Genomic DNA, 72089 nt, shown 5'->3' with positions numbered 1-72089 from the left:
ACTTTACTCTATGGAAGGAACTGAAATCCTTATTCATTTATGAAACTTTCACACACACACACACACACACACACACACAAACAAACACACTCTAATAAGGTTCAATAAACACAATTAAAATATATCTGAAAACTTTCCTAGATAGAGTACTGAGTGAACCCATTGGCTCTCATTTTACAAACAGACAGTTGACCCATTAACTTCATCAAAAACCTTTCCCCATTGGCGTTTTTCTCCCTCCCCGTATACTGTGAGCACCTGTGGCAGGTGAAGTGTCTGGTGCTGATGGTAGTCAAAGGCCATCACTCTCGTCGAGGCTTGCCCAGAACCTCATCTGATGCAGCCTCACGGACCACTACTCAGGTTTCATCCAAGGTAATGGCATAATTTCACTAGAAGCTCAATCAGGTGGCAGGTGCCTTGACTAGAGTCCTAAGCATTCAACTTTTAGACAGAATACATACAAAGTTCCCTGGTTGGGTTTATTTGTAAACTATTCTCTGTAGAAAAGCAACACCTTCGGTATAGAAAATGAAACTGAGTATAGAGAATGTCCTTATGTGCTGATTCTTGCTCTCTGTAGGTGTTTTCATAGGGTTGATTACTAAAGGAAAGCAACCAAAGTCATGTAGACTCATGAATCATTAAGTCGTAATTATGGAGTATTCATGAAATGCCAAGACAGAGCCACCTCTGTGTAAGATTATATTCTCCCTTAGACAGCCCCCGTAGTAAAGCGACGCCAGGCTTTTGCCACAAACTGAAGATCAGTAGCAAAGTGTATTTTACTAAATTAAATGTCTAAAAAAATAACTCCCCCAAAAAAGTTCCTTAATCAAATGCATGTTTAAGATCTAAACATGTTAATATTAAAAGTAAAATGAAATGTTACAAGGGTAAAAAAGAAATAGCAGATAGAACAGTAAGAGGGGAAATGCTGAAAGAAAGAGTACATTGTATAACTTGGAATCCTTTTCTCTTCATGTTTGCATTCCTTTAATTCTATTCCTACACCCTTGGTTTAACAAAGCAAGCCAAGGGCAGACTTTAAACCAAGTGTGAGGGGCCAAAAGTAGAACTGGAAATCTGGTCCGATAAGGGCAATTTGCCCTGGCCGGTTTGGCTCAGTGGATAGAGTGTTGACCTGTGGACTGAAGGGTCCTGGGTTGATTCCGACCAAAGGCATATGCCCAGGTGGCAGGCTCGATCCCCAGTAGGGGGCATGCAGGAGGCAGCCAAGCAATGGTTCTATGTCATCACTGTTGTTTCTCTCTCTCTCTCCCTCTTCCTTCCACCCTGAAATCAATAAAAATATATGAAAAAAAGGTAAGGGCAATTTATTCAACATTTGGAGCTTCATCTTCTTCATAGATGGTCTGTGAGCTGAATTGCTACTAACAGATAAGCTATAAATTTCAAACAGAAATTGAATCCGTCTTCTGGGATTCGCAGAAGTAATGGTTTTCCTTACATATTCTTTTCCAGATGTTCTTTTTTATAACCACAGGCGATCTTAATTTTCAGATATTCCAAATGTATAATTAAAGTTACAGTTTCGCCTCAAATTTAAAGTATTAAATCTTGAATAAACTTGGAGAGACTGCTGCCTTGGCAAAACTTGTCTTGAATTCCTCCGATTCCTCTTTCAGCCATCCTGTCTGCCATCTGGAGAGAGCCATTCTTCACATCTCAAAACATACACACCTACTTCTTCCTCCCTGGCACAGCCTGACCCTGCTTTCAGAACACAAGTGCTCTTATATAATACTGTCCAGGGCAGAGAGCCTTTGTACTTCATTTTCCCGTTTCCAATATCAAGAAATCTGTCTCCCCTTGGATTTGAGCCTATACGCTTCCTGTTGTTCATGTCTTCAGTCAACTGAATATACTTTTTTGCACCATCAGACCCTTCCAAACTCAAGATTCCTGCTCAGGATGGAACCCGTCTTTCAGGCTGTTTTTCCATCATGTAGAAATCCATAGTATTTTAAAACATATAATAGTATTATTTCTTAAAATAGATCATTATCCTGGGATTGGCTAGAACAACTTTACCTACCTACCAATTTTTTTAAAAGCAAGAAATTCTTTAGAGATGTGATGCAATTATTCAAAAGAGGAGCAATCTCTAATTCTAGGTAATTGTGGATATCGTGATAGGATCTTTCATCCTATTATTCTAGTTGGTTAGAGCACGTACACACCATTGCTATTCATATTTATTTTGTTATGTTAGATCAATCAGCTTTTGGCCAAGGCTCACTTAAAAAAAAAAAAAAAGTTTTCATGTGTTAAAAGTATTCAGCCATGAGTGAGTTTTAAAAACTTTGAAACAAAATGCTTGTCACATATGTTTTCTGTTCATCTGCTACTTTTTTTAAAAAACGTATTTTTATTGAAGGGAAAGGAGAGAGAGAGATAGAAACACCCATGATGAGAATCATTGATCGGCTGCCTCCCGCACGCTCCCCACTGGGGATCGAGCCCAAAACCGGGGCATGTGCCCTTGAGTAGAATCGACCTGGGACCCCTCAGTCCTCGGGCCAATGCTCTATCCACTGAGCCAAACTAGCCAGGGCCATCTGCTACTTATCTCTTGTTCTCTACTTCCAATTTTCAAAAGATTATTTACTTGTACATAAAAAAAAAGGAAAAAAAAGGAGCAGTGGGGTTTAAGCAGGAGTGGTGGCAGGGAGAGGGGTGTCATGGTAGGCTCCTTAGCCTTAAGGAAAAGATGTATCATCAGATTCTGTGCCAGTCACTTAATCTTTATGAACCTCAGTAACATGTATTTCAAAGGGTTGTTATGTTGATACACTAAAGGTAAAAGTATTGCCTTGACCGGTTTGGCTCAGTGGATAGAGCGTTGGCCTGCAGACTGAAGGGTCCCAGGTTTGATTCCAGTCAAGGGCATGTACCTTGGTTGTGAGCACATCCCCCATAGGGGGTGTGCAGGAGGCAGCTGATCGATGTTTCTCTCTCATTGATGTTTCTGACTCTCTATCCCTCTCCCTTTCTCTCTGTAAAAAATCAATAAAATATATTTTTTAAAAAATAAAGGTAAAAGTATTAATCCATCTTTTGCTGTGACTGCTTTGTGCAGCACACATTAACTCTTAATTGTGTATTTAGGGATTGGACAGGTTGGCTCTGGTCTTGGCTGGCCTCAGTGGGACGAGGCTGGACTCCTGGGCTTTGATTGGTTCAGTCCTATTGGTTCATTCATGACAGAGGCAGAAGCTCCAAGAGGCAGGTGAAAATTTCCAAACCTCCAAAAGTATAAGATCCAAGGGATGGAAGAAAATTTCCAAGCCTACAAAGGCCTTAACTTCCACTCACATCCTAATGAGAAAAGCAAGTCGCATGGCCAAGGCCAAAGTCAATAAAAGAGAAAGATTTGTGGGCAAATAATTCAATCGAAGACCAGTTATAATATTCTTGGTTTTCAATGAGTGCTTAAATAAAGAGAGAGAGAGCATGGCCAGTGTGGAGTGGTTGAGCATCGACCCATGAAACAGGTCAGTTTGATTCCCAGTTGGGGCACATGCCCGGGTTGTGGGCTGGATCCCAAGCAGTGGGCGTGCAGGAAGCAGCTAATCAATGATTCCCTCTCATCATTGATGTTTCTATCCCTCTCTCCTCCCTTCTTCTCTTTGAAATCAATAAAACCCTTAAAAATAAAAAATTGTAAAAGCCACTTCCTTTAAAATGTCACATTTTTATACCTACAATGTCAAATGGTATACCTAAATTCTAGCAAGACCATGCTAAATTTAATTTTGCTTGTTATGAGTTTAGGTTGGTAGGTATTTCTTTTATGTAAACAAGCTTATATTTTAAAGATCCTAATATCTGGACACCAGTGTAAATAGCCCTTCTACTTTAAGACCAAGGTCTTCTCAAGTCTGAAAACACATCTCACTCTTTTTTTTTTTTTTTTAATATATTTTTTACAGAGAGGAAGGGAGAGAGATAGTCAGAAACATCAGTGAGAGAGAAACATCGATCAGCTGCCTCCTGCACATTCCCCACTGGGGATGTGCCCGCAACCCAGGTACATGCCCTTGACCAGAATCGAACCTGGGACCTTTCAGTCCGCAGGCCGACGCTCTATCCACTGAGCCAAACCGGTTTTGGCCACATCTCACTCTTAACCTTGGCTTTTCCTCAATGTTTCAGGATCCATGGATTTTGTAGAGTATAGATAGAATACTTCTAGAGAATGACTGTTAGGAGGATTTCTTGGAAGAATTAAGATTTGAGATCACCATGCCCCACCCCAATCAGGGGCGGGGCCGGCCCGCCAACAGCCCGCAGCCCCTCTCCTCGGCCTGCCCCCCCCTCCCCACCTGGCCTGATCGGCCCCAATTGGGGTGGGCCAGCCAGACTCCACCCATGCACAAATTCTTGCGGGGGGGGGGGGCGGGGGGGGCAGGGGGGCAGGGGGGGCGGGGCCTCTAGTTATTTATAAAGTCATTGTTTACTCAAAACATTATTTTATAGTTATTTCCTTTTGTTTTGGACCAAAATGCTTCTAAAATCTCTTAATTCCTGGGCTTATTTTCAGGAGACTAGCTAGAGGTAAGATGCAGCAAACGAAAAGCTGTACATTTTCTTCCAAATTTTCAGTGCTTTGCCCTATAACTTATCTAATTAAAATAAAATGTTCTTACTCTCTCCTACTATTTAGGGAAATAATGTGTTAATATTCAAATATTGCATACACACACATATATATGTGTGTGTGTACTCTTTTGATGTGTATATAATTTTTAATTTTTATATTTTATATATAATTGTTTCATTGTGGAGGGTATGTATTTGTAGGAAACCACCAGGGATTTAATTGTTTCACTTTGGTTAAGTATAATTCTTTAAAATTGCTATTGAAGATGGGCTGCAGGTTTTTTTGCCAACTATTTCTGCATGGGTTAGCTGAGGATAGGGTGAAGGTTTTCTTCCTCCCTATATGAGGATGGAAAGCCTGTCTCTGACATTCACTCTGTTGATGAAAGAGTTAACACTTCCTTTTCTAGCGCTGGCCTGGCAGCAGCCCTTCCCCATGGACCTGAAGGGCACCCTCCAACCTGGACACAGGTGCAGCTCTTCTGCGGATCAGAGAAAGTCATCATCAAAACATGAAGCTGCAGCCCCATTTCCATGTACTTCAGAGATATTTCTTTAATGTTGAAAACTTTTAGCATTACTTACTGCTGATGTAGGTACACTCTGACTTAAAGAAATTAAATTCCGTGTTCCAACTGGGATGTATGTACCAAGGAATACGTCTTTTCAGTGTTGCAGCTGCGGTCCCTGCTGTGATTGCAAATGCTGATGAGCTAACTCAACACACGTGCCAGACCTTCATCTAGGCCAGTGATGGCGACCTTTTGAGCTCGGCGTGTCAGCATTTTGAAAAACCCTCACTTAACTCTGGTGCCCTGTCACATATAGAAACTTTTGATATTTGCAACCATAGTAAAACAAAGATTTATATTTTTGATATTTATTTTATATATTTAAATGCCATTTAACAAAGAAAAATCAACCAAAAAAAATGAGTGTCATAGGTTCGCCATTATGCTCTAAAGTTACTAATATTGTAGCCTCACCCCATAACAAAGAAACAGAATTTCCGGAGGATGAGGCCCAGAAATCAGGATTTTACAACGATTCCCAGGTGATTCTAATGTGCAGCCAAGGTTGAGAACCACTGCTCTAAACAAACTGACAGAAATATAAACCACTGGTAGGTAAAACATACATAGCAGGATATCACTCCAGTAAGAGCATCATTCTGAAATACAATTTTTAATAACTATTTATCTCCTCTCATTTACTCTAGGAAACATCATTTTCCTGTGACTGTTTAGAAATGATACACTGAAAAGAAGGAGTGGTTTAGAAGTGGATTGCATTATTATTATTATTATTTTTAAAGATCACATCCATGAATTCTGGCAGTAATGGCTTAGGGCAGTGGTCCTCAAACTTTCCCAGTGAAGAACCATTGCTGGTCGTGGGTCTGGAGATACTGGGGAGAACAGGTATGCCATGCCTGGCATTCATTTTTAAATTGATCTGAATGGCCAGCCTGCTTCAGAGATCATTTATGACAAAAGTGTTTGTTTCAATATAAGATACTTCCCCTCAGAAACCAAACTAAACAAAAAAACAACCTCCAGGTGCTAGTCATCGCTAGGATGATGGGCTTTGTTTATTTTGTGGATTCTAGTGTTCCTGCCCACAGGTTTATACATCCGGGGACATGCATGTACTTTTCTGAGAAGTACAGAATATTGCAAAATTCCAAATTTTCAAATTTTCCATCTAACATGCACTGTAAAGTACATTAGGTCACATAAACATGATTTCTTTTCTCAAAGAGCTGTTAGCATTGTTGGACAGAGAAAACAAGTACATGAATAGCTATCATGCAAATTATAAACAGCTAATGAGATTTAGAAGAAAATGAAATGGAGAAAATGGCTGGCTGGATCAGTGAAAGTCTTTGTAGAGAAGTTATAGAGTGTGGACACTCAGCAATGATTGAGTGGAAGAGACTTCAAGCAGTGAAAACAATATCATGAACAGCACAGAAGCACATACAGAAAACGTTGCATTTTTCTCTCAAATGCAGAGAGGGCAACATTGGTAGCAGAAGATAAACATAAATCATTGCACTTAGTGACTGCAGATCAGTCACACTTAAATGACAAAATAGGTCCGCAGCAAATTTTAAAACAAGCTTAAATTCATCACTTTACTATACATCAGGAAACAGAGTCTGTGGGTCGTGGCATCAATAAGGATCTCAGCATTTATTTTTTAAATAATCTCATCGAAGCATCATCATAAGTGTAGGTTAAAGGACATTTTCCATCTCTCAATTCTGAAATGTATAAATTCTCCTGAACAAATGTATAGAGTTTTATAGTGATGACTACAAGATCGGCAGGCCTTTAATAGAATCATTGTAATCTTTCTTTAAAAATTCATTTACTCCCTTGTCATAACATAACACAGAAATCCCTTCCAGATGGATGAGAGACTCAACTGTAGAATGTAAAAAATAAAGCAGAAGATGACATGACTTTGAGATAGGCAAATATTTCTCCAATAGGTCGCACACATCGTTAACCATAAAGGAAAAGACAGAAAAATTGGACTTGATTAAAATTAGGACATTCTGTTCATCAGGAGACATGATTAAGAGAGTGAAAAGGCAAAGAAAGAAGAGGAATAAGAAATTTATAATGTACTTTATATCTTAAAAAACACATGTTCCCCATGCTTGCAAAACACACCTACAAATAAATAAATATGTTTGTTAGAACCCAGAGTCCTGCTCCCAGCTAAAAATCAATTTTTTAAAAAGTGTAAATATAGGGTGGGGCAAAAGTATGTTTAGAGTTGTTTGTATGAAAAATAACACAATAATTAATAAATAACACAAGAATAAGCTGTGTTTTGCGTACTCACGACTGTAAACATGCTTTTGCCAACCCTGCATGTGTACAGAAACACATGTCTCAGGAATGTTCTCAGCAGCTTATTTTGAACAATCCTCAACTGGAAACAACTCAATCAACAGCAGAAGGTAAACAAATTGTAGTATGTTCATCAAAGACGAAGAAGAAATCACTGCTATAGATAACAGCGTGGGTGAATCTTGAACAAGAGACACAAGACACAAAAGAAGGCAAGCGATGGGATTGTCCCCTGAATGATTCCATTTCTATCAAGATTAAAAACAGGCGGAACTCATTTTAGAAAAGAAGCTGAAATAGTACTTACCTTTGGAGGGGCTGCACCGGGCAGGGGAGACAGGAGGCTTCCCGGAATGGCGACCTTCTCTCGCTGGATTGGAGCGCTTTCCACACAGGTGTGTTAACTTTGCGTACACGTGGATTTTTTTCAATAAAACATTTTGTATCCAGGCCTTTTGCAGTGGGATTCAACCCACTGCAAATGGAAAAGAGCATTTTTACATGAGCGATGGCCTGTTCCCACCCATGGAGTCCCAGCCACGGCTTCCCAGGTGTAGAGTCTCAACTGCAGATTGAAAACAGTATCTTCGCCACAGATTCCCACCGGCAGACGAAAAATAGTTTTGGAACCAAAGTTGGTTGAATCCTCAGATGCAAAGGGCAAACTGTAGCTAGGTTTTCCGGGAGTCAAAAGTTATACTAGAGATGGACTAGGTGGGGGCGGGTGCTCCTAACCCCGGCATTGCTCGAGGGTTAACTGTACCTTCAGGTCTTTGGATAAAAATGGAAACAGCTCTATGGTCAGCAGACTTGAAAACTGTATCACCTGTGAGAGGCTAAACCACTGTCCATTGCCAGAGATGATATACATTATTTTCTGCCATGTGCATAGCGAGTTACCTCTTTTCAAAAATTAAACTTTTCAGCAGAACGGTATTTGAATAAAGCCTGTTACATTTCTAAAATAGCAACTATAAAGCCTCCACTTTGGTTTAATAATACAGTGGGGCCTTGACTTACGAGTTTAATTCGTTCTGTGACGGAGCTCGTAACTCAAATTACTCGTATGTCAAATCTTAAAGTGAACGAGTGAGACACGTGATGCTGGGCTGATGTTGCGGCGTTCACTGTGACGTTCGCTGCGCCAACTAGCGGTGGGGTATCTGAAGCTGGCTCGTAACCCGAATTTTAGCTCGCAACTCAAAGCAAAAAATCGGCCGAGAGACGGCTCATATCTCGAGAAACTCGTTAGTCTGGACACTCGTAAGTCAAGGCCCCACTGTAATATTTAACTCTTTTATGTATTAACTCATCTTAACTCATGACATTATAAAGTGAGATAGCCTATCAGGAGGAAGGGCTCCTAGGAGTAGCATAATCAAGGTTGCATGACTAGTGAGGAAACTAATTTGGACATCTTAATTTAAATTTCCATACTTTAAAACACTACAGTTTCCGCCTCCCCAAATAATACAAAGTCCATTTTCACATCCTCTCATGGAGGAGGACGTACTGACTAACTTAGCGGTCATAGAGCAACCTTGGCTTGAGATTGAGGTGTGGGATCCTGCAACCTGACGTGGGTGAAGTGCCTAAAATGAATCTACACCCACTTTTGCAAGTACAGTACACAGATAGAGAACACACCTATGAATGTATTTCATGATAACTCCTAAGTACGCCCATGAGCAGAAACTATTAGCTGCAGCAGCATGGAGGAAATATGATGTTGCCAGAGGAAACTATCTTCTTTGTAGAAATAGATCAGAAAAGTTGAAGCTGCAGATAACAAGTCATTGTGGCTTAAACAATACCCTGATCGTCTTTTACAACCAGAAAAATGGAGGTTAGGAGCTCATGATTGGTCAATGGCAGGAAGCCTCAGGCACCACCTGTCTTTCTGCTCAGCCAAGAAGGTAAGTCTCTGTCCTCAGGATTGTCTCTTTGTTTGCATGATAAAATCTGCATCTTTAAATTTCACAGACTTACACATCAGCACCTGAAGGGACATTTTCTCATTTTGCATCTCTTTTTCTCTCCAAAGAAAAACCCTTGCCAATCCCCCTCCTCACCCTCAAGTGCATTTTTCCCTTCCTTTCAGTAGTCAGCGTTGCAGGGCATGCCCATGCTAAGTCAACCCCCAGTTGGAGGGATGAATTGTGAGGACTGGCTTTCACTGACCAACGTTCACCTTCTAAGGATGCTAGTTTCTCAGCCTGTGCAAGGGGGAACACCCCCAGCTAATTGGGAGTTATGGGTTTGGAAGAAAGGGGTTAAAGGCTGGTTTGGGTTAGGCAACCAACCAGTGTCTGCCACAAGAAAGCAGTAATGCTAAAAACAACCAGGGCTTTACAAGTAACAGGCTCAGCCACAAACCAAAGTGCCACTTTTACACGAATTCTGTGTGGAGGTGTTTTCTTCGGTCTACATACAAAATGTGAACAGTATCATCTTTGAGAATATTGTGTTTGATTACTCTTTAAAATGGTATTTCCAGATTACATGTATATATCAAATCAGATATGTTCATGTTGACTACAGTGAATGTTTAAATCATTCCTGTACATAAAAGTATGACCTGCAGTACCGTATTGGAAGCCAAGAGAAACAAGGAATATAAACTTTTTTTTTCCTTGCCTGGAGAAAGTTTTGGCATTAAAACCTAAAACCAAATCTTAGTTTCTTTAATGTAAGCCTGTAGGTGTCTGATGTATAATGTGTATCCATTATACACAAAGTTTATAATGGAAACATTTCCAGAGTCAAAGCCTTTAATTTCATGTCTTTATCATCTTCATTGCCTTCTTCCTAAACTGGATTCTATTTGAAAATGTGTCAAGTAATGTTACTACTTTTAACGGTCTTTGATGCTCTGTATGCTTTATAATACCGCATTAAAACTGCAGTATAGAACGTGCTCTCCATCTGCTATAATAAATGACAGTTCTTTGATCACAAACTTCAGAGTCGTCCATTACTTTTCAGGAGGGAAAGAAAGCACGTTTTCTGAACCGTGTTATAACCATACTTTTAAATATAAGCATGAGGGTTATAAATAACTATTTGTAATAGTCTTTTTGTGCTTAAGCTGCTATGAAATTGTAAAATGACACCTCCTATGACAGTATGTTGCCCAGACCTTTCACTTCTGGGACCTCCTGGTCGCTGATGGCGCCCTTTTCCGGACCGGATCTGAATTTTTAGGTTTGATTAAGTGTAGCTGGATGGTGGAGACAGGCAGCAGCTTGCGATGATTTTTTCTTTTTTTAAAATATATTTTATTGATTTTTTATAGAAAGGAAGGGAGAGGGATAGTTAGAAACATCGATGAGAGACAAACATTGATCAGCTGCCTCCTGCACACCTCCTACTGGGGATGCGCCCGAAACCAAGGTACATGCCCTTGACCAGAATCGAACCTGAGACCTTTCAGTCCGCAGGCTGACGCTCTATCCACTGAGCCAAACCGGTTAGGGCTTGCGATGATTTTCGTAGTTACTATCAGAATGTTTTACTTTATCAGATCATAAGCCTTATTCTCTAGCATCTAGAGATAAAGAAAATTCAAATCATCACTCACTACAGGAGTGAAGCAAAAGCAAATTGTTTCTTAATTAAAAAAAATGTACCCATAGAAGCCACACTGCACTCAGTAGGGTGAAACTTTGTGAATTTAAGATGAATAATCTTCCTACTCCAGATTGCAGCATGAACAGCAGGGGAACTCACTCGATCATTTCACCGTCAATTCACGGTTTGGGATTTGAATTCCTGCCCACGTAGCTCTGATAAATTAATTGACGGTACACTTTAGATCAACTCCATAAATGCCTACATCATCATCACAGAAGAAAGAAGTGCTGTGGTCAACTTGGGAGGCGAATGCCATCTACTTGAAGGATGAAGTGGGCTCTCAACTGTCCGGCCATCCTGAGTCGGGGATCCACCCTCACGCTATGAAACCCCTTCCCCATCTGGTCACCATCAAGATTTAAAGGAGCCAAAAACAATTTCTGAATTCTAGACAATGGTTCCTGGAAACACAGGCGATCCTTGGCAAGGAAAATACCTAAAAGGAACAGCCCCTCTCTCCTCATTTCCCCCTCCGGCCCCCTAGTTCCCCTCCTGCACCTCCCAGCGCAAAGATTGCTACCACCACCCCTCTCCCTCCGCCAGTCTCCCGGGCCGCTCCTTTTCTGCACGGCTTGTTAAAAGCCATTTCTGCATCTCATCTGGAAGGCACCGGGAGGTGGGGAGCCGCGAGGGGCGGGAGGAGGTCGGGCTCTCCTAGCACACACCTCCCACGGGGTCCCCGCCGAGGCCGAGCGTCCTGGTTCGCGGGGCCCCGGGAGAGGCGGGCGGCTGCTCCTCGCTCCCACGGCTGGCGCCGGGCCGGGGCTGGGAGCGGTGGGGGTGGGCGAGGAGGGCGCTCGCGTCACGTGCGCGCGCAGGGACCGCAATAAATGCCCGGGGCTGGAGCGAGCGGGGTAAGCTCTGGGCGCCCGGCTCCGCGCACCGCCGCCGCTCGGAGCAGGAGTGCCCCGTCGCCGCCAGCCTCCGCCGCCGGGATCGCTGCTGCCCCCGCGCCCAGCTCCTGCAGAGGGCGCTCCGAGACGCTCGGGCGCGCACCCCGGCCGGCTAACCAGGCGGCACCCTGCGCTCCCACTCCAGGCTCTCGCCGGAGAGCTTCGCCTGCTCCTCCGTGAGGTCCTCCAGGAGCGCGGAGGCCCAGGCTCGCGTCCCGCTGCAGTCGGCGCCCAGGTCGCCCTGGACGCGCGGCGCCCGGTCCTTCCCGCAGGGGACCCTCCGAGTGCGGTGGCCCGTGGAGCAGGGGCGGCAGGCCGGCCGGCTCGTGTGGGCTCCGCTCTCAAGGGGAACTTCACACTGGAGAGGTAAGGACCTTTCTAAAACGCATCGCCCCGTCGCCACGCATCCTCCTCTTCTTCCGAATCCCTGCTTTTAAAATAAAGCCCATTTGCACAACAGACCCGAGGGTGGGTGGGTGGGCTGCTCGGAAAGCAGCGGCGATGGAGACTTCGGGGCGCTGGTTCTTGTGAAAGACTGTACATTTCACCCCCTCCTTCCGGCGCGCGCTTTTCTTTTGGGTTGAGAGAGCCGCGCGCCCGGGGCGTGTGGCCAGGAAAGCTCTGATGTTTCGGGTGAATTGTTGGTTCCGTCGGGCGAGGGCCACGGTTGTACCCAGGGACATACGTATGAATACCGTTTTGTCTTTCTTTAAAATAGTCACCTCAGTTTCAGGATGTTGCGGACATTCTGAATGTGAACTGTAGGTAGGTCGCTGGGACAAAAATAAAGCCTTAGAACACAGAGAAGCATGGACCTCTACATTGATATAAAGCATTCTAGGTAGGCAGTGCCCTTTGCAGGCTGGCTGTGTAATTACAGCCATTTGGAGCCTTGCGATTCAGAAATTAGTTTTTAAGCTTTGACTCTTTTGGGCTACTTTTGCTATTTCTTTTTGACCCCCTTTATATTTTCTTGGAAAATGTATTGTCTGTTTTGGGGAAACAATACATTTCGTTGTGTTCAGTCCTTTGGAGGAAAAATGGGTGGGAATAGTTGTTTCAAAAGTGCATGTCCATTTGCTCTGGCATTATAGAGAGAGAAATCAAACTGGTGCACTCCCTTTGCGACCGTTCTACTTTTATTACTAGGAAATTAATATCTGCCTAGATTTTCATGTTAATCGCACTGCATATCATTATAGCCAGAAGGAGTGGAAGAGCCTGTCTTGGAGATTTTCCCAGGGAAACCCTGAGATCATTCATTATGAAGTGTACCACGTGGGAGTGGCTCAGAGTCACCACAGTGCTGCTATTCATGGCTAAAGCAGTTCCAGCCATGGTCGTTCCTAATGCCACTTTATTGGAAAAACTTTTGGAAAAGTACATGGATGAGGATGGTGAGTGGTGGACGGCCAAGCAAAGAGGGAAAAGGGCCATCACAGACAATGACATGCAGAGCATCTTGGACCTCCATAATAAATTACGAAGTCAGGTGTACCCAACGGCATCTAACATGGAGTATATGGTAAGGACATTTTTCTGATGGTATGTACAAAGAAATGTGTTTTTTTGTTATGCTTTCAGCCTGCTGGGTTAAATTCCCTCGTGCTACTATTTAATCTTTTACCATTTGTCCTGTATGACAAAAAAACAAACAAAAAACCCACAAGAGATTTTCTTCGAGAGTATCTTCCTATGCGTATTCTTTTATTAGTGTTCATTTCATTCTAAGAGCTTTTAGAATTTCAGAGTGGAATTAAATACCATTAGATGTCAATGCTTCTACTATGTCAGCGGTTCTCAACCTGTGGGTCGCGACCCCTTTGACAGGGGTCGTCTAAGACCATCCTGCAATCAAATATTTACATTACGATTCATAACAGTAGCAACATTACAGTTATGAAGTAGCAACGAAAATAATTTTATGGTTGGGTCACAACATGAGGAACTGTATTTAAAGGGCCAGAAGGTTGAGAACCACTGTACTAAGTGCTCTAAATTCTTCTCTTACCAGGAACGTTCTGATTCTGAAAATGTGAACAGCTGGTGTATTTGCTTTTAAGTGACTTAGTAGAACAATTACTTTATAATTCTTAACTAATGGAACATTCTTATGAGTGGTGGGTTTGAAAAATCAGGGACCAGGAATTTGAAGAAGCTTTGTGGATTGCTGATTATACAGTCTGGGGCCGAAGTAGGTTTGCAGTTGTCCATGTGGAAAATTAAACAATAATTAATAAATAATAACACAAGAATAAACTCTGTTTTGCATACTTGCAACTGTAAAATTACTTTTGCCCTACCCTGTATATATGTATGTGTGTGTGTATATGTTTAAATTTCTTTCAAATGGGCCCTTATTTCTGACAAATATGTAAGTGACGTATTGTAAAGGCTACATTTCTGTGGTGGCTTTATGTTGAGTGCATGGTGATGGCTTTTTTGTTCTTCTGGATTTATTTGTGAACTTTGAAGTGTGGAAATCAGCCTGGGCAAGGATTAAATAAAAATATGTGACCTATCCTAATAACCTTATATGTACTCTTACACTACAGTAGCAAGTTGGGGAACCACATTATTTTTTAAGACTACTAGCATGTAAGTCGTTAATAGCCTACATTATATCCTAAAATTTTAGAAACATAATTTAAAAATCTATTATACTACTTGCATGAATTAGGAATGCACCATCAAAGACTGATAATAAATAACCATTGGTGATAGCAAACTTATTCAATGACTATTGAGAAAACATTCTCCTGGGATACATTGCAGGGTGCAGTTAATTTCAGGGCATTCTCCTTTTTCTTTTTTTCTGCATTTACATTCGTTTTGATGGGTAACTCCCACTGAACATGGGACTTCAAAGTTCAAAATATGGAATTATATTATTTTAGCTTTCACGGGGAGAATATTTTACCCTAAAGAAAGTAAGTAGCGCTCAATAGAACTCAGTGGCGATTAAGAATTGGGCCCCGGCCACCAGGCTGCCTGGGTTTAAATTCTGGCACTGATACCCTTTAGCTAGGTGGCTGTGGACAACTTGTTAATTAATTTCTTTCTCCTTCAGTTTCCTTATGTCTGCCCAGCATGTGTACTCACTTCGGAAGGTTGTTGTGAGCGTTGAGTGAGCTAACCTATGTAAAGTTTAGCTCAGTACCAGGCATATTGCAAGGTCTCAAGAGGTGTTAATAAAACATATACCTAATTTGATGTTTCCACATACTGTTTAAATAGGATATCTGAGGAAATTGTTAGCTCTTTACAAAATTCTTTGCAGGAAATGACATCAGTTATGTCTCACATTTCTGCTTTGTGTGCAAGCTGAAGTGTTTGTCCAAAGTAAGCAAACTCCATGACTTCTTCAAACAGAAAGAGCCAAGTATGGGGTCTTCCCAAGGCGGCCACCGTAGGCTTATTCCACGTGGAGAAGGATTCTGTTGCTTCTTATTTAAAATAAGGAAGAAATTGGGAGTTCAAACCCACAAAAACAATCTGAGAATATTGATGTGCGTTTCCAGTAATATGGAAATAATGAAAGAACAGTTCTGTGCTTCGTTCTGATGTCTGACTTCCAAAGAAAATAACTGTCTATTGTATGATGTCTGGTTTGGGCTGTTTATCCGACTTGCTTGTAGGTTTCACTGGTTTCATTCCATCCTTGAAATGTAGATTCAGAAACCAGCCAGGGAGCTGTGACTTGGCGGAGAACTGGGCTGCTGAGGAGTTCAGTGCCCAACTGTAATACTGGCCCACATTTTCTGGAATACACATTTAAGGGGAGGTTAAAAGAACAATATTATTTTATTTGAAATACTGTTCATGTATGTATTACATAATGAGTCCAGATGTTTATCAACCTTGTGAAAACAATTTATTTGAAAAGATTTTTTAAAGTGAATTTATTCTAAGAAGAAAAAAAACACACAAACTAAGTGCTAGCTGAAGAGCTGTTATCTGTAAAATCTGCAATTCTCTATGGTACATGCCACCCCTTTTACTCTGTAAGTCACATGACATTAACAGTTTGAATAGCCAGTTACTTTATTGACATTTGGTGCTTATTTTGGTCTATTCTTTGTCCTTGAACCTAGGGCAGCATTCACACTTATTAACATACAGCCCTACCCCTACTCTTATGCTCATTTAATTATTTGGGGTTAAAAGTTGACTCCAGGAAACCACATCTTCATTTGAAGAGCTTACAAGCTGATTGAGAAGAATAGACACAGTGGAAAAATTTCAAGTGAGCAGAGAGAACCACATTCTCTGTATGTGTATGAATGATGCCAGGGGAGCACAGACTAATGGGACATTCCAATGGGAGGGTTAATGAGTGGGGAAGATGCCACCATCACTGTGGCAAAGAGTGGAGGGCATATCTCAGGTGGAGGTAGAGGATGAGGCACGGTGGGTGGCAGGCTGGTTGTCAAGAACTGAAGCAGTTAGACTGATGAAAGCACAGACCTGTGGCAGAATCAGGAAGGGGAGAGTGAATTATTGATTATGGAAGCCAGTCATCCTAAGGAGTGAGATTACCCACATTTTTGAACTTTTAGGTCATCAAATGAAGTTGTTGCTGAAGAGACAATGGATTTTAGGGGGGAAAACACTGTCTGTGGACCTAGATAACAGCAGGTTCACCTTTCGTCTGTGCTGCTTACTGGTATGTGTACTCCGACAATCAGCAACCATTCTGGGCTTTGCTTTCTTCGCTGGTAACATTGCTATAAGGACATAAACCCCGCAGGCCATGGTGAGGTAACACATTTGAACTGTTGAGCATATTCTCTTTCTTCAAACCTTTCTTCTCCATGGGTTTTAAGACCCCCATCTCTTGGTTCTTTTATTTTTCTGTGTTTTTTTTTCATCACATGTTCTTGTTTTCTGCTCATCTCTTAAACCTTTGCTCCCCAGGTCTTCTCTCTAGGCCTGCTCCCTTTCTTCGGGACCTTATCTGCTCCTTCAGTTGTAAATCTCATCCATATGTTGATGGCTCCATAGTCTAGATCTCCATCCAGCCATCTTCTGTGAGATTCATTTTCATAGTTTCTATTGCCTGGGTCATCGCTGTGTAATATTACCTGACAGTTACTTCAAGCTAAGGTGTCCAAAAAGAAAATGAGCTGTCTTACCTTTTACTCCACCCCTGCCTGTCCTCCCACTCCGCTCCCTGGATTCTCTCTCAGACACCTGCTCAGTCCTCTCTAAGCAAACAATAACAACGAAACCCAGAAAATCGGGCCCATCCTCAACTCCTGCCTGCCCTCCACCCACTTCCACTCGACATAACACGCACACGCATAAATGCACAATTCCGTGCCGATTCTGTAGATTCTGTCTTTTGAATCTATCTCTTGTGTTTCATCCTTACCTTTGCTCACCTCAAGATTAGCCACCATGGCTCCCAGCCAGCAGACTATACCAGTCCATTCCTACTTTCTGCTTTAGTCCCCCTTCCTCCCTGTTACTAAATCTGTTTTCCCTTAAGCAGATCTGGGGTGGTTACTCAGCTGCACACAACTTGCCTTAGCTCTCTGCTGCTCGCAGTTCAAGCCCAGGCTGATTAGCTTAGAAAAGGAAGCCTGATCAATCCAGTATGGCCCTCACCCTCAACTCCCTTGTGTGTATTTGAATCTGTGTTCACACTGAACTACTCATCGTTCTTAAAGGGGGTGGTGCTCTGTGCCTCCTTGCCTAGTTTCCTCTGCTCAAATGCCTATGCTTCCTGTCTGCTCCCCAACTCTTCCTCAAGACCAAGTACAAGCACCTTTCTATAAGATTTTCTCTGGTGCACACATTCCCTGCCCCACTCCTTCTGTGCTCCTAAAAGATGAATCAAGCCTACTTAGAATTAACATTTTGTTGCAATTAAATATTTACATGTTTGTTTTCCTTTCCAAGACTTTGAATTCCTAGAAAGGTGTAAGGATTGTGCCTTATTTCTCTTTATAAACCTGGGCCTGATGCATAGAAGAAGTACTCAGTAAATATTTGTTGGTTAAATATTGTTGAATGCTCAATAAATAAGTGTTGAATGAAGGAGTGGGTGGAACAATGAAATTATATATGAGATACATATGGGGGATAGGTAAAAGGGATTAAAATAAGAAAAGGTGTGTAAGGTAGGCTATCACCAACACTGGAGATACTGACCTGGAATTTGGAAACACTAGAGATAAAGTTGAATAAATGCTTCAAATAATTCGGGATTTTTCCTACTTTTAAAAATATTCACACTGTACTATAAATTGTCCAGTAATGTAGAGCCACTGAGATTATAGTAAAAATATTCATAAGTTCTGGAATTTAAATAATATAATGAATTAATGAGAACCTCTTGCTACAAATTTTTAACGTAGACGGCTAAATTTTTAACATAGTTGATTAAAATCAACTGAATAGTTCACTGTGTTACAAAATGTACCAAAGTCTAGAACAGGGGTGGGCAAACTTTTTGACTCGAGGGCCACAATGGGTTCTTAAACTGGACCGGAGGGCCGGAACAAAAGCATGGATGGAGTGTTTGTGTGAACTGATATAAATTCAAGGTAAACATCATTACATAAAAGGGTACGGTCTCTTTTTTTTTTTAGTTTTATTCATTTCAAACGGGCCGGATCCGGCCCGCGGGCCGTAGTTTGCCCACGGCTGGTCTAGAATGTGCTTTAGCAACCAGGACACTGTACCTAAAAAACAGACCCAGGGGCCAGTTCTCTGAGCCATTTTTCACTCTTATAACTATTTCCAGGCATTTTAGAGAGCATCCATAGGCTGTGCGGGGAGGGTGGATGCCTGTGCCTGACCTGTGGGCGAGACTTGGAACACACATTTCCAAAGATAGAACACAATACAGCTGGGTACCCCTCCTTGTGCCAGGCAGCCGGAGGAGGCTCTGAGCCAACCAGCCAGTGGCCCATGGGGCATGTGGATGGCTTGGTTCCTGTTTGCCACCGACGTTCTCCCTAAGGCCATGCTCAAGCTGGAATTCAAGTCTCTTCTTCTGGGCTTCAGTCCAGCTGATAATTCCAGAAACTGGATGTGGAACAGCCTCATTTGCTGAACAGGGTGATGCTAGTCTGAGTTTTGCCCTCTTTCTGACTGTCCATAGCCTGAACTCAAGCCTGAAAAAGTGTTCTTAGCTTGTGTGTTTCTCTGTTTACTCTTGTGGAATTCCAGTCTGCTGACCGCATTTGCCCCTAGAGACCAATATTCAGAATAAATGCAGATGATAAAGTGATGGCCTCAGGACTCATTTAGGTAAAGCTCAGTGTTTACACATTTCTTGCTAAAAGTGACAGGAATTCACTGCAATTAAGGTTTTATTGCAACGATTTCTAAAAAGATAGTTTTCTCCCTGTACACTGGCACTTGCCTGGTAATTTTCAAAACTTCAGTCATTTCAAAAATATCTGTATCTATTGTTATATGATATAATTTGAGTCTGGCGCCTTAGACCACTCGGCCATCCTGACACACATATATGATATAATTTACATGCCTTGAAAAGTACATGGAATACCTTTCTGGTTTCAAAGAATATTATCATTATTTAAAGTTATTAAGGCTTAAAATTCTCTGTTTGCAATAGGTTATCTAATTTTCCTAAGGTAATTTTATTTTAATAATATTAATCTATCAAACAGGAAGACAGGCTATTGCAATAACCCATCTAATAATAGTGTTTAGATACAATAAAGTTATGTGTTAAGTATCTTGGTCTACAGAGTTAAAAGTTCACAAAACCTTAATTTGAATAGATAGTTGTTGTTTTTAATTTTTTAAAGACACTAACACTTTCAAATTAATGTAAATTAATTTTCAGATTTTTTTTTTTGGAATGTTGCACTGTAGATGGCAATACCTATGGGAAGAAAGTGACATTACAGTCCATTCTATTGAATTTAGTATTTATTTACCCTGGAGTTCTGGGAGATTAAAGATTCCTCCTTAAATGTAAGCAGCAAATCTAGGGTCTTGGCAAGCAAGGCAGGAGGGAAGTAGTTTAACAGAAGAGTCCAACACCCAGAGCCAGAAAAATGCCACAAAATGTTGAAATTGTTACTGCTACTTACTCCTTTCAGGTATTAGGAATTTGCCATATGCCAGGCACTGTCTAGAGCCCAGTAATACACAACAAAATGCCCTTCCTTGCCTAGAATAGGAGTGAAAGACCTTGAATCTGCACACTCAGCTAGGGGCCCATGGGCTGGCAGGGTGTGCGGGTTTGAAGAGATGTAAGATCTAAGTGAGGAGGGCAGAACAGGCCTGGGTAAAGGCTCACTTTTAGTCTGGGTGATGAGAAGACATTTCAGCTCTTTGAACAGACTGATAGCATGATCTCACGTACTCAGAATCACTCTGGCTTTGTTGAGAATTGACGTCTGGTGGTGGGAGGTGGGGCAAGGGTGTGGACAGGGAGACAGGCTATTGCAATAATCCATCTAACGGCTGAGTGTGAGTACATCCTAAAACCCCTTTGTCATCACCGCATCAATCTCAGAAAATTCAAGGAGACGTTGGCAAGACTAATGAAATGGACTTGGTCAGGTGCAGGTTTAATCCACCCAAACCCTAGCTGCAGTTTTTAAAAACCGGTGGGAGTTTCCATTCTGGTTTATTGGGGGAATACTCCAGATCTTTCCGCTTATGGTGACTTGGAGAATAGAGAGATTCCAGAAATCTCCCTGGTCGCTTGATACCCATTTTGCCAACCCAATTTTCAGAGAGAAAAGGAGTTGGAACCCACCTCTGCCTCCTCAAGTGCCCACTGTTTTTTCAGGTGATCTGCCCTCCCCTTCCAAAAGCCAGCCTACTCTCACTCCCTCCATAAGCAACAGAAGAGGAGAACATTTAGCATGAAAAGCAGAGTAGGACGGTAGGCCCATTCCTGCTCAGTAATTACGTATTCCACTTACAGTAGGCGAGGTCAGCTATGATGTTCAGTAGGTTAGTTGTATTAAATGCATTTTCGACAGCGATACTTTAAATTTACAGTGGGTTTATAAGGACGTAAGTGACCCCATCCTAAATCGAGGAGCATCTGTACTCAGGGTAAATGGGGAGGAAAGGAGGGAAGGGGTAATACAGACCTAAATTCACCCCCCACCCTCTGATTTCCTGCCTGTGTCTTCCATTGGCCAAATCCACCTGGCATCCGGGGCTAAGAGCCTGAGATAACTCAGTATGTAGAGTTGAGCCTTTGGGGACAGAGAGAAGGCACTTAGGAGCTCAGAAAGGCTATCTAGGAACAAATGAAGAATACTTAACACCATAACCTTTCTCAGATTTTCAAGTAAGGACTTTTGAAAACCATATTTTTTAAAACTACCACCTTAGTCATGTTTAACTGTTGAAGAACACGGATTGAGAATGCTATGGGTATCAAACTAGCATTAGCTTCCTAGCAGCTGGGGGAAACAGGAAAACACGGGGCTCACGCAGCTCCCAACGACTGTTTGGAAGCATAACAATTTATCATTCTGGAGGCAAGAATGATTAGTGAAGACCTAACACAGTTTCTCAATCTAGGCACAATGAGCAACTTAATATAGTCGTTTTACTCAAAGTCTGTAAACATATACATGTTCATGTTTGTTAGTTTTAATATTAGCCTTTGGTTTAAATTGCGGTTATAGTGTTAAATTGTAGGTTTCCGTTTCTATGTGCCCATAAACTGTTTCTTGTATTAACTTCTCCAAGAAGTTTTTCATTTGCTAACCCATCTCTTTTTATTTTTGAAAATTAGAAAAGCATCCCTGAGTACATTAAATAAAAGCAACTAATACTTTATTTACTTTCAACACCCAGGTTACTATTATTTTGATATTCAAATATAAACTAATGCATGAGTGGTTTATTATGAGAGTTTATCTTTCCTTTCATATATTTTCCTGGGCTTGACTTTCAGATCAGTCTTGAATATATCTAAAATTAACGGGCTATCAATAAACTAAAATACAGGTGTTTCTTTTTATAAATTGAGTCCATGTGTAAAGAACTGATAGATCAACGGTTCTCAACCCTTTGGCAGTCGAACGACCCTTTCACAGGAGTTGCCTAAGACCATCCTGCATATCAGATATTTACATTATGATTCATAACAGTAGCAACATTACAGTTATGAAGTAGCAACGAAAATAATTTTATGGTTGGGTCACAACATGAGGAACTGTGTTTAAAGGGTCAGAAGGTTGAGAACCACTGTGATAGATGGTATTTCTCAATTGCTAAAGAATTTCCTTATATACTGCGTCTCCTCAAGCATCCAGTATATCGTCTTGAGAATTACTACTCCTATCTTAAATGACAAGAAACAAAATGAAGACATCATAGCCCTGAAGTCAACACAAAGATATGGCATTTGCAGAAATAATCCAAGTTCAGCTATTGAAGGGTTTCTGTACACTGGGAATTAAGACCCAACTCATTAGATACAGATCTGTCTAATAATCTGCAAATTATGTGATTAAGAAGGCTCAGAATGGGGTGAGATAAATGGGGTATCGTCCTTGGAATGAATTCCAAGAGGAGAGAGAATAGGACTTTGGTGAAAGGATAAAGTGTAAGTAACTAAAGCGGTAAGGAGGGAAAAGAAAGAATAGTTCCTTTAGGGGAAAATCTCTGATGAGCTCAATGCCAAGATATAAGAATGGACAGGAGCTAGAACCTCCTCACTGTGCAGTTATACAGTGCTGGGCCCTGATACCTGGTCTTAGCAATGTCGTAGCTTGGATTTATCTCCTGGTCTACCAAATCAGAATCTCATTTTAAAGAGATCTGCCGGTGTTTCATAAGCCCTTTCAAGGTCCAGAGAGGCAGCTCTGGCGCAGGCCATGTTGGAGTGGGCGGGGCATGCGTGCCGAGGTAAGCTATGGCCAGGCTCCCGAGGGCCTGGGCAGTGCGTGGGATGGGATGACTTAGCAGATGGTCTGTAGAAATGTAAGGATTGTGTGAAGTGAATGGCCCTGCTTACTCACAAGGACAGTCTCCCCTACATCATGCATGCAGTCTGTCTGTTTAATCCTATAGAATAAAAGGCTAATTTTTTAAAAAAGGCTAATATGCAAATTGTCCCCTTGGGAGTTCGACCACCCGCTATGACGTGCACTGACCACCAGGGGGGCAACATGGAACAAAGGAAGGCTTCTGCTGGCAGCCGGAAGGCCCTGATCTCCTGCCAGGCCTGGGGACCCTACCCATGCATGAATTCTCGTGCACTGGGCCTCTAGTATTGAACTAATGGGTTTAACTGAAATTATCTTGTGAGCTTATCCACCTATTAAATTTCCATTTCAAGAATTGTTTTAATTTTAATACAATGAAGAGGCAATTTCCTCAATTTTTAGACCGCTATATTTTTAAGGCTTTCAGGCCTTGCTTTAAAGTGGATTTTAAGTAAAACACCACCACATCTGTCTCCTGTCTCTAACTTCCAGGAGACCCTAATAAGTGCATTGCCCCAGGTCATGCGACTTTCTCAGTACCTGGCAAGGCCTGTCTGCCCAGTAACACAGGTGTTTCCTTTGAAATCTGAGCCTTGTGCATTTTCCCTGTAACTACAAAGTCTTTTCAAAACAGGTGAAGCAGTGTAGTTAAACACCTCAGTCCTTTCGGAGTTGTCAGGAATGTATTGCTGTTTCCAATAGTGCTTTTTATACCAGATGACTTTGTCACAAAAACATCATCCACTCTTTCAGCAAGGGTGGACTTATTTATTACACTGATGTCCGTTTCTTTACAGTTCTCATACCACCACCGACAGGGAGAGAAAAGAGGGTGGCTTTAAAGATTTTATATCGAGGCATTCTTTTTGGAATTTAAATCTGAAATCTTGTGAACTGTCCAATGTGTTGCTTCCATAAAATAATGAATTCGTTCTTGAAGGTCAAGTTATCGCTGCTGAGAAGATCACTTTGACACTTTTTCCATTCAGTTCTTGAATTGCACTTACTGATTTAAATAGGAAAACACAACAGTGATTTGGGAGGGATTTCATTTTGACGTAGAATGGGTAATTTGCAAATCTGCTTTTTCCAGGAGGGGTAGCCCAGCAAGAATTACCCTTTAAAGGTGGTATTTAGGAAGAGATAACTTATATGTCTGATTTTCTTCAACTACTTCTGTTCATGAGCTGGCTGAAAAAAACTGCTGTTCCTTTTAGCTGTGGTGGGAAATTACATGTAGAAAACTGCTTTACTTCAAAGATATTTCCATTGGGTTTAAGCTGAAGAGAGACCTGGTGTTAACTTTTTACTAAGGATATTTACTAAGAATGATTTAAGAGAGAAACAGAAAGGGAGGGAGAGATAGAAACATCAATGATCAGAAGCATCCGTCGGCTGCCTCCTGCACGCCCCCCACTGGGGACTAAGCCTACAATCCAGGCATGAGCCCTGACTGGGAATCAAACCATGACCTCCCGGTTCATAGGTCGACACTCAACCACTGAGCCACACTGGCCAGGCTCAATTGGCATTCTTAAAGAGACTGACTTGTGGTTTAGCATATGGATCTCCAAGCCTACTGCTTCCTCTACTATTGCTGTGGTTCCTGCTTGTAAATTGAATGCCTAAAATGCCCCTTCGGAAGCTCAGGGACCATCATGGAAGAGGTGGGCATGTGGGAGAGTAAGAGTCAGATAAGAGGGGGGATTGTAACCCTGCAGAAACTTCACTTCTTCAACATGAACTTTTCTCCTTTCTTTCCTTTTGATTCACACTGGCCTCATCCAGCACCCTGAATCACCTGACTCCTTCTCTCCTTCATATCCACTCCCTTAATCATCAGGCCCTCAGGACAATGAGGTTCTGGTCAGAATCAGTTGATATTAGGAACCAATCCTGTGTTCCATTGACCACAGACGCAGAGTTTCAATCAAAGTAGAGATAACACCCGGCCAGTGTTGCTCAGTGGTCAAGCATCGACCCATGAACCAGGAGGTCATGGTTCAACTCCTGGTCAGGGCACATGCCCAGGATGCAAGCCCAATACCCTTTACCGAGAATATTTTCTTGTTTTATTCAATCAGTTAACTATTTATCAGCTTTGGGTGATATTAAAGCTTTGTCATATAGAGAATAGTCAGAAATAATTGAGCTCTGCTGTATACACCTAATTGGAAGATCTGGGATGTTCTTGGTTCTACATTCCTGAAAACCACAACACAGCGTTTGCTTCTTACTTAAGAAATGCCCTTAATTATGAATAAAAGGATTATTTTACACTTTCTGGTGTTTTACAAGCACTACAGGCATTCCGTAAGAGACTGTAAGTCCAAAATAATAGAGCTTTAAAGCTAAAAAAACTGGAAGAGATTTTTTTTCAGCTTCCTAATGTTACAGGTAAGTAAACAAACCAAATTTGACATATTCTAAGGTAAATTTGAAAATACACAATTTCAGTAGTAAGGAAAATTTTGCCAGGGTCTAACATGTATTTAAATTACCCATAACTTCAGTACTTTGGACAAGTGCAAGCATACTTTTAGCTCCATTAATGTAAGAAAAGGAGAGGAAAATTTATCACTAATGGCCTCACCTGCAAATGTCAGAAGACATGACCCTAGGGAAGGGGCATTCTTAATACCATTGGAAGCTGGAGTGCTATTATTTCCAACAGCTCAGAACTAAAGTAGGCTTGGAGATAGGAGGGGGCAAAAGAAGGATGCTTATGGAATTCATTTTTCAATTGTTTTCAAATGCTTAAATCGTTTTTAAAAATAATTTTATAATGCTACTTACGATTGTCAATAGTAGGATGGTAAGACCATAGCTTCCAGCTTAGATCTGGACTTCCGGTGAAATTGCCTTTTCAACACCACCATGGTTTCATGTTATTAGTTTGCCAGAGGGCAGTGCGTATTTTAAAAATCCATATGAAATATTAAATTGTATCATGAACTGGTATTATTGTCATTAATTAGGCTATGTAATGGTATGACAGCCAAAGACCAATTATTATTATTAACTTACATTTATTGTTGAAAGTATTACAGATGTCTCCCTTTTTCCCCCATTGACCCTCTTCCACCCTGCTCTTGCCCCCCACCACCTTCACCGCACTATTGCCTGTGTCCGTGGGTTATTTTTTGCATTTCTCTTGGAAATCCATGCTTTTATGTCTCTGGATCTATTTTGCTCATCAGTTTATTTTGTTCATTAGATTTCACATAAGAAAATGCTCATCATTAGACAAATTCTTAGTGACTAACGTTGGCCTTCAACTCTTATTTAATGTGCTATAATAATAATTTTTAAGCTATAAAGATTAAACAATTCCCAGGACATGCATTTTCAAATGATGTGAATTTAGAAAAAGCTCTAAATTAACTGTGGTCAAGGAGATGCTTTTGACAACACAATCATTTTGAAGAGAGAAAACTATTTCCATGTCAAAGAGAAGGAAAAATTAATATGACTAAGGACTGTGTTTGCCTTGTGTACAGTACTGATTTTGCCCAAGGTACTGGCAACTGGCAATATTAACTCTATTTCAAACTACATTGTTGAGTGATTTCCAACCTTATTTGAATGTCTGTTATTAAAGCAGGATAAGCAGGTATTCTAGTAGGAATCAGAATTGTATATGCTCATTCATACTTTCCAAAGTATAGCAGCCAAGGGAATTGTCTGTACATGTCAGATAGCTACATAACTTCCAATTTCTACAAGTAAAACATTTTAGCACTAAAATTACTATATATTTCTAGGTTTACTTTTGAAAGTCCTTTGGTAAAATATTTACGATTTCTCTCTCTCTCTCTCTCTCTCTCTCTCTCTCTCTCTCTCTCTCTCTCTGTCTCTCTCTCTCTCTGTCTGTCTCTCTCTCTCTCTCTCTCACACACACACACACACACACACACACACACACACACACACACACACACACTGTAGAGCCTCCAGGTTGAAGTAGCTTAAAAATAACATTGGAGCCAAAGAATGTCAATTGCTTTCTGTTCCTTTTAGTAATAAAACTTCATTCGATGCTTTACTGGACTCTAAGAAGAAACAGCCTAGATGTAGGTGGAAAATACAGCGTTTTTCATTTCTATACACCTCAAGTACCCATCTTATAAAGAAATGGTAATTTTAAGTGCGGTTTGGCTTTAAATTAGTGCTGGGTGAATAGTTCAGAGAGGAAAAAAGCCCCTCAGGCCATCTTGATTTAATTTACAACCTGAATTTAAATAGAAATGTATAGAGACTAACCTACATTTAGATGGGATTGGTATGAATTACTGGTGGTCTTAAAACCTGACATATAATGTTGTGGCATAAAAATATACATTCCATGTTGTTATGGTAATATTTCTTCTAGGACAGCTATATTTTTAGTATGTATTTTTTTTAAAGAGTCTTCTTGATTTGTGTTATTGAATTTGACCTAAACACCTATGCTTGAATAGATTTTTATTTTTTTTAATTTAATTTTATTTTTTTAAAATATATTTTATTGATTTTTTACAGAGAGGAAGGGAGAGAGATAGAGAGTTAGAAACATCGATGAGAGAGATACATCGATCAGCTGCCTCCTGCACATCTCCTATGGGGATGTGCCCGCAACCCAGGCACATGCCCTTGACCGGAATCGAACCTGGGACCTTTCAGTCCGCAGGCCGACGCTCTATCCACTGAGCCAAACCGGTTTTGGCAGATTTTTAAATAATCACTTTAAAAGTTGTCACTAATTAATATTTATTAAATACTCAGTGTATGAAATTCATGCACGGGTGGGGTCCCTAGCCCTGGCTGGTGATCAGGGCTGATCAGGGCCAGGCCGATCAGGACCGGGCTGGAAAGGGGGTGACGGTCTCTGGGCCAGGCACAGAAGGAACAGACACCGGATGCCAATGCCGCCATCGTCAGCGCCCTGCCACCATGCCGTTCCCCGCCTTCCCCCACCCCCTCCTTGCCATGCCGCCACCACAGTGGGCAGGCGGCAGGCCGATTGGGGCCTACCTGCCAGGGGGAGGGACAGGGCACAAGAGGTTGGCCACTGGCCCTACTAAGGAGGGAGCCAGCCCTCGGCGCCCCTGGGAAAGGGGCTGTGTCCGCCACCACCCAACCCTGGTTCCCTGTCCCAGCCCAGGGGCCGGCCCTGATCAGGCGATTAGGGCCCTGCCAGCCAGGTGGAGGGACTGTGGGAGGTGCAGCTCCTGTGTTGCAGCTCCTGTGTTGAGCGTCTGCCCCCTGGTGGTCAGTGAGTATCATAGCAACCAGTCATTCCGGTCATTCTGGTCGTTCTGGTCACTTAGGCTTTTATATATATAGATTGATAGTACATTTTAATTGCAGGCTTCTCTCTCTTAGTTCTTATATTAAAGTAATGTACAGTGGGGCCTTGACTTACGAGTTTAATTCGTTCCAAAACCGAGCTCGTTAAGGAGCTCGTTAACTCAAATTACTCTACCAACTCAATGCAAAAAATCGCCCGAGAGACAGCTGGTATCTCAAAAAACCTGTTAGTCGGGACACTCGTAAGTCAAGGCCCCACTGTATGTCCCTAGTTTGGTCTTATAGTTTGCTTGATATATGTATTTCCCTCCTTATTTTTAATGGATTAGGTAGAAAATTTGTCATGCCATAAAAACAGCTTACCCATATAATATACTCAATTGAATTTTAGTCCTCGAAGAGACCTGAGTTATCTTCTATTTCAACTGACACATTTTATAAGTAAGGAAACTTAGCCTAAAGGATTTGAATGATATGTTTCAAATTTTATTTCAATTTCTAGACAGCAGATATAAACACAAATTTTTCAAATATAACATTTTGTTTTTGTGAATTTGGGGCTGGTTGTATGTATATCCCCTCTAAACGGGATCCATCTGTAACTTCATAGGAAAAACTGATGTCTAAGGTTGTAGCATTATGTGCAGAAAAGAGTCACATGACCTTGGATAAAGGTCTTAAGGTCTCTTCCAAGGGCTCAGCTGTGTGGTTCTCACTGGTCTCTCACGTGTTTGCAGTGACCTGGACAAGCACACTGACAGGTCTCCTGCCGGGGCTGGAAAAACCCCAGCAAGGAGCTCCTCCACATTTCTCTGTCTCTGTGTGGTCTCTCCACATGATCTTTCCAGCTACTTGTGCAGGGCTGCTGGGCCCACGTCTGCCAAGATGTGTGTCTTAAAAGAGAAAGAAGCAGATAGAGCCCAAGAAGTCTCACAGTGTCATTCTATCCATTAGAAGGGAATCACTATCCAGCTCAAATTGAAAGGAAGGGGAGAGGACTCAACTCCACATCTTGGGCTTTATAATCATTACAGTGGTTTCAGGCATTTTTTAAAAAAAGCCATCTAGGAACTGTTTGTTTTTCTTCTGGTTCTTGGTTACTCCTTGAATACGCGGTTGCTAGATTAGAAACTTACGGCTAAGTGTAGTTCCACTGTACTTGTGAACGAAGTGCCATGCAAGAACCTGACGCCCAAGATTGAAGACAAGAATTTGTCTCTCTCTAGGACAAACTGCTTTCCAGGGAGCTCTACCTGGAAGCCTGCTTGCTTTTGAAGGGTGACTCTCTAATCTTCAATCTACTGGATACAAAAGGAAATCAGCCTCTTGCTCATTTTCTGGGACTCTGTAGCCAAATATTTTTGTCTTACCTACTTTGTTTGGGTAATAATGACAACAACTTGAATTATCTATAATAATAAAAGTGTGATATGCTAATTGGACCAGATGTTCTAGATGACCTTCTGGACGAAGCCAGTTCTGCGAGGGAAGCCCAGGTCCCAGGTGCCAGGGGGAAGCCAGTGCAGCGCCGGCAGCCGGGGAGAGGAAGACCTACCCTTGCACGAATTTTGTGCATCGGGCCTCTAGTATCTTTGTATAATTACATAAAGTATTTAATTATATAATCAGGTCTAGTTTAAGAATTTAAGAAATAGTATGCTCATGTTTAGCACCTACAGGGCTTGCCTGATAAATGCTGAAGCATACATTTCTGATGTGTCTGTCACAAAACCTGCCATCGTGAGTATCTGACATCAGTTCAAAGTGAAATTAAAGCTTTTATGAAAATCAGCTACTTTTGCTGCTCTTAGTTTTTTAGTCCCTGTAAAGATACATTGTTGTATTTTTGCTAGATAATAAAGATGTCCTATAATAAGAATGTTCTTACTCTAATCGAGTACAAATTTTGCTTTGGGGCTTTGAAACCATGAATCTATGTATTTCAGATTCACAATTGTGTGAGAAGGCATGTTCATTTATAAAAATGTATGTGAAGGAATGAAGAAACTTCTCCCCACACATTCTCCGTTCTTTCCCTCTCTGGCATCTCTTCCTGTGAACCCACAGCCATGATTAGCTTTCTTCCATCCTTTCCAAATGAAACCCAGCAAACACATTCTTCCTAATCCCTGGCATCTTAGCTTTTTAAGCTCCTGCCCTCTCTCTTTTCTTCCCCTCTGCAGTATTATTAACAAACAAGCCTCACTTGCTTTCCGGACTTGCTCTTTCCTGTCACTTTAACCCTCTGTGTTCCTGTTTCTCTACCTACCATTGAGCTGAAATTGCTCTTAATCTTGGATTAGTACTTAGCAGACCTCATCCTTCCTGAATCTGCTCTGGCAAGACCACACTGTCTGTTTTACAAATTAACAAATTGAATATGAAACCCAAGATATGCAAAATCATTTCGGTAGTAATTTTGCAATTTTAAATGTTTCTTTATAAATTACTTTTAAAGTGTGAATGAATCACCCTCATTGAATTTTGTATACAAGATGCATATATGTTTATAGGATTCAGATTCAATCATTCATGTATTCAACAAACATTTAGTAAACTTAGTCCACACGACACAGAAAATAGGGTGAAAGACACCAGCATGACTTAAATAACTGTCCTGAGCAACTCAGTCTCAAGAAAGAGATAAGCATATAGACAAATACGAACATTTCAGTGTAATAGCTGTTAAACAAAGGAGTCTAACAAAGTTTCAGGAGCTCCAAGGAGGGAATAGTTGGCATTTGAGAGAATGGAGAAGGTGTCAAGAATGCATTACATAAAGCTGGGTTGTGAAGGAATAGTAGGGGTCTGTCTGGCAAATCATTGGGAGAAGAATGCTTTAAATAAAGGAAACAATGCCAGAGAGAACAAGGAAGAGCAGAGTTTGTGATGGGGAACAGAGGGATCAAGGGTCTTGAACTTCATGGATATGGGGATTTGTCGCATGTTGTTCAGACAGAGGAATCACTTCAGTGTATCTGTGTCCACTTAGGTAATTCTCAACACTTGTTAGAGCATATTGGAGGGAGGAGAGATGAGGCAAGGACATTAAGGAAGCTGCTAGTGTAAAAATCTTGAGAGATGGTGAACACCCAGACTAAGATGTTGACTTTACAAATGAGTACAAAGGGAGAAAATGTGAGAACTGAGCAACACTGTATTTTGAAGAAATGTCCAAACTATACATATATATTAAATGTTGGTATCTGTATTTCGCTTTTGTTTTGAACTACAGACGTGGGATGTCGAGCTGGAGAGGTCTGCAGAGTCCTGGGCTGAAACTTGTTTGTGGGAACATGGGCCTGCAAGCTTGCTTCCATCGATTGGACAGAATTTGGGAGCACATTGGGGAAGGTATCTTCACATGTAACTTTTTGTTCCTGACAACATGTTTGAAATGAAATGCTAATTCATTTAGCACATTTTCAAAGGCTTGGTGCCAAAAATGAAAACAAATAATCACACCAACACGAGTAATAAAAAAATAAATATACAAGGATGATCAACAGTATTTGAGACTTATTTTTATTTTAAGTCACTGATATAATAGTAATGAAATGGGTAGAGGTCTTTAAGATTAATACCTCACACAAAAATCTCTCTACCCTACTTTATCAATCTATTTGCAATATTTGGTTCTACATTTTCTCCAACTTGACTTGCTCTTTGTGATTATTTTATTTCCAATAGATATAGGCCTCCAACATTTCATGTCCAAGCATGGTATGATGAAGTGAGAGACTTCACCTACCCATATGAACATGAATGCAACCCGTATTGCCCATTCAGATGTTCTGGTCCTGTATGTACTCATTATACACAGGTATGTTTGGGGTACATTATACATCATTTCTCGAAGTTGAATTTGTGTAGCTATGGGAGAACGTAGGCTACTGAACTTGTGTCTTTCTTATAGCTTTTGGTATGGTTATTAATGATATAGTTATTGATGTATGTAGAATAAGCTTAAAAATGTCTACAAGCAATATAAGTAAGGATCAGGAAAAACTCTCCAAACACATATACTTAAAAAGACTTTATTGCAATGATTTTACATATGAAATAGTTTAAATATGGCCCCAATAACTGCAAGTGGGGAGAAGTTTACTACCTTCAAATTCGGGTGTCATTATTTTTTTATTTTCCAAATAATACAAATATTGTTTTATTTACCACTGATATCCGGTATTTACCTGTGTGCAGCATTTAATCTTTTTTTATTTTTATTGAATACTTATATTTGGTATTGGGTATGTTTTAACTTTGAAATCATACACCTGAAGGCAGATTCAACTAGATAAAGCTCACCGCAGTTCAGAGCTTCCAGAAGACCTATGGCTGCTTTTTAGGGAAAATAAAGTGGAGAATTTGTCCACTATGCCTTTGTGTGTGACAAGATCAGTACTGAACTCCCTAACAACCAGTGGCCCAATGAAAATGTCACACTGTATAAGAAATGTGAACACCGCCCTAACCGGTTTGGCTCAGTGGATAGAGCGTTGGCCTGCGGACTCAAGGGTCCCAGGTTCGATTCCGGTCAAGGGTATGTACCTTGGTTGCGGGCACATCCCCAGTAGGGAGTGTGCAGGAGGCAGCTGATCGATGTTTCTCCCTCATCAATGTTTCTAACTCTCTATCCCTCTACCTTCCTCTCTGTAAAAAAACAATAATATATATATATATATTTTTTTTTAAAAGAATACTTTAAAAAAAAGAAAGAAATGTGAACACCTAAATTTTGGCTCCAGTACTTTCAGTTTAAGATGAGAAATTCTGTTCTTTTGTTAGGTAAGCTTCTTCATGGAAACATTAACACAGAATTGAGGTTTGTGAGAATGTAACTTTTGAATTATTTAGTAAATGTATTCTGAAGATGCTTTACACTTGATAGCCAGATAGAGTTACTGAGCTGCTGCTCTGTTATTTTAATTGAATTAAGCGCTTTCCCAAGCCTTAGAAAAAATATCCTTTTTGACTTTTGACATTGCCTCATTTCATTTTGAATGATAAAGGTTTGTTTCTCAAATTGTGTTTTATACATTTCCCTCTTGGATATGTTGCGTCTTACTTCATCTCCACTTGCCATTTCTGTTCTCTCCCGTAGGTGGTGTGGGCAACAAGCAGCAGAATAGGCTGTGCCATTAATTTGTGCCATAACATGAACATCTGGGGGCAGATATGGCCCAAAGCTGTCTACTTGGTGTGCAATTATTCCCCAAAGTAAGTAGACAAAAGACCACTTTCATATGTAAATTTTTCTTAATAACATGAAAATAACTTTATATTGCTCATTTTTTCTTGTTTTCTGTGTGTATTATTGAGTAAAGTATACAGTTTTAACCCAGTTTACTTAATACAATAATAATTATGGTTGCTTGATGCATAAAATCGGTACTTCAAAGGAATTAAAAAGTTGAAAATATGATCCTTGTGAAGACAGGAATCATAGTTGTGCCTTCATTTTTACTATGACACTGCATAAATATTCAATAATTTTGATTTGTTAGAGATGAACAACTGCAGATTAACTGAGAAATGCATTTTTACCTGTATAAAGACCATTCAAATTATTACATTGAAAATATCACACAGTCATATGTAGAGTCAGAGCTAAGTCTAAAATCTGTTTTTATTAAAACAAATGGAATATAGATGAATACTCCATAGCAGAGTTTGGTGTTCTGCCAAAGTTTGATTTTGTAATTTTTAACAATATGTATAACAAATTACTTAGTATATTTCAAAAGAATGAGGCAGCATTTTACATTTAAACCAGGTAACCAAAAGATTCTATGATAAAAGATATAAATGTCTTAGATCTACACATCAAAATCACCACTTAGAAGATTCTTAAGCAGTAATATTTGGCAGTGTCTTATAAATGATGCTGTTAGACTACCTCTGAAGAGTACTGATCATCTCTTTAAGGGGGAACTGGTGGGGCCACGCCCCCTACAAACACGGAAGGCCCTGTTCAGCTTGCCCACCCAGCTTTGGAGGCGGCTGTCGGGAAAATCTGTGCTACAAAGGTATGTGCTGTTGTGTCCTGGTGCTTAGTTTGGTTGATATTTTAATTTAACTTGTGCATCAATTGCTGTTTTAGAAAAAACAGATGTGTATTTAATTACTCAAAAAATTTCCAGAACTCTATTTCAAACATTTTGAAGACACCATTTAGAATATTTAAAAATATACTTCATAGTAACTCCTAGTATACCACTATGTGTTTAAAGGAAAATTTCATGATTATTCCAGATAACTTCTAATTGTACTTGGGAATTTATTCCAGAGTGACAAGTATATTTACATTCTTTAAAGCAATCTCTTAATATATTGTTGGCTGGAGTTGTCTCCATAACTAATCATTTTTTTAAAAAAATATATTTTATTGATTTTTTACAGAGAGGAAGGGAGAGAGGTAGAGAGTTAGAAACATCGATGAGAGAGAAACATCGATCAGCTGCCTCCTGCACACCCCCTACTGGGGATGTGCCCACAACCAAGGCACATGCCCTTAACCAGAATCGAACCTGGGACCCTTGAGTCCGCAGGCCGACGCTCTATCCACTGAGCCAAACCAGCTAGGGCACTAATCATTTTTTGAAGGAGTTAGCAATTTAACACTATTTTTAGCCCTTTAAAAGCTTTTGCCAGAATACTGATTCTTACTTGAACCATGCTCAATTGTACTGATTCTCTGCTTCTCACTGTAGAGTATACAATTTCTCATGCCAAAATAAAATAAAAAAAGAATAGTATTGTAAAAGTATTATAAAAAGCAGTACCCTCAAATGCATTTGATGTCCTAAAGGTAACTACAAAGATGGTGTCCTACCTTTAGCACACGAAGATAAACTGGATTTGACAAAGCTTTGTGAAAGTCATCTTGCGTCTGTTGGGCATCAATCCATGTGAACATGTTTTACTCTTGTACTTTTTGTTAATGATGACTAAAAAAGATTGATGCATACTAAGTGTATTAGAAAATCTGAGTAAACGCATCCCCTTTCAGCACTCATAAAGAGATGTGCCCTTTTTTTCTTAATGACTCAATGCTCATTCACTAAAATAAGTGACCAGAAGTGACCATATGTTTCATTCTGTTCTATGAGCCATTTTTAATTCCTAGAAACATTTTTCATTGTATGTGAGTCTGTCTGTTCTCCGTCCTCTTTACCCCCAAACCTCCAACCTACTTACCCCTCCCCCAATGGCCACTGCATTTTACTTAAACCTTACTTTACCCTGATGTCCTTTTTCTAGGTTCTGACCCCTTCATATAATCCAACCTGGAAAAGATATTAAATTAAAAGTTCTAAATGATTCTCCATTGTCAAGTTTAAATTTCTGCACATTGGATTTCCTTCTGAAAGAGGACAACCTTTCCAAAAAAACTGATGTTGTAATAAATAGCAAGGGCACATCGATCCTTCTTTAGTCTGAATTCCTTATGGGAGAATTTTAAATGTGATCCTCCTGAAAATATTGAGGATCATTTCCTTTGGGAAAACAAATTCAAATTCACTAAGCCCTGACTTTATTAGATCACTGGGTAGACTTCACAGTGTCTTATGAAAACTAATCACTGATCACATGAATTGAACTGATTCTCTGCTTTTCACAATACACGCAAAGGTTAGAAAAGACTCCATTTAAGAGCCAAATGGTAGCATCAATAAATCAAGGGCTCAAAAGCTGATGTGTGTTTTATTCACTCCAATGTAGACATAAGAGCACCTCCTTAAGTCAAAACCTGTGCTAAAAATGGGACTGACCCCTTTGAAACAACTTGGAGGGACCTGGAGAGTATCATGCTAAGTACAATAAGCCAATCAGAGAAAGACAAGTATCACATGTTCTCACTTGTATGTGGAATCTAATGAACAAAATAGATCCAGCGACATTGAAGCATGCAACAATCTGATATATTTCAGAGGGGGCAGGAGAGCAGGAAGAGCTTAACCAAAGCACTTATATGCATATATGCATAACCCAAGGACACAGACAATAGTGCAGTGAAAGCCTGGGGAGGAGGTGGGGGTGCGGTGGAGGGGGTCAATGGGAAAAGCAGGGGGACATCTGTAATACTTTGAACAATAGTAAATTTTAAAAAACAATAATGATTTTTCTAGTTTTAAATGTTAAACAGGTATGTCAAGATTTATCATTATTTGATCATTTGTACAAATTTAAGTGGGATTCATATTCCTTAACTCCATTCTCTCTAACAGAAGGATCAGACAGGTACTACACTCCCCGTGAAGAGGAAACCAATGAAATTGAACGGCAGCAGTCACAAGTCCATGACACCCACGTTCGGGCAAGAGCGGATGATAGTAACACAAATGAAGTTGTAAGCACGCAGCAAATGTGTAAGACTTCTGCATTATTTACGAAAATTTTAAGGTTTAGCCGGCCTGTGTGGCTCAGTGGTTGAGCAGTAACCCATGATCCAAGAGGTCACCGGTTCAATTCCAGGTCAGGGCACATACCTGGGTTGCTAGCTGGATCCCCTGTAGGGGATTTGTGGGAGGCAGCTGCCTGATGTTTCTCTCTCATGGATGTTTCTATCTCTCTAACCCTCTTACTTCTTCTCTAAAGTCAATAAAAACATGTTTTTAAAAAAGGTTCCCATAGGTGGCATATCCATCTATATTTTATCACCTTTAATATTTTTAGAATGGTAAAAGCTTGCCATTATATTGACTCTGAAGAATTATATAGCACCTTTTACATTTTCTACATTATTTTTTTTCTTTTAGCCCAAATTGTTTCTTGTGAAGTAAGATTAAGAGATCAGTGCAAAGGAACAACTTGCAATCGGTAATATTTATTATTATTATTGTCAAAATTAACTGACCAAAATGTCAGAAATATTTTCATTTTTTTGCTGACATTCAGAGAAACTAAATTTTGTCCCAATTTTCTTTCATTTAGATATGAATGCCCTGCTGGCTGTGTGGATAGTAAAGCTAAAGTTGTTGGCAGTGTATATTATGAAATGGTAACTATTATAAATACAATTATTTGGAGATAGAGTCCTTTCATATAATATTTGATTTTTAATGTGCAAAATAATTTATATAAGCATAGATATTTTTCTCAGAAATGCTTGTCAAATTTAAAGTTATGTAAATAGTAACTAGTTGTCTTTTATCCAGAACTCTAATATTTTAATATCTTTTTCTCCACCCCTTTTCACCAAGCAATCCAGTATTTGTAAAGCTGCAATTCATTATGGTATAATAGACAATGATGGCGGTTGGGTAGATATCACTAGACAAGGAAGAAAACATTATTTCATCAAATCCAATAGAAATGGTATTCAAACAATCGGGTAAGTACCTGAATGCTCTTTTGATTTTAAATTGTAATAATGAGGCAATAAATTATTTTGGGGCAAAGCATAGAAGAATTTATACAGAGAGAAACTGGTCATTTTCAAAGTTCATTTTGGCTACAACATTTCCATAGACAAAAAGAAAAAGAAGTATTGAAATGAAAGTTGAACGCTTTGCTTCCAAAGAACATCCTGAAACTCCAAATTTTTTAGAGTTTCATCAAGAACGCACAAATTTATAGTGGTCTTCATTGTGAGCCAATAAACTTTTCAGCTATGACAGGAAATATTGCAGAGAAGTCTTATAGATTTGCATATTCTCCCTGCCCCGTTTAGGGAAGAATAGTTTGTTTATTACAATAGTAGCTTCGTTAATAAACTGAGATTAGTAGATAACAAAGAGCATTTTGAAAAGTCACTAAGTGTATATCACCTTTCTTTTGTTCATTTAAATGTAATTTAATCTTATATAAAAGCAGTGATTATCTTTTTAAAACGTTTCTCCTGTTAAGAACATGAAATATGTTATTCCAAAACCCTGTATATTTTCATATATACTCTCTAAAGAGTAGAAAAATAGGGGCTTGGGAAATATTTTTGTAGTGTCTCTTGCTTCTGTGTGAAAAAAGAAACATTATTGAACCTCAGATGAAATGCCTTTTCTTAGGAAATGTGTCAGTTTCCTTTTGTACAGAAACAATTGCACAGAACTCCACAGAAAAGTTGAAATTCATAATGATGGGATTTTATTTAAAACCTTTGCAAATTCATGGAGTGAGATCCTTTGTAGACAGTTTTGACCAAAAGCTTGATGGGTGGTAGTCAGCCATTACCCCCATTACTTTCAAGTATAGAAACATTTATTAACTGATTCATTCTGTAAATATTTAATAACTTCCTTGAATAAATAATAAATATTAGTCATTATTTTTAGTAAGGCAAACACTGGATGTTTGATTTAAAAACATTTATCCTATTATTTGTTTCCTCTTAACTCCTATTTGATTATGTTTATTGTGGAAACTCTATTGAAATTGAAAGGTGTTTCATATTAAAGCCTTCCCTTTTGCAGTAGATGCTTTTCTGAAAATCTGGATATAGATAAACCTATGAAATTGTTGGTATACAATGGTATACCTATTTTTGTTTCCTTATTTTTTTATAATGCATATGATGAAGAGGAATTCATTCATTTACAGTAGGCATTTTACTGCATACTAGGGGGATTAAATAATGCACACTCCTATAAGGTACTTATTATTTAGTGTTTTTATAACACTACCTTGTATTTACTGTTGTGAAAGATTAAATAGTTTAGAGATTGATAATGAAGAGATCATTCACTAATATTAAGAATGTTATTGATTTGGTTCATACTTGAAGGTAATATGGATTTAGCATAAAGTAGATGATGTATTCTTATATTGCTACTTATTTAGATATTTAAAAAAGAGTGTTTAAGAAAAAAACAAAGTATTCATAGACCTAAAACATACAGAAGTTGTGTGGATGATGATACTTATAAGAAAACTAGAGGCCCGGTGCACGAATTCATGCACCAGTGGGGTCCATTGGCCTGGCCTGCGGGATCGGGCCAAAACTGGCTCTCTGACATCCCCCAAGGAGCCCCAGATTGTGAGAGGGCACAGGCCAGGCCAAGGGACACACTGGTGCATGATTGAGGCCAGGGAGGAGCACGGGAGGTTGGCCAGCTAGGGAGGGACCGCAGGAGGGCTCCAGGGCATGTCAGCCCATCTCGCTCAGTCTTGATCAGCCAGACCCCAAGAGTGAGCTAACCTACTGGTTAGAGCGTCTGCCCCCTGGTGGTCAGTGCACATCATAGCAAGCAGTTGAGCATCCTTAGCATATCGTTAGCATATTACACTTTGATTGGTTGAACAGCTGACCAGTCAACCGGACACTTAGCATGTTAGGATTTTATTATATAGGACTAGAGGCTCGGTGCACAAAAATTTGTGCACTCGGGGGGTGGGGGGGGTGTCCCTCAGCCTGGCCTGTGCCCTCTCACAGTCTGGGACCCGTCGGGGGATGACCACCTGCTGGCTTAGGCACGCTCCCTGGGGGGGGATTGGGCCTAAGCTGGCAGTCAGATATCCCCTCTGGACAGCCCTCAGGGGATGTCCACTTGCCAGCAGAGAGCAGGCCTAAGCTGCAGTCAAACATCCTTAGCGCTGCTGAGGAGATGGGAGAGGTTCCCACCACCACCACTCTCCTGGCAGCTGTCAGCCTGGCTTGTGGCTGAGCAGAGCTCCCCCTGTGGGAGCGCACCGACCATCGGGGGCAGCTCCTGCAGTGAGCATCTGCCCCTTGGTGGTCAGTGTGTGTCATAGTGACCAGTCATGCCCGGTCGTTCTGCTGTTAGGGTCAATTTGCATATTAGCCTTTTATTATATAGGAGTGCCTGGCCAGTCTGGGTGAGGGGCTAAGGGTGGTTTTCAGGCTGGCTAAGCCCCCCAGCAGGAACCCTCACCCCATGAGGGTATGGCCATCCTGGGTGAGGGGCTGATGGCTGTTTGCAGGCTGGCCATGGCCCCTAGCCACCCAAGCTCCCAGTGGAGGCTGGCTGGAAGCAGGTATCTGGGATTTATTTGTCTTCTATAATTGAAACTTTGTTACCATGAGTGGAGGCCACAGCCAGCTCAGAGCAGGCAGGAAGCTGGGTTTCCTCCATCGCCTAAGCAACCAAGCCTCCTGCTTGCTCCCGGTTCCGTGGCTGCCGGCTGCCATCTTGGTTGGGTTAATTTGCATATAGTCGCTCTGATTGGCTGGTGGGCGTGGCTTGGGGCATAACAAAGGTATGGTCAATTAGCATCTTTGTCTTTTATTAGTGTAGATGATTGACATTTTTTGTTTTCATCTTCAGCAAATACCAGTCTGCTAATTCCTTTACGGTCTCTAAAGTAACAGGTTAGCACTTTTTTTCTATTTCACTTTCTGATGATTGTGTTGCGTGCTACTGTTTCCAAAGAATTTGCTCCTTGTTTGTGTTTGATTTCTGCAGTTCAGGCTGTCACCTGTGAGACCACGGTGGAACAGCTCTGTCCATTTCATAAACCGGCTTCCCACTGCCCAAGGTAACGTTTTCTAAATGTTCGCATTCTTGCTTACCAGGGAACATGTAAGGTGCGTCTATCCTGTGATAACTGTTTTGCCTGAAATTCTCGTGTCTCTAGGACTCAAAGGGTGTGTGATCTCAAACTCCTAGGCAGCAGGCAGCAATGGGCTGTCACAAAGGCCACGCATTCCTAGTGTTCTTCCCCCAAGTGCTGGAGTAGCTTCCGCTATTCGGGCAGCGGGCTTGTGCCTGCGATCAGTGTTCACATGTGTACCAGACATCTGGCTCAGGCTGCTATAAACACGGATCAAATATGTTTATTATAAAAGTATCATCTCCTCTTACTAGCACTTCACTTATTTTGGTCTCATGAGGCTCACAGATTTAATGAAGATCATGGTGTGTTTTATAATCTTAGAAAATGTTGCAGAATTTCTTTTTCAACTATCTCAAACCCCTGTACTTATACATTGTACTTTATAGAAAGAAGAAACAGATTGCTAAGTAAATCTGGGAAATTTTAACCTTATGATATGGTGAGAGAAGGAAAAATTTTATATGTCAGTATTATGGCAGGCCCTCTCTCAGGCTTGTGACAGGTTTATGAGGATTGAATAGTAAGGATCGCAGGGGAGCCTTTCAGCATGAATCCTCCCTGGAGGAGATGCTCAGTAAATGGTAATTTTATACCCATGGGACAATCTATAGCAATATTGTTCTGAAAGGAAAAGATCATTCAAGTAAAATATTAATAAAAAGTTTTTTATTTTTTTCACTTGTTTCAGGAAGGGAAATACCTACCTCCCCAAAAGGGAAATGATATAATTTTTGTAAAATTTAACTTTCACTGTCACCAGTATAACAAATCAGTGGAAATAATGATTTATGCATGATTTTGACCTAAATTAGTCTGTGAAGTCCCCGATCCCATTTTCTTTTATAGACTAGTGAAACAAAGGCTTTCTTCTTTTTTCTCATAAAATGTCTAATATTTGCATAAATTAGTTCATAATGGTATTTTTTTATATAGTATTTTATGACTTTTAGGGAACCATATTGTGGTGCATTTGTTTATAATTTTATATCACTTAAATAAGTTGAGGCATAAATCTATTCTGAGAGAGAATCTATTCTGAGAGAGAATTCCAAGAGCAGATAAATGAAAGGATATTAACTCAAAACAAGCATGAAGAAACAATTATTTATGATGGCCTCAACTCTAGATGAATATTTGGAAATCAACAGTTTATAGATGATAATTAAAACCATAAAATTGGATGAGACACCTAGGATGTGAACACAGAAAAAAGAAACTATGAGACCTACGAGTCAAACAATGATTCAGATTTTCCAAGTTGACTGTTTAGTAAATTCTACAGTCACATTGGATACCAAACACCCAGATTCTTAGAGTTACTTCCTGGTGTTTCTTTCTGCTTTGAAGTCCTACATTAGAAACCTTCCTGGTAATTTTTTTTTTTTTTTTTTTAAGAAAAGAAACACATTTGTGCCAAAGGCTGGAAGTGTCTAGTGTAAACAGAAGCAAAGGTGTCTTTTTACATTCGACCTATTTCGGAAGAAAAAAAAAAGTAGGGTTTAGAATGCTGAGTTTACTTTTGTATAAGCACGTCTGTCTTAGTTATAACAAAGATTGTAGTAACCAGCTACTTACTATGCATAAATAAATATTTATTTTTCAGAGTATACTGCCCTCGTAACTGTATGCAAGCAAATCCACATTATGCTCGTGTGATTGGAACTCGAGTTTATTCTGATGTAAGTATCGTACTTTATGCAGTTCTCAGCATTCGTGAGTTTGTGTATGTGTTGAGTGTATTGTATGTGCATGTATGTATAGGTTCCATACATACACATTTAAGTGTGTATATGTACACGTTTTAATTCATTAACTACTTTATAGAAGTGTTTGTTAAATGCAGTGCCACTGAAGGCTATATGAAACTGCTTCAGTATATTCTTACATTTGTCCTCATTCTGGGTGCGCGCACACACTGCAGCCGCCCCCCTTGTCCAAGGTGTCACACTCCGTGGTGTCAGTTACCTGCAGCCAACCATGGTCAGAAAATAAGAAATAAAAATTTTTCAGAAATGAACAATTCGTTTGTTTTAAATTGCATGCTGTCCTGAGTAGCTTGATGAAGTCTTGTGATGTCATGGCGTCTCCATAATGTAGATGCTCCCCTCCTATTAGTCACGTAGTAGCCGGATCTGTTATCACATCAACTGTCATGGTATCGCAGGGCTTGCATTCCACTCACCCTTACTTTACTTCATAACGACCCCAAGTGCAAGAGTAGTGATGCCAGAGAGAAAACCTAAAGTGCTCCTTTAAGTGAAAGACGACCACAGCACAGTAAGATATTCTACGGGGGTGAGGGGAGAGGGGAGAGAGAGAGACATCACAACCTCATTTGCATAACATATTACAGTCCATATTTATGACTGTAGTATTTTATTATTGATGTTACTCTCTTACTTTGGCTAATTTATAGATTAAACTTTATTCTAGTATGTATATATGAGAAATACGTAGCATATATAGGGTTCAGTATTATCTGTGGTTTCTGGTATCCACCAGGGGTCTTGGAAGTGTGGCCTCCGTGGAAAAGGGGTGGGGGGTGTTACTATACAGAATAAGGAAACAGATTCTGCACTGACATACATATTCTCAGAAGAGTTAATGATCAGTAATACTGAGAAATGAATATCCATATGTAAATAGGGGTGCACAATAATTTATTTTGATTAAATTTTTCTTTATATCCTACCCATATATCTTATATTACAAACTTGATGAAATTGTCTGGAGGCATTCTTGGAAGCAAAATGCATTTTGCTTTTCTTTAATCTTCCTTTTGGTTCTTCAGCATTTGAAGTATAAACGATAAAAATTAAGAATTGGTCCAATGTATGAACAATATCTTCACTGCCAAAGGGGGATTTACAAAGTAGCATAGAATGACAAACAGATAATATGCTAGAATTCATACAAAAGGAAACCAGTTGAGGGGTGCTGTAGTAGATGGCATTCTTGGGATCGGACAAGGCGTTTGAACTGTGATGGCTTTGGTACGGATGAGCGCTTCTTGAGCCGGGTTTCAAGCGTGGGTTGGAAAAGGGGATTAAGGAACACATTCTAGGTGGGGTGAATGGCGCCCATGGAGACATGCAGGGAGACCACATAAGCTGCAAGGGAGCAGAGCACATAGGTTTGCTTTGCACTGGTGAGAATGGAAGCTGAAAAGGCTACAACCAATTTAGTGTGACAGAGGGACCCAGCTCTTGAAACATATAAATGGACAGTCTGAATGCATGCTGATGAATTTGGATTTTGTGTGGCAGACATTTAGAAACCATTACAGATTTCTAAACCAGGGAATTACAAAATCACTCTTAGGAAACAATAATCTTGATGCACGTGTTCAGTTGAATTCTATGGAAATGCGACTGTGAAGAGCGGTCTGCGATATGTATGTTACTACCTTATTTCTCTGGGTAATTCCTTTAAATGCAAGCGTTTCTTTCAGGTCAGCTTTACCTTGAAATTATTCTCCACATCTCAGCTTCCCCCAAGCTCCAGCTCTGCAGTGTGCTATCTGCAGCTTGAATGTCCTGTTGATATTTAACTTGCTGGTGCTCATGTTTGTTTATATCTTCTTGTTTCTGTTTAAAAAAAACAAAAACATCCTTTTTCTAACTTTCTGTCAAAATCATGGTCACTCTTCACATCCTAAATCATGGCTACTTTCTCTCCTAATCCACGGATAATGTTGCCCTTCTTTCAACCCCATTGCTTTGTTTCTCCTATTAGCACTTAGCTGATCCTGTGAGGTATTATGATTGTTTCCCCACCTCCTCTATTAGTTTTTAAGTCCCTCGAGGGCAGCAGCTGGGCATTTCATGCATCACTTTATCATCAACGATTTGATGGGTGCCCAGCTGTGATCAAGACAGGCTGGCTCCCTGACTTGACTTAGAGGACAAAGTAACATCAGAACTAAGCAAATACCTTGCACATAAATATTTGTTGAAAAAAATGAATTTGTGTATATGAATGAGCATATCTAGAGTCATCAGTTTCAAAGAAATCATTCTTTCCACATTGTCCCTTTAAGCACCAAAACTTTTCATTTTAGTTGAAAATCAAAATATCCTCCACAGCCCTATAGCAGTAAGAAATCTCTTTGCTAGAGTGAAGGATTTGTTAGGACTTATATCCTGAGATCATTTTATCTTTCTTCTTCAGTGAAATGGGCAGATAATTATGTATTATTATGTAGATACTTTTAAGCATAAGTTGGCAATATAAAGATTACTATTACTGGTAAGTGCAGAGAAAGAGATTCAACCATCACCTGCCAATCTTCCCACCACTACAAAATATATTACATCAGTAAATACAAGATATGGAGAGATGAGAACCAATCTACCCACATCCCTTCTTCTTTCTCCCTCTTCCCTTCCCCACCTTCCTCTCTTTTCCTCTGTAGTTACAACTTATATGTTTTATTGATGTCAGCTTTTATTTCTCATTTGTGACAGATGAAGTTACTTCTTGCATTCATTAAAAATGTTCCACTATTTTCACAGATAAATTTTTTTCCCCATGATGTATTAATGCTTTTAAAGTGTGGACATGAACACAAAATCTCTTCTGATCTCTGAACTCAAATCGGAATGCCTGCTGACTGCATAGTTATGGGCAAAGCAATAGTTTCAAAACATATTACATGCTTGGATTTAGCGAGTGCTATCTAAGCACTTCCATTGCCTTGGGGAAAAAATGCTGATAATGCCTCTTTTGACGGAGCAAGATAAATACTGAAATGTGTAAGGAATTCTTCTTAATTCCATCTGTTATGAACCATACTGGATAAAAATATTAATTCAGCTAGGGACTTTAACTGATGGATAAAATGCCTCCTGAGAGTAAGGGTGTGGGGCTTAGATATATAGCCTTTTGTGGCTGATTAAAACATGAAGAGGATTAACCAGCTTGGCATTCTGGCTCTCTGAGCTAATAAATACTGACGGATGCCGCAAGGTTCAGAGCACAGTAATAAAGCAAGGTCACGTAAGATGCACTTCACAAAGCATGGTAAGCCCCTCACATGTGCGTGGCGATGAGAGAAGAGCACACCAGTTGGACCAGAACAGGCCCATGGGGAAAGGAGGTGGGTCACTGGACCAACTGTGCTGGTCCAGTTGGTGTTTCTTTGTGTGGGATTGCCTCTGGCTGTACGCAGCTATCTTGACAAATTTCAGCAGAACATTTGCATTAAAGCAAATGTTAAAATTTAGAGAAACCTTCAATGGGCCAGAAAGAAAGAGTTGACTTCTAGAAGTCAGTCATTTAAAAAATTTGGAAGTGCTGGACCTGAAACAACGATTTTCTCCTCCATAGAAATCCCATGCAATTCAGATTATGTAACTAACACGATGCAATGATCACAGAGCGGGCGGTCCCGGTCTCTTGAGTCAGACGTTCACACGGGGGTGGCCATAGACATTGCACATCTAGGTGGAAGCTGTGGTTGTTCTTCATATTTAGGGGAAGGGGGGGGTTACTGTTTGGGGAAAATTTTCTCTGAAGATATTATATTATTTAACTAGAGGCCCGGTGCACAAAAATTTGTGCACTCGGGGTTGGGAGAGGAGGTCCCTCAGCCTGGCCTGTGCCCTCTCACAGTCTGGGACCCATCAGGAGATAAGGACCTGCTGGTTTAGGCCTGCTCCTGGGTGGCAGAGGGCAGGCCTAATCCTAGGTGTAACCCCTGGTCGGGCTCAGAGCAGGGCCCATTGGGGAGTTGGGGCCCCGCCTCCTGTCATGCACAGAGCAGGGCGGATTGGGAGGTTGTGATGCCACCCTCAGTCATGCTCAGGGTAGGGTTGATTGGGGGGTTGGGGCACCACCCCCTGGCACACTCAAGGCAGGGTCCATAGGGAGGTTGCAGCGCCACTCCTGTCATGCACAGAGCAGGGCCGATCAGAGGGTTGGAGCTCCGAACCCTGTCACACTGATCCCGGTGCTGGGAAGCCTCCCTGCTCCGCTGATCCCAGGGCCAGGACACCTCTCGGCTCCCCTGATCCCTGGCCCGGAGGCCTCTCGGCTCCGCTGATCACCGGGGTGGGAGGCCTCTCTGCTCCGCTGATCGCGGGGCCTCCGACTCCGCTGATCACGGGGGCTGGGAGGCCTATGGACTCCGCTGATCACCGGGGCCGGGAGGCCTCTCGGCTCCGCTGATCACCGGGCCGGGAGGCCTCTGGACTCCGCTGATCACCGGGGCCGGGAGGCCTCTCGGCTCCGCTGATCACCGGGGCCGGGAGGCCTCTCGGCTCCGCTGATCACCGGGGCCGGGAGGCCTCTCGACTCTGCTGATCACCTGGGCTGGGAGGCCTCTCGGATCCACTGATCACCGGGGCCGGGAGGCCTCTCGACTCTGCTGATCCCAGGCCCTGAGGCCTCTCTGCCCTGCTGCTTCAGGGCTGTTTGGCTTCCCTCTGCTTGGAGCCTGAGTATGCAAATTAACCGCCATCTTTTAGCTTCTGTAATTGAAACATTGTATCTTTTGGAGTTGTTGCTTCAGGAGCTCAGAGCCCCGCAGCTGCGGGGATCCTTGACTTTCTCCATCGCTGGGGCAACCAAGCCTCCTATTCTCAGCTGCCTGGCTGCCAGCCGCCATCTTGGCTGACAGTTAATTTGCATATCTCACTGATTAGCCAATGAAAAAGGTATCGGTCGTACGCCAATTACCATTTTTCTCTTTTATTAGTATAGGATAGGGAAAAACTCCCTATTTAATATATACCTGTATCTTAGAAAAGGGACTGTAGAGATGTACAGAGGCATGTTGAGTTGTAAGTCAAGCTGAAGATAAATGAGGTTCTGATAACACAATCTGTGAACATTAGGTCAGAGTGACTCCAGCAGGGACTAGCAAAGGCGGAGATTTGAGAATGATCAATAGGCCCAGAAGAGATCAAAGGAGCCAATTTGCATTTTATTGCTTCAACAACAGAGAAAGCCTGTCCTTTGGATGGCATGCCTTCCCTAGGTTAGATGGGGCGGGTGTCTCACCACTGCAGCCACCCTTGAGCTCTGCCCTCAGACGGGCTCAGAAGTGGCTTTAACTCTGACTTTCGAAACATTCCTCTCCGCACAAAACATCATCATCCGCTGCTGCTCCCGAGGATCCACGGAGAGACAGAGGTCAGCGACCCAGTCCAGCGGAAGAGCGAGCGGACGAGTTCCGCAGGGGTTTGCTAACGGCAGGTCCTTCCTTGTCCCCTCAGCTGTCCAGCATCTGCAGAGCAGCGGTCCATGCCGGGGTGGTTCGCAATCACGGTGGTTACGTGGACGTTATGCCCGTGGACCGAAGAAAGGCTTACACTGCTTCTTTTCAGAATGGAATCTTCTCAGAAAGGTACACTCACAATCACATATGTAATCTCTCCATCCTTTTGTGCTTGCTTGATGAGCAGCTCATTTCTGTGTGGGTTTGAGGTTAGTGGCCGGAGCGGCGTTTCCTTTGCTGATGGCAGTGGTAGGTTTACCAGGGATGGGAGAGGCCGTAGTACCAGAGGTGCCTGTCTCCTGCAGGCTTACAAAAATCAAAATGAAAATCGGATTACAAGTCAGAACCGCTCTTTTGTTAACTGATCTTCTAATGAGGAAATAGCTTTCATCCTCTTTTGGATTTTCTAGATTAGGTTTTTATATGTAATTCCTCCTAGATGAGCAAGGCACTGAATATTTCTCTAATCCAGTTATCTGACGAAATATTTGACAAAAAACAATGAGTCTGGTTTTCCCCAGAGCCAAGTTTTCTTTTTGATTGGATGTTGGGTGCCTCCTATGACATAAGTGAACTCTTTCAGGTCATCTCAGCGTATCTGGCTCATTAGTATCATATATTTTGGTGGTTTGAGAAAATTCACGGGGCTTACTTTATCAAGTATTAATAAAAGTTGAAAGAACCTATAGTGATTTGTCAAATCACTGGTACTTGTAGAAGTATTAAATCCCATATATTTTGTATAGATACAGAATACCCCCTAACTTTTACATATGTAGAGAAGGTCTACATGATAGTAAGGTTCCTTTAAAGCAGCGGTTCTCAACCTGTGGGTCGCGACCCCTTTGGGGGTCGAATGACCCTTTCACAGGGGTCGCCTAAGACCATCGGAAAACGCATATATAATTACATATTGTTTTTGTAATGAATCACTATGCTTTAATTATGTTCAATTTGTAACAATGAAAATACATCCTGCATACCAGATATTTACATTCGATGCATAACAGTAGCGAAATTACAGTTATGAAGTAGCAATGAAAATAATTTTATGGTTGGGGGTCACCACAACATGAGGAACTGTATTGAAGGGTCGCGGCATTAGGAAGGTTGAGAACCACTGCTTTAAAGGATACCGAAGGAGGTGCCCTGCAGGGCCAGGATTGCCTTCCACAGAACCATCGGGGTGCCGTCTCCATGAAAAGACTGATTTGTATTTAGCATCTGTTTTCAGGTGAGACTATGTCAAGGTGACTTCTCTACAGCCTGGCTTATGGTCTCCTTAAGCAGATACGCTATATAGTCGATTCTTGAGTTATAAGAATCTGATAAGCAGTTTCATAAGCTGAGCTGATCGATGTAGTTTCATTATACCTGTCATATTTCTTTATTTTTTTAATCCTCACCCCAGGATATGTTTTTATTAATTTTTTTATTTTTAAGGAAGAGAGGAAGGGAGGGAGAGAAAGAGAGAAATATTGGTGTGCAAGGGAAACATGGATCAGTTGCCTCCCATAAATGCCCTGACTAGGGATCCAACCCACAACTTAGGTATGTGCCCTGACCGGGAATTGAACCCGGTGTATGGGACAACCCTCCCACCAACTGAGCTACCCAGCCAGGGCACCTGTCATATTTCTTAACTTTATTTTTAAACAGTAAGACTGAGAATACTTATTTCTGAGAATCTGCTACAAATTCCCCAGAAGCTGCTGGGCACTTCAAGTACATTAACGCAGTTCCACCAACAGCACTGTAAAGATGATTCTGTCAACACTAGTGTTGACAGAGTATTAACTGAGGCTCAGAGAGGATACGTGGTATGTCCAAGGCCATGTAACTGGCCAGTCTCAGAGCTCAGGCTTACGCTAGATCTGTAAGCTCAGAAATCTGCATTTTCCCAGTATTATCACTGTGTACAAAGAAAACACATTCACTTCTAGAACTCAGTCAATCTGTGTCCTCTGAATAAAATGGCTTTCAAGTGGCCATCAGCTTGTGTGAAAAACCTGGCTCCTATGTTTGTGGCGTGTGCACACCTTTTTTTAATATACTCTAAAATTCTCCCCTTTTCTTGTACATGAATAAACATATACAAGGAATTTTACTTTGTCTCCCTTTTAGCATTTATTGTGTTGGTCTCCAAAGTCCTTTTTATCATTAAGAAAGGAAAACTATGTGCTTACAAAAGTTGTGTAAATATTGTCATTTAAAAAAATCCTGTACACAATCAGACTTCAAAAGCATACATTTGATTAGAATAAATAATGATTAATGGCATTATTAATATGTTTTAAACTTTAGACATTTAAACAAAACATCCCTTGATTGATATTGGCAAATAAAATATAAGTAATTTAAGAAAGAGTAAAATGCATGATTCTGTATTGCTTTTCACTTGTCTTAAAATATCTCCAAAATGAGATTGAGTGGTATGTGTGTGTGTGTGTGTGTGTGTGTGTGTGTGTGTGTGTGTTTTCATTTTAATGAAAAAATTCTTAGGACCTTCCAGATTTGACCATTAAATTTCCTCACTAAGAGTTTTCTTGAAACTATAGATGTTAAAAAATCTTAATGAATATGATAGCCATAAAATTTAAATTTTGTCAGACTTCGGAAATGCCAATGATAGGGAATCAGAGTATTGCTTAAATAGCACCATCTTTTTCACTTGCCATTCATATCTGACCTTGGCAGTCAGGCAGTGAAGCTGGGTCTCAGCATTGAATAGCAGCACCTCAGTATTCCCCCAGGGAAACTGCACTGCAGCTGCGAGCTGCCCTGTTGGAAGCAGAGGTGGTAATCTATGAAAACACGATCTGGAATTGGTGAAGGTCTATATAAAATACTATTATGACTACTATGCATCTTAAGTTTCTTTAGTGAACTTGCAGCTCAGCATATAACCAAGATTTAAAGAATTGTGTCATCATTCTCAAGGTTTTATTGGTCACGAAGGTGCAAACCTACAGAACCCATGCCAGACAGACAGACACACACACACACACACACACACACACACACACACACACACAAAAGCAAGTTATGGAATAAGTGTCCTCAGCAGAAGACTGTAAAATGTCTCACTTCCTGCCTGGCCCACATAGCTCAGTTGGTTGGGCATTATCATGGGCACCAAAAGGTTGCCAGTAGGATTCCCAGTCAGGGCACTCATCAGGGCACCCAGTAGAGGGCTTGCAGGAGGCAGCTGAATGATGTTTGTTTCTCTCTCTCTCTCTCTCTCTCTCTCTCTCTCTCTCTCTCTCTCCCTCTCTCCCTCTCTCTCTCTCTCTCTCTCTCCCTCCCTCTCTCTCTCTCTCTCTCTCTCTCTCTCTCTGTCCCCTTCCTTTCTAAAAATAACAAATATATATTTTAAAAATTAAAATAAAAAGAATTATGTCATCCTCATTCTAGCTTTCCAATAACTATAAATTACAGCAGCCTAAGACAGGTGACCATCTGGCCTCACAGGGCGGCTTACTTGACTGTCATAAAAAAGCATGATTTATTTGAGGGATTATATGTAGAGGTGACATCAATGTACTATTTATATTTTTGCAGTTTACAGAATCCTCCAGGAGGAAAGGCTTTCAGAGTATTTGCTGTTGTGTGAGGCGGAACACCTGGAAGAGGAGCGTGAAGACTACCCCACATGCCATATTTCTGAAGTGTATAAAACTGTAACATTACTGTACAGAAGGTCGCAACTATTTTCAGCTGCCCCCATACCCCCTCCCCCCCAAAAAATGCCAAATGCATATAAATCTTGATACACAAAGTCTGTAAAATAAAACATGGGACATTATTAGCTTTGGAAAAAGTAATGGATATGTAATGGTTTTAGAAATCCTGTGTTAAATATTGCTATATTTTCTTAGCAGTTTTTTCTACAATTACATAGTCATGGTTGTTCTACATTTTATATGTTATATTATATGGTGCTTTGTATATGCCACTAATAACATGAATCTAAACATTGAATGTGAATGGCCCTCAGACAATCATCTGGTACATTTAAAAACAATAGTGACAAAAATAATAACTCTAAAATGAAAGAAACGGTGTTATTACATTTCTCCCCAGCTTAATACTATGCCATTACCTACTCCAAATAATCTCAAATTATTTTCCACTTAGTATCTGTATAGTTTTTTTCTTAAGTTTAGGCATATAGGATACTAAGTCCTGGTGCTATACTTCTTGTTTGTATAAAAAAATTCCTTCATATCCACATAAATCTGTTAGACTGTTTGATTCCCTGGGAATGGCTTTTGTAGTAAATGCAATGAAGTCAGAGCGATGGTGGGAAACATTCCTTGTATCACACAGTAAACGAAGGGGTAAGCATGGGTAGCCAGAGCTTTTTGTGTGTTGTTCTCACTGACGTCATATTTTCTTTTGTATCCTGGCAAATACTCCTGCGGGCCAGGAAGTATCATAGCAAAACGTTGAACGAAGATGAACTAATGTATTGCATCACCATTGCCACTGATTTTCCTAATGGTACATGGCTGTGTGTATAAATGTTGCCATATTATGGTACCTATAATGGTGATATATTTGTTTCTATGAAAAATGTATTGTGCTTTGAGACTAAAAATCTGTAAAATGTTAATTTTGGTATTTTTTTTTTCTGCTGGTGAATTTACTCTTTCCCTGTATACATATTAAAATAATCATGTTTCAAACTATTATTTTCAGTCTCTTTGGCATCCTTATTTTGATTTAGTAATCATTTTTAATTTTCAAAATTGTTATCTTTTAAATTTGGGTTATTGACATTAATATAAATAACACCCTTAATACCAAAAGTCTGCAAAGTCAACCTGAGTAGGTATTTGTATGTGAAAGGAGAAATGATCATAAGTTTAGAAATATTCTATTAAGGGAAAATTTGAATACAATGAGGAAAATGAATTTCTAAACTAGAAGAAAATAATCTGGAAGATAGAAAGTGATTGTAAAGGAATGGACAAGACAACAGATACTCTAAATTTTTAGAAAGTAAATGAGTAGGTGTTTAGGAGCAGAATATAGAGATAAATTACACAAGTCAGGGAAAGTAAGAAAGATGGATAAAAAAAGAAAAGAAAGAAGGACCTCATATACACAGCTGCTCAAGAGCAAATTGTGAAGATAATGAACATCATGATTAGTTATCAGATATTGGCTGGGAATTAAATGGTTCAAAATATTGGTAATCCAAACTTAAGCACTTATATATTAAACATTTCAAAACTTAAAGCAAATTTGGCGAGAAAATTTTTTCCAAATGACTCATTATACCTTCTTGGACAGCATGGTTGAAATCTAAACTAACTAGATTCATCTCTCACTTCTCCCCATCAGTTCAGCCAGGATTTTAGTATTGTCCCTAGTTCAGATATTTATCATCAATTTTCCATACTATTTCAATGTTTCCACTGGAGTCTCCTCATTTTGTTAAACTCCATTCCTTTTCAATGCATGCTTAATTTTTTTAACTGGAATTACTCTCTTTTATAAGTGGCCATCATTTAAGGAAACCAAATCATCTTATAAAAGCACTAGATGCCTGATGCACGAAATTCGTACAAGAGTAGGCCTTCCTTCCCCACTGCTGGCACCGGCTTCCCTCTGGCTCCTGGGACCCGGGCTTCTTTAGCAGCCCCAGCCCCAGCTTCATTCGGAAGGATGTCCGGAAGGACATCTGGACTAATTAGCATATTATGCTTTTATTATTATAGATTTAAAGACCTCTGTAGTCTTGTTCCATATTGATTTTCTATGCTCTTCTACACAACGTGTGGTCTTGAGTGAGCTGCTCAACTTTCAATGCTTCAATTACCTCATCTTAAAAAGTGGGATAAGTAATACCTTTAGGAATTGCTCTAAGAATCAATTGAGATATTACATGTCATGTACTTAAAAGAACATAAGAGTATGTGATCAATTTGTGTTAGTTTTTATTAATAACATAGTAATCATTTTTGTTGTTATTTACCTTGGGGAAACTGCATCTATTATACTACACTACTTATCCTTCAGCACTTCAGTAAATGTGAAATCCTCCAGGAAGTTCCCTGCAATTATCCTGGTAATAATTAAATAATGGTCTTTAATATGCCCTTTTAATTTGACCATATTAATTTTTTACTCATCATAGGATATTAATTTTTTAAATTTTGCCTTGTATTATGTTTAATTCCTTAGACTTAAGGATAAGCTCCATGAGAATAGTAATACTATTTATCAATCTTTCTACTCATGAGACACAGTGCTTTTTCTTTCTCCATGGTGGGTCAATATTACTAAATAAATATTCAGTTATCCCTAATTTTATTATTGATGACATAAATGAATATTACATATTATCACAGCAAAAGATAGATTATTACAGCTAATGAAAATTTATTGATAAACATTCTAAATGTGAATTTAAAACAGAGGTCAAGGCTTATAAAGTAGTATTAACAGTATTAATTTAGTTTTCAAAGTTTACCAGAACACATTTTAATTTGTTTAATGTTTTGTGTCTAATAAAAGCAGTCCGTGCATTTTGAGCAAAGCAGAATTCACTGAAAGTTTTTCTCTCCTAATTTGTTACAGTTGGAATATTATAATGTATACTTTTCTATTCAATATTATATTTTGAAATCTTGAACATTTCTAGCATTTCTAATATTTTTAAAAGAAATGTAAACTCTTTTAGAGAGCACAGTGAGCTAACCAAAAAATCAGTTATCCTTGGCAAACATAAACTTCAAATTTTGAATTTAAGCTAATTTATTGCACAAAGAATTTCATTGTTTGTTAATTTAAAATACTTATCTGAAGTGATACTTCAACCCTGGCACCATAATATTCAGGAGCTGAAGAAATAGTTTAGCCGAATAATCTGATCCTCTTTCACTAATTTGTCGGAATTAAAGGGTAAGTTATATCGGTCTGAGATTTTTAAAAGGCAGGCAAACCCTTTAGAACTCTGTACTTATGCTGGGCAATTAGACACAGTGCTCTTTTCCTTTTATCATCCAATCCCTATGTCATGTCCCCCCACATAATCAGAGTGTAAAACAATGCCGATAAACATCTTTGCACTAGGCCATTAAATTATGGAAACAGCATTTTCAATGATTCCTCAAAATTTGCTTTCTCATTAAAACATAATTGTCAAATACATTTATGACTATGCTGATGAAGATGAAAAGCAGAGAGCCTGTAGAAAACTACATGCCAAGCTCAGTTTTAAGAAGGAACCCGTGTAAACAAATGAAGTGGAAGTCAAGGCTAAATATTTAAAAGTGCTAGAAGTGATTAAAGATAACATTACAAATGTAAAATCCCAATCTGATTGAACGCTTGACTAACCCTAAAACAAAGGTGATTCTTTAAATCCATATGAGAATAACTTGGCTGGGGACAATATAGTGAAAACCACAAGTAAGTAAACAAATAGCCACTCCTGAAGCTTTCTGCTTTCATTCATTCCAAAAATACTGAGTTCCTACAATTTGTTTATGGACTGGCTGATCGCTGTAGATATGCTTGTAAGCCAAAAGGCCTTCAGGAAATTATAATCTCACCAATAAGACAGATATTAAATAATCACAGACATAATACGATTATAAACCATGAAGACTGCAGAACTACAGAGTTACAAACAAAATGTTTATACAGTAGTATGGTGGGAGTATATAAAAGTGGGACTTGACCTAGTTGGGGAGAGGAAAGATGACTTTACTGTTGAATTGATATTAAAGCTTAGATCTTAAGGATGAGGAGGAATAACTAGGTAGGGTTGGAGCTCAAAGAGATGCCCAAATTGAATACTACTACAGTATGACATATTGATATGCTCAAAAGACACTCAGGTATTCAGAATATGAGCAGAGGAGCAAAAGAATCAAATACATCCTATAACAGTGCCAATCTTAGAGATTTAGTATATTTTAAAAGATTATTATGCTAAATGAAATAAGCCAGTCAGAGAAAGATAAATACCATATGATTTCACCTATATGTGAAGTCAAATGAACAAAATAAAATAACACAATAAAAACAGACTCATAGATACAGAGAACAGACAGATGTGAGAGGGGAAAGGGTTTGGGGGACTGGGTGAAAAAAGGTGAAGGGATTAAGCAAAAACAAAACAATCAGACACAACAGTGTTGTCAGAGGGAAAGAGGAGTGGGGGAGATAGAAGAGGTAAAATGGGGATAAATGGTGAGGGAAGGAGATATAACTTTGGGTGGTAAATACATGATGCAATATACAGATATATTATAGAGCTGTTCACTTGAACCCTGTATAAGGTTATTAACCAATGTCACCCCAATATTCTTGGGATCCAAAGAGTTTGATTATTATATGATTGGCATGTCTAAATCATGGATTACAGATGAATGTATGAGAGAGAGGAGTGGGGATGGCATGTACTGAGCACCCAACTATGTGTTAACACTGCTTTACCTTTCATATGTATTATTCAATTCTCACAGCAAACCTGTGAGACAAGATTATTTTTCCCGACTCATGTATTGGAATGCAGATTCTAAAAGGTTAAGCAACATTGTCTAGGCAGTGGTCGGCAAACTCATTAGTCAACAGAGCCAAATATCAACAGTAAAACGATTGAAATTTCTTTTGAGAGCCAAATTTTTTAAACTTAAACTATTTTTTAAACTACTATATAGGTAGGTACATTGTTATTAACTTAAATAGGGTACTCCTAAGGCTTAGGAAGAGCCACACTCAAGGGGCCAAAAAGCCGCATGTGGCTAGCGAGCCACAGTTTGCCGACCACGGGTTAGGGCCTTGAGTTTGAGAAATGTAATTCAAGTCTCCACTTATCTAATTCCAAAGTCCATGCTCTTGCTAGTAGGTCACCCCTGTTAGATATTTCCATGGAGACTGAATAACTTCACTAACTTCTCCCACACCAGGTTGAGTACTACTGGAGAGACTTTTATAATCCTTAATTATGCCAAACATTTTTTTGATGTGGGAAGATCTGCAAAAGAGGAATTAGGGATTTAATTTTCTTTAGAAGTGGCCTATATGGCAAAAAAATAAAATAAACACAAAACATTGGTTCAAGGAACACAGGAAAAATTGAGGTTTATGTTCTACAGGTTTAAAATTAGTGGACTACTTTTACAAGACAATAGATTCAATACTTCCCCTCCCCCAATTCATTAAAAGGATAACAAGGAGGAATAAAAATAATATACTCATAAGAGCATGACTATCCTGAAAATGGGAGGCTGCTGGAATCCTACTGATGACTGATTCAGAGCCTGCACAAGAGAAGGCTCTAGTTCAGCGGTTCTCAACCTGTGGGTCGCTACCCCTTTGGGGGTCGAACGACCCTTTCACAGGGGTCGCCTAAGACCATCGGAAAACACATATATAATTACATATTGTTTTTGTGATTAATCACTATGCTTTAATTATGTTCAGTTTGTAACAATGGAATTGGGGGTCACCACATGAGGAACTGTATTAAAGGGTCGCAGCATTAGGAAGGTTGAGAACCACTGCTCTAGTTGATAAGAGGGCCTTTCTTAATGATAGAACCATAAACCAAAGTGATTGAAGTGAGCTTCCTTTCTTCCATTCAGTTGGCTTCCCCAATTTCATGCTTTCTTCTCCAAGCCCAACCGGCCCACATACCCTCAAATAACTCCAATTGACAAACATTTCACCACACACAAAGAACTTTAAATCAGACCCTCCTCATTCAGGAAACAGATTGACAATAAGAGATACCTGCTCGTCAAACCAGTTCTTCAAACTTATATGTGAACAGAGGAAAGGGTCATAGGACATATGCATAGATAAGCAAATATCACATTAACTGACACCAGAAGCAGTAGACATTTCAGAGAAAAGACTACCTCCAAAATATTATCATTAACTAGAGGCCTGGTGCATGGATTCGTGCACAGATTTGTGCACAGATTTGTGCACCAGTGAGGTCCCTCAGCCTGGCCTGCACCCTTTCACAATCAGGGACCCCTCAGGGGATGGCGGACAGCCAGTTCCAGCCCCATCTCCACAGGCCAATGGAGATTGGGCCAAAACCGGTGTGTGACATCCCCAGAGAGATGTAGTAGTGCGTGAAGTGGCAGGTGGCCAGGGAGGGGCCCGAGCCTGGGCTGGGTGCTGCGCCACTCCCGCTCATCCCAAACCCGCTGCTCCTGCCGCCGCAGCTGCTGGGTAGCACTGCTGTGGAGGTGGGAGACGCTGGCGCTCACCAGCCGTGAGCCCCGAGTCTGGCACCTGTCTGTCAGCTGAGCAGTGCACACTTACCACCAGGGGGCAGCTCCTGCATTGAGCATCTGACCCCTGGTGGTCGGTGTGCATCATAGCGACTGGTCAAACGGTTGACCGGTTGCTTATGGTTTTATATATACTAGTATAGAAAACCTCAAGAGGACTTTACTATACTCATAAAACAAGAAAAGTCTAGCACAGAAAATAAACAAAACAAGAAAAGTATCAGGTCTCAGAAGAGATTAGAACATGTCAGAGTTAGCTAACTCCAGAAAGCAAGACATGCTTCAAAGTTGTTTAAAAGCAGGAATTTTAAGAGATGTATAAAAATGGAAAACATAGCAGGAAAGTAGTTGGTGATAATTTCAGCTATTCAACATGTGTGTAGTGCTATCTCAGCGTGTTTTTACTTTGCATTTATCTGATGATTAATACTATTTTCATGCATCATTTGTATATCTACTCTGTGAAGTGACTATTCAAATAATCTTTTGCCCATTTTTAAATTAGACTGGTTTTCTTTTTATATTAATTTATAATAGTAAGAGTTTTTAAAATACCTCTCTTACAAATCAATTGATCACATATATGTGGATCTATTACTGGATACTTTATTCTAGTAATGTCCAACAGAAATTTAATTTATAAATAATATATATATTTATATGATTATAATGAATATATTTAATTATTAAACACATTAAATTATATAATTGGTTAATGATTTATATAATTATTAAAATTTACATATCTATAATTAAGTTATATGAATGATAAAATTTAATTTCCAATATATTTATCTCCACAAGGCCCAGACCCAGGGCAGACTTCAGGGAGAGTTCACTTATATGATCTTAAATTTTCTAATTATCACAAAATTAATTAAAAAATGAATTTTATTTTAATACATTTAACTAAATGTTACCCAAATTATAGTTTCAACATGTGATGTAAATCAAAATACCTGCTAATAATTTTGTTCAGGAGACTGTCTTATTTGTTATTACTATTACCACTCCAGGATTATGATAGTACTTGAATTATACATTTTCAGTCATCGGATTACTCAAAAAATTTTTAATTTTCATTTCTGAGAAGTATTTTCATTGGGTATGAAATTCTTTGTTAACAGTTGTTTGCTTTTAACATTAAAGAGGTCACTTTAGTGACTCTGATTCATGTTCTTCTCTGAAGAGACCTTCCCAGCATTCTGCTTGTGTTCATTGCTGCATAACGGTTCTTCTGCGGCAGCTGCTAAGCCTCCTCTGGGTCCCTGCGCAGAGCAGCCCGGCCTCACCCTGAGCCTAAGGCGTGGTCGGCCTGGATTCTCTTTTTTATGTTCCCAGGGGCCGGGCATCCCCCTCCGGCACACGGCGCTGGGCACCCCAGCTCTGGAAACGGCTCCACTCACTCAGCCCGCGGGCCTTCCATGTCTCTGAGGTTTCCTTGAGTGAACGGGCTGGTGTTCGGCAACCACTGAGAGCGACTCCATGAAAACGCCGGGCCCTGGGCAGGCCCCGCAGGCCGCTTTCCTGCAGCCGTGTCCCCCCACGCTCCTTGCATGGCGTCGGGAAGGTCCTTCGGGCCACACGCCAAGGGCCTGCGCAGGGGAGCACCCAGGGCCGGTCTGGCTAGGCCGGGACTCGCTGGCGTCTCCATCCCACGTGGCTCTGGCCGGCCTGGGAGATCCCGGGAGACCGGCTCTGCAGGAGGAGCTCCCAGCATCCGGGTATCCTGGAGGCGTCCCCACCTGGGGCCCCGCCTACACCTGCCTGGCACAGCAGGACACGCATGCGCAGTTCAGCAGTTCGCTCCGCTGCACCCCAGCTCCTGCCTCAAAACCTCGAGGCCGGTGCGAACAGTGCTGACCCAGCCCTGCTGGCCACCTCGGGGACCATGCGCGCCCCCACCGCCCTTCCCATGCGGAGAGGGGCGTTGGGGTGGGGGTCGCTGGAGCCATTCCCTTTCCGTCCGGTGCAAGGAAGACACCCATGGTCTCTGGGGTTCAGCTCTCCAAGGGTCTCTCTAATGGGTGGACTTGCCGGCAGGGACTGCCTTGGATGGCAGGACTAAGGAGAGCTGGCTTTGGGGGTACAGGCGCCTCGCTTAGGGGACAGGCTGGAGCCTGGCACCGCGGTGTGTGCCCCTCAAGTCCCAGCCTGTGGCCCGGTCTGCCCCTCCCCTGACCACACCGGCTGGACCTCGCAGTAAGAGAAGTGAGCCAAACCCATCTTTGCACTTAGCGGAGAGGTGAGTGTTCATGAACGGCTGTTAAGTCCAAATAGCCTTTATGTACTTTAACTTGAAGAATTCCACCTGATATCTTTTTTAAAAAATATATCTTTATTAATTTCAGAGAGGAAGGGAGAGGGAGAGACAGAAACATCAGTGATGAGAGAGAATCATTGACTGGCTGCCTCCTGCACGCCCCCCACTGGGGATCAAGCCCAAAACCCGGGTATGTGCCCTTGACAGGAATCGAACCCAGGACCCTTCAGTCCGCAGGACGATGCTCTATCCACTGAGCAAAACCGGCTAGGGCCAGAAATCTTTAATTGACTTCGATGATCGATCGTACAGAAGAGGAAGAAAAGAATTGGCGGCTTGTTACTGCTTAATATGAAAACCTTTGCTCCTCCGTGGCTTATTGCTCTGGCGCTGCTAAGATGTTCAATGGGAGGAAATAATTATGATAATATTGTCCAGAACAGATGTGCTGGAAATTGTCCCATAACTTTGATACGGTTTTAATCGACAAAACAAAAATTTTAGGCTCCTTTGAGAAACCATGGTTGGACAGGTCCTGCCTTTTTTGTGTGTGTGAATGGATGGATGTGTATAAATTCACATTTTTCACAGACTGCTGGTGTGTTAGATAAATGTTCATCTAACTACCATTCATCCTGTCCGTTTGCAGGTGGAAAAAATGGAATATGAACTGACTTAGCCAAAGTCAGAAAGAGCTGTAACTGACTTTTAAATGAAGTCTTCAGATGTCCAATAATATTTTCTGTTTCCCCAAGATAAAGCCAGAATAAGAGCACAACCCAAATGTTAGAGTCCTGTTGCCTAAGCACCTTGAATATATCCTCACACACTTCAGAAGGTATCACAAGCTAGTGATTATATTACAAACACTCTACATGGATGAGCACCATGCTAATAGAAATAACCCTAAGTAGGTAGTTTGCATTATCTTAAAAGCATATTTGTTTGTTGCATCAGAACTTTTTTAAAAATTGATTTCAGAGAGGGAGAGGGAGAGAGAGATAGAAACATCAATGATGAGAAAAGAATCATTGATTAGATGCCTCCTACAGGCCACCTACTGGGGATTGAGCCCACAACCCTGGTTCATGGGTTGATGCTCAACTATTGAGCCACACCAGCTGGGCAGAACCTATTTTTAAAAAATTAAAAAAAATATATTTCAACATACTAGTATATCCTCTGAGACATTAAAAGTTACCAGACAACTGGTATTTCTGTGTGAAATCCTCAGAAGTCTATCAAATGCTTTAAAAAATAGTACTGATAATAGACATTGCCATATAGTGCTTATTTTACACCAGGCACTGTCTAAGCAGTTTATAATCACACAATCCACACTATACAGTGAGGAGAGTACTGTTATTATCGTGTTCATTTTATAGATAAGAGTTCAGTTACTTCCTCAGAATCACCCAGAAAATAAATATTGGAACCAGGATTAGAACTCTTAAAATATGACTCTAGATTCTTTGCTTTTATTATTCCCTGTCCCACAGCCAGCGTTTGTTTTATTTGGTATATAGGGAGTCTAATCTCGGTATGCACATATACTTTTCAGAATTTATCAAAAAGCAAATGCCCAGAAGCCATCAATGTGGAGGAGCTTCTAATAACCAGGCAGACAAGCTCTCCACCAGGCGGCTGAGAGACCTCACCTAGAAGAGGTAAGACCCCTATGTGATACCCTGGCATCTTGGTTATATTTCCTGTCTTTCGTCCCCATATCTCAGCCTCTGGTCAGTTGTAGGGGACATGCCCCCATGCAAACCTGTCAAAGCGTTGCCCAATGAAGCTTGTCTGCTCCTGCGGTCTTGTGCTTATATATCTTCCTTTGATCAGCTCTGAAATTCCTTACGCCCCCTACACTTGGTCTGTGTTTTCCATTTGTCCAGATTTTTTGTTTTTCTTTATTTCTGCTCTCTTGTCTTCTTTGGATGAATCAGGTATATTTAATTATTCCATTCTTTCCTTCTCCATTAACATTTTCACTTCGTATTCTTTTAGTTTTCTTATAGTGGTAATTTCCAGAAACTGTACTATGCATTTTTAATATATTACTGTCCACCTTAAATTAGCACATTTGTTACTTCTCAGTGCAAACACCTTCGAGCAGTTCAATTCCATTGACCCCATTCCTGCTTTTTGTGCTCCAGTGTTGTCATAATTTTACTTCTGCCTTACAAGACAATATTGTTCCTTGAAATAGTCAATTTTTATATATATTTACCTTTCCAATGTTTGTCTTTATTTCTGAAGTTCTGTTTCCATATGGTGTCATCTTTATTTAATATGAGGAATCCTATATAATAAAAGGCTAATATGCAAATTTCCCCCTCGACCAGGAGTTCCACCAGGAGTTTGACCAGGGGATAGGGCTGGCCGGCCAACCTCCCGCGTCCCCTCCCCTGGCCAGCCTGGCCCCATCGGCCTCGATCAGGGCGGGCCGGCTGGACCTCACCCATGCATGATTTGTGCACCGGGCCTCTAGTTATCTTATAATATGCACGAGTGCAGGCCAACTGATTGTGTATTGCTCAACTTTTCCTTTTTTGTACATTTGGTAGATCTTGACCTTCATTTTTGAAAGGTATTTTCCTAGAGAGAGAATTCTAGGTGAATTGACTTTTCTTTTTGATCACTTTAAAGATATCCCGTTGTCTTTTGCTTCCCATAGTAAGGATGACCATTAAGATGTAAGTTTTTGCCCCACTCGTGTGGCTCAGTGGTTGAGTGTAGACCTATGAACCAGGAGGTCACAGTTCAATTCCCTGTCAGGGCACATGCCCGTGTTGCAGGCCCTATCCCCAGTAGGGGGCATGCAGGAGGCAGCCAATCAATGATTCTTTCTCATCATTGATGCTTCTATCTTTCTCTCCCTCTTCCTTCTTCACACACACACACACACACACACACACACACACACACACATTAAAAAAAAATTTAAGTTTTATTTCTGCTTTTTTGAAAACAACGTGTGATTTTCTTTGGCTGTTTTTAAATATTTCTGTCTGATAACTAACTGGTATATAAAATATATAAATCACCTGTAGATTTCTCTCTTTTTCTTATTTTTCTTAGATTTCTTTTCTTTTCTTTTTGCATGCCTCATATGTTTGGATTGGATGAAAACTGTATAAATTCCAAATGACACTATCTTCCTCCAGGTGGGCTAAATTTTCTTTTGGAACACCAGAGCACTGGTCCTTTAAGGCTAGCTTTCAGTGGTCCTTAGGCCTACTTATTTTAGTTTTGTCTTTATTTCCAAGGTGCGATCTCACTATTAGAGCATAGCCGTTCTGGGGTCTCAGATGAAAGCCTTGGGCACTTGGCAAAGCCATCCCCCTTGGCAGAGTTGAACGCCAGCCTTTCTCTCAATGCCTTGTGGCTGCTGCCATCTCTGGTTTAGCGCTCTAAACTCACAGATGCTAATTCTACTAAGTTTTTAAAATGTTTTTTGAGTCTTCCCTGTAAGTGCAGTTTAGGATAGAAGTGAGCTGATGATTTAGGGGAGAATTGTGCATGAACTGTTGAACTCCATCTCTGAGGTTTCCTCCTTTCCTGGTGATTGTGTAGGAAGGCAGCCCCCAGATCTGGCCTCCATGTCTCAGCACAGTAAGGCTTACACTTCTTGCTTATGCTGTTTCCCTTCTCTGATATTTGGACAATGATTTCAGTGAAGTCTTTCCTTCCAGAAAGAATGCGAATCTCACATTTCATACTTCCCTTCTCTCAAGGATTTTAGTCCTTCAAGCCCTGCCTATACTGGATGATTTCCAAAACCTTTAAATCTATGTTTTATACATTTCCCCCCGCTTTTTCATTGTTTTCTGCTGGAGGGTTAGTTTAAAACAAGCTATTTTAATATGGCTGGAATCAGAAAACTACAGATGTTTGTTGTTACAAATAGTATTTTATTCAGAAAAGGTGGCACAATCCATGGTAACAATTTAAAACATTCAGAAGTTAAAAAGATACATGATGAAAAGTATAGTAACATGACCCCAGTTATTCTTTATATTTCAACTAAGCTTTGTTGTACATTTATAATCACAGATATACATGTGTTTGTATGTATTTATGAATTTGTGCGTACATGCGTGTGAACTCATTAACTATTATACCACTCCATCTAATTAAGAAATTAACACTACCTTATTATTTTAAAACACTTTCACCATTTTTTTATTTTTAATTTTTGTATGTTTATGTTAAATTTATCAATATTTTCCTTAATTATTTCTTAATTTTGTGGCATCTCACTTAGAAGGGCCATTCTTACTTCAAGCATATGTTTTAAAAAATCTTTAATATTTTCTTGAAGCCATTTAAGATTTTCATTTATTATGTTTAAATGTTGGATCAATCAAACATTTATTTTGGTATAAGGACAGGAAGGATAAATCTAACTATATTTTTCCAAGTGGCTATCCATTCTTTTCTAATACTGTTTTTTTAATTCATCTTTCCCAAATAAATTTGAAAGTGATGCTGTATTTGAACTAAATTTCTATAAATAGTACTTGATATGATTATTGGCTCTATTTCGGATTTATTGATCTAGAAATCTATCAGCCAGTACTAATATATTTTATTTATTTGCTTTGTAATATATTTCAATATTTTATGTGTCTTACTACTGATTTTTTAAAAAAATTCCCAGCTAATTTCACATGTTTAAATTTTGATAAGAACTGTAAAAAGTCATTATTTTGTCTGCTAAATATTCCAGTTTGAGAAACACTATATTATATCAGATGCCCTATGCTTTGCTTTGAGTTATCATTACAGTTCCCTGGACCATAACTTCTATACATTTTATTAAAGTGGATGTATGGTATCTCTAGAGCTTATTACTTGAGGTCATATGTCATATGCAGTCCATAGTGTGGTGGCATGTTTCTGTTCCCCCCCCCCGGTACATTTGCTTGGCACCTGGCAGAGTCCCTCCAGGAGGGGTCAACCTTTCCTCTGTTTTCTTTTACAAAATTAACCTTAGTCTATCTAAGTAGGACTTAGTTGACATAAGTGTGCGAAATGTATCACAAAGAAGTTCTTTATGTATATAGGCAACAAGTTGTAGTCAACACTAAAAAGAATAACCAGGTATGTTTCTGCATATATTTGTTCTCAGTTCTTAGCTCTCATTCTATCTCTTACAAATATTCCTTGCATATTTGAAAGGACACTTAAAATTATATTTATCCATTTCAGTAATCTCCAATATGTGTCTCAACATTGAATGTTCTGACTTAGTTCCTAGCTCATTTTTATCTACTACATATATTCATTGCATTGTTGTAGTAGTTGTACCGGTTAATAATGCAGATTTTTTTCAATAGTTGGAGTTACACATATGTTGATATATATGCGATTTGATATGTATGCTATTTTGTTGTATGACAACAAGTTTCAAAACTTCATATGTCAAATTTGCTGAAGGTGTTAACTTCATAGATATTTTTACACTTAAAAATGTTGAATTTTGTGCCAATAAAAAGAGCATTTGTGGGAAGTTTTAATTCATTACCTTATTTTGAAGAAAAGTGCTGCTGGATACTTTGGGAAGCTTATGGTGAACATGCTCCATCTCAAGATACTTGTGAACACTGGTTTAAATGCTTTAGAAGTGATGATTTCAATGTGAAAGACAAAGAACGTCCAGATCAACCGAAAAAGTTTGAAGACCAACAATTACAAGCATTATGGGATGAAGATGCGTGTCAAACTCAAAAACAATTTGCAGAAAGAGTAAACGTTGTTCAGCAAACAATTTCCAATCATTTACAAGCAATGGGAAAGATTTTATTTTATTTTATTTTTTTTAAAATATTTTTTTAAATATATTTTTTATTGATTTTTTACAGAGAGGAAGGGAGAGGGATAGAGAGTTAGAAACACCAATGAGAGAGAAACATCGATCAGCTGCCTCCTGCACACCCCCCACTGAGGCTGTGCCCGCAACCAAGGTACATGCCCTTGACCGGAATCGAACCTGGGACCCTTGAGTCCGCAGGCCAATGCTCTATCCACTGAGCCAAACCAGTTAGGGCGCAATGGGAAAGATTTTAAAGGAAGGAAAATGGGTACCACATCAATGGAATGAAAGACAAATGGAAAACCAAAAAGTCATCAGTAAAATGTTGCTTCAGCGGCACAAGAGAAAGTCTTTTTTGCATCGAATTGTGACTGGTGATGAAAAGTGGATTTATTTTGAGAATTCCAAAATGCACAAAATCATGGGTTGATCTAGGCAATCATCAACATCGACTGCAAGGACAAATCACTTCAGAAAGAAGACAATGCTCTGTGTTTGGTGGGACCAGGAAGCTTTACGAGCTTCTAAAACCCGGTGAATCTGTTAATACTGATCGCTACCGACAACAAATAATCAATTTGAACCACGCTTTGATCGTGAAATGACTAGAATGTGCCAGAAGACATGGCAAAGTAATTTTGCTTCATGATAATGCACCATCACACACTTCAAAACCAGTTAAAGACACGTTAAAAGATCTTGCCTGGGAAGTATTAACCCACCTGCCGTATTCACCAGACCTTGCTCCTTCAGTTTACCACTTGTTCCGATCGATGGCACACACACTTACTGAGCAGCATTTCTAAATGTATGAAGAAGTGGAAAACTGGGTCTCCGAATGGTTTGCCTCAAAACAAGTTCTATTGGGATGGTATCCACAAATTACCTGAAAGATGGGGGAGATGTGTAGCTAGTGATGGATATTACTTTGAATGAAGCACTTTTGATGTTTCTCTTGAAATTATTGTGTTTTCTTTGATTATAAAATACGCATTATTAACCAATACACCTAGTAAATAGTAATTTTTCATACAATGCTGAATATGCACAAATTCAAAAATTTTGCCACTCTTTTAAGTTATGATTCTAACCTATATTTTATTAAAGTAATAAATACTGTAAAATTCATTTAATAATAACACCAGTTTCACCCTAACTGGTTTGGCTCAGGGGATAGAGCGTCAGTCTGGGGACTGAAGGGTCCCAGGTTTGATTCATGTCGGGGGCACATGCTGGGTTGTGGGTTCGATCCCCAGTGTGGAGCATGCAGGAAGCAGCTGATCAATAATTCTCTCTCATTATTGATATTTCTATCTCTCTCTACCTCTCCCTTTCTCTCTGAAATCCATAAAAATATATTTTAAAAAAGAATTCTAAAAAAAAATAACACCAGTTTCTTTTACATGTTTTAATAGATATAAGTTTTCTTATATTAATGTTTGTTATTCTGATGAAAATGTCACCGAATAATACCTGAAATTTCAATAGTGTTTTACAATTTACAATTTTTTTCACATATAGTATTTAATTTGATTTTGACTAAATCTTCATGAAGTAGGTAGATGTTCATTATTTACAATTTACAGCTGGGAAAAGCAAAATGCAGAGATGTGAAGTGATTTTAGACTCACCCTCTATTCAGTGTACTTTGAAATGATTTGATAATAAAATTAGACATTTTGCTTTAAATTATTGTTATTAATTTTTTTATTTAAAAATTTAATAAGAACCTAGGGAGGATATTCTGAACTTCTTCCTGCATTTATTGGAATAGTGAAATTATTGAAATAGTGACATAAAAATTTTATTTTACCTTTTACTTATAGCAGAATATTTTATTATCACAGGAGTTTCATTTTAAATATATTTCCTTTTTCCCAATCTGAAGCCTATAACATTTTTTCACCAGAGTAATAAGCCATGAATAATCACAAAAACATGGAAAAGTATTATACTCATACATTTTGATAAATGATTGAAGACAGAGGACTCTTGTTATATTTGTTTTTTCTGAGAGTAAACAGATTTATATTATGGACTAAATACCCACTTATGCTTGGAGGATAATCATGCATTCATTTGGTTGATGCCAAACTGAAACACAGGGTTTCTGCAGTCACATAGATAGTCACACACTTCAGATCAAGTCAGTGAGTCATCAAGTTTTGTTCACAACCAGCTAAGAGCTGAGAGTTTTCATAGTTTCAGGTCATTGGGCGAATCCAAGATCTGGAAGATTCAAAAAATAGTGGAAATAAGTTTTGGGTTGTAGATTAGGCTGGAGTCTGGAAACCTAAAGTTAAAAAGCAAGGTAAACATAATAGAAAAATGAAAACAATGAAGATGCAGAAGAGATTAAGAGTCTAGCTAGGTTTACCAGTCTGTAATGTCAAAGATGAATGTATGGGCAGTGGCCCTGGAGGCTTGCACAGGAGAGATACCACAAAAGTAAGTGTGTTCATGTGGATCTCGTGTATATTACTCTGGGAGAGTTTATCACTCTTCCTTTTCTTGTTTTATATGAAGAAGTAGTAAGGCATGTGACCTGATGTAAACCCACCTAAGATTATCGAAGGGGATGTTAGTCCATAGCAAAGCAAGATCTACTTTGAATGTGTTACAGCTTCTACAGGACTTGTTGCATTATAAATCAGGGTTTAATCGACTGCTGCCATATTTTAATCATTTAAAATATTTTTTATTCATAGAATAGTGCCCACAAATACTTGCAAATTTTTATTTATATGCAAGAATACACACACAGTATATGCACATTAAGATCCATTTATGTATGATCATAAGATAAATGAATGTATCTTATAATATGTATTATTTTCTTTTATCTGCCCATGCTGTATTTCCTCACCATACCATAAATGTTAAAATTATAGCAGTCAGCATGTTATTACAATAAATGTGAGTATTTTGCAAACATCTGAAAACCTGACTAAGAATAGGAAATCCTTTATTTGCTCTTTGCCAAAAAGCATTACTAAATAGGAACTCTATTGTATATGCTGAATTGTTCCTTCTTCATAAAACACATCTTGTTTAAACCACTTAAACATTTTCCTTATGTCAATTGAAGAAATATAACAATCCTGAAAGAGGAATGTTCCTTTACAGTGAAAGAAAATTAGACCAACCCACAGATCATTTCTGCTGATTCTAATGGCTCTTCCCCAGCTCGTTGGTCAATATGACGTTGTGTTTGACAGTAGTCTCCAGTGTAGCACTGCCAGAGAAAGCTAGCCTGGGCACGCACCAGCCAAGTATTCTTCCACGTCCTCACACGCTGAGTAAATCTTTGCTTACTGGCAGCCTTGCCCACCAGTTGGAGCCCTTGCCTGGAAAGGAGAAACAGATATAGATGTGAAAACTTGGGCTCGGGTGAAAGAGGAGAGATGGAAAAGTTCAGGAAAAAGCAAGGGGGAAGCATTTGAGAATTCTTTTCCATAAAAAAAAATAAATAAGTGTTAGAATGATGAATCAAAGTGAGAAATGTTCATATATAATTCATAACCATGTAACTATTCCTTCCTTGGATTTTTAAAACCATACACTGAAAAAAGTGTTTAGATAAAAGTATTGATAGTGAACAAAACTCAACCAAGTACAAACTTAGGTCCATACAAAGAGCTGCACATGGATGTTTACAGCAGATTTATTTATAATTGCCTAAACTTGGAAGCAACCAAGATGTCCTTCAGTTGATGAGTGGATAAGTAAACTGTGATACATCCAGACGATGGAATATTATTCAATGCTGACAATTCAATAAGAAAAGAATGAATTGTCTAGAAGGTGTTGGGGAACTGGTTTATGATATGAAAATTATAATATGCATCCCAACCTAACAACATTCACAGATCAATATTGATTAATTAATGTCTAATGTCCTAAATATGAAAGATAAAATATAGAAGATAAGAAAACTAAAGGAGAGAGCATATCTTAGTGACCTAAAAGGAAAAAGGACTTCTTAAAACTTAAATATCACAACCAAATTTATTATTTTAATCAAATCCAAATTAAAATTTTCTCTTTAAAAAGGAGTACCAAAGAAAAATATTAATAATCAGGATGAGAGAAATTATTTTTAATGACTAGAATCTATAAGAGATTACTATTTAGAATATGCAAGAATCCCTACAAAAGTTGTGTAAAATACACCAATCTCAGTAGAAAAATAGGCAAAAGATCAAGAGAATTTACCAAAGTAGAAATTCAATAGGCCAACAAAAATATGAGGACACAGCCTAACTCATAGTGAGAAATACATATTATAAGACTAATGAGATATCACTTTATGCTTATTGAACTGGAAAAATAGAAAAATGGAAAATGATGAGTGTGGGCAGGAGGAGATATGAACCTCTTCTGGTGCAAAGATTGACTATTGCAGCCGTTTTGTAGAGCAATCTGGCAGTACTCAGTCAAAATACGCATGTGTGAGCCCTAACTGGTTTTGCTCAGTGGATAGAACATCAGCCTGTGGACTGAAGGGTCTTGGGTTCGATTCCGGTCATGGCACATGCCTGGGTTGTGGGCTTGATCCCCAGTAGGGGGCGTGCAGGAGGCAGCTGATCAATGATTCACTCTTATCTCTCTCTCCTTCTCCCCACTCTGCCCTGCTCCCCTCTGCCTTCTCTGCTCTACTCTGGTCTGAGGAGACTTTTTCATTGTTTTAGCTTCATCCAGGGGAATACAGTCTTCAGTCTTTGGTAGAAAGGGGAAAAACGAGCTCCTCAAGGCAGAGGAGGCTGAGTTATATGGACAGAAGTCCTTGACCCATCCTTGATTGGTCTGTCTTATGAAAATGAGGTCTCCAAATCCTTTCATTGATCCAAAAAACACTGTTCTGATTGGCCGGTGTGGAGCTGCTATGATTGGTTGGTGGAGCTGCTGATGGGATTATATTTATGTAGTTTCTGTTGGATGGGGAAATTCTCAGTCCTATTTGTTGAAATACGATTCCAGGAACTCCAGGAACCCTTGATAAGGGCTGGCTCAAGGGCCAGGAACAGTGCAGGCAGACAGTTCAGTGTGGGAGGCAAGCAGTTCAGTGCAGGCTTCTCCCTGAATCACAGTTTGTGTAAGAAGCTCCTGTTTAGAAATGGCTGCTAGGCTTTGGTTTTAAAATTTGGGCCCAGTTAGCCACCTGGCATCCTTATTATTTCTCAGGATTCACAAATGCAGAATTAATGTTAAACATTTGTTGGAAGAATATTATAAGTTTGTTCTGGTACAGAACAAACCTGGTCAGTGGTAACATGACCTTGTTGCTTGGATTTAGATGAAATAAAATAATTTAAGGCAATTTAGATCATATGGAAACTATTTCCAAAGTCAGAGAGGCCACAAAACTTCAGTTTCTCTTTTGATTCAGCATGTATGGAACTATTTGCCATTCCTGGAAGTTAGAAGCTACAACTGTAGAGGTTGTTTTTATTTTGTTCTGAAAAGTAAGTATAACTGAGCAGAGTAGATTAAGTGCTTAGATTCTTGCCTCATGTCAATTTATAGTCACTATAACTAGAAAACATATCATTTTTAAAAGAAAAATATAGTGCCTGTGACTATATCAATGCTACTTTCACTAATAGTGTGTGGCCATCTAGGAAAGTAGTTGTGCCTCCTTCATTCAGGGGCCGGGGTACTCTAGAGAACTTGTTGTTGATCTCTTTTCTGGGATGATTCCCCACCTGTAAGGTTAAACCTGTGTCCCTGCTGTGAACACATTTCAGCCCACCTGAAGCA

At 39.9% G+C, this 72089-nt stretch overlaps 1 protein-coding gene across 2 annotated transcripts; it reads left to right on the top strand.

Annotated features, from left to right (window-relative positions):
• Window positions 1-11982: 11982 nt before the first annotated feature.
• On the top strand, window positions 11983-52674 carry CRISPLD1 (cysteine rich secretory protein LCCL domain containing 1). Of its 2 annotated transcripts, XM_059672839.1 has the most exons (15): window positions 11983-12382; window positions 13219-13541; window positions 31487-31605; window positions 31942-32074; window positions 33356-33471; window positions 34180-34280; window positions 36483-36623; window positions 37014-37074; window positions 37189-37255; window positions 37458-37588; window positions 40476-40519; window positions 40614-40686; window positions 42368-42443; window positions 47982-48112; window positions 51545-52674. In XM_059672839.1, the coding sequence occupies exons 2-15, from the start codon at window positions 13281-13283 to the stop codon at window positions 51594-51596; spliced, it is 1506 nt and encodes a 501-aa protein (XP_059528822.1). In that variant the 5' UTR covers window positions 11983-12382; window positions 13219-13280; the 3' UTR covers window positions 51597-52674. The 2 variants fall into 2 exon arrangements, with proteins under 2 accessions (XP_059528822.1, XP_059528823.1); XM_059672840.1 differs by lacking the exons at window positions 11983-12382; window positions 13219-13541; window positions 31487-31605; window positions 33356-33471 and having other exon boundaries at window positions 32007-32074.
• The last annotated feature ends 19415 nt before the right edge of the window (window positions 52675-72089 follow it).

The sequence above is a fragment of the Myotis daubentonii genome, chromosome 17 (genome assembly GCF_963259705.1).
Source record: "Myotis daubentonii chromosome 17, mMyoDau2.1, whole genome shotgun sequence".
Taxonomy (NCBI): domain Eukaryota; kingdom Metazoa; phylum Chordata; class Mammalia; order Chiroptera; family Vespertilionidae; genus Myotis; species Myotis daubentonii.
This window is presented reverse-complemented; position numbering and strand designations above follow the sequence as displayed.

Coding starts and splice junctions, on each gene's coding strand:
- CRISPLD1 (XM_059672839.1), top strand. CDS start 13,281: ATGAAGTGTACCACGTGGGAGTGGCTCAGAGTCACCACAGTGCTGCTA. Junction 34,281..36,482: donor GGAAAATCTGTGCTACAAAG/GTATGTGCTGTT, acceptor TCTCTCTAACAG/AAGGATCAGACAGGTACTAC. Junction 37,075..37,188: donor AAAGGAACAACTTGCAATCG/GTAATATTTATT, acceptor TCTTTCATTTAG/ATATGAATGCCCTGCTGGCT.